Source organism: Diadema antillarum, unplaced genomic scaffold (genome assembly GCF_040938485.1).
Source record: "Diadema antillarum isolate AM-2024a unplaced genomic scaffold, OU_Dant_1.0 seq00001400_RagTag, whole genome shotgun sequence".
NCBI lineage: Eukaryota > Metazoa > Echinodermata > Echinoidea > Diadematoida > Diadematidae > Diadema > Diadema antillarum.
Window position 1 is genome coordinate 540270 of NW_027272155.1, and position 59197 is coordinate 599466.

Sequence of the window (59197 nt, forward strand, 5' to 3'; positions counted from 1 at the left end):
TAAGTCTGTTTTTACTATTGCTCCATGTGCTTCAACTCTTTTGTTCCGAAGCTGTTCTAATATTGTAAGTGTTTAGAAAATGTGGTTTGATGTTATTATTCTTTTGAAACTTAATAGCCCTTTCTTTTCTGTGCAAATATTGAACACCTGTGTTTTTACATAAACTCCCACATTAGTGCTCCTTCCAGCTTCCAGATAGATACCCCTTTCTTTTCAAGTTTGTACTCATCTGTTCTCTTTTTCGTGCATTCCTCACCATCAAAGTTCAGCTCAGTATTGAGTAAGACAGCAAAAGAGTGTACTCCTCCCCTACTGTCTACTCACCTATCCTCCCGTCTGTAGCAGTCCCTCTGAGGTGTTGTTACGTTACCATGGAATTCTTCATCTTACAGATGAGTCTAACACCATCCACTTGAAGATTGTGCCCCCGACCAAGGAGCCGCAGCCTGTATTGGAGCACCACGTCCCCATGTTCCTCACAGACAAGGACACGTATGACAACTTGCAGTGGGACCTCACCACACAGCAGGTAATGTACACTTGTAGGCAGGAGAGAGAGATTTCACCTTTAGAAAGTTTAGAAAGTTGTAGAAAGTATCATTCTGTACATTTTAATGGCTTTCTTCTGTTTGCATTTTTTCCCAAATTCACTGGAGAAAGACAATAATTTTTTGCATTCAACTTCTTTTCAGCTCGTCATGACCCTTTTTGTCGAATACACATACAGCCATTTTTTTTTTTTTTTGCATTTTTTTTTTTGCAGGCTCTTTTAAGCTCGTTCAGTATTCTCATAATCAAATTCCTCAAATTGTGAAAATATTATATGCATCAGCCTTTGAAATTTTACATGATTGAGATTCTGCTTTTCATTTCCCCAGATATCTATCCGAGCTCATTATTTCAGCTAGTCAATTTTATAAACTACCTTTGCCAGAATGTGGGAAATAAACAGTCATCATCATTCAAGTCCTTGCTGGCTTCTCTGAATTCTCAGCAAATTCCAATTAACAAACTCTTTTGGCAGTTTGAGGGCAGATAAACTCGAGAAGATCGGTAAAATTTGCCATGCAGTTCCTACTTTTTTCTCTCTCTTAAATGCAGTGTCTTTGCCTTTACTGACCTTTCAATTTTGAGACTCTCCATTGTTCTTTTGATTCTCACCTTCAACTCATAGTTTTGTGTGTTGACATTATATATTTGGAAATACACATCCATCCATTCACTTTTTTTTTTGAGGAAGTTTTTCTTTCTCACATGTTACAAAGACTCTGTTAAATGGTTCAATATTTGAGTACGTCACATCAAATAATCCATCAGATTTTAAACACTTTCATTAAGAGATTTCTGCTCCACTATTTTCACTATCTTGGTCAAACTAGCTGGTTGATTAGAAGATGTTCAGCCTCATCAACTGAAGTTTGCAAGATCTGTGGAATAACAAGACATCATCGCTGAAATTTCTGTTGGCTTCTAATTTCTCTGCAATTTGTTTCCTCCAAATGTAACAAACTGTCCTTGGCTGTTTACCTTGAAACATTCATACACTTGCAATGATTTGTGGAATATTCATTCATTATCTTTCCTGATTTTTTTTTCCAGGTATGCTGCAGTGCACTTCTTTTTACATTCTTGGTGGTTCTGTAGTTGACTTGAGGATGTTGACTCCTATGTCTCATGGTTTAAACTTCAGTCAATCTTTAGATAATATTGAAATATTGTATTTGTTGTTTTCCATGAGGTTCTTTCATTTCCTACTTTCTTCTAAGCTCTTCAAGGTGATTTATGTCTTACCTATAAAATTCAACCTCTTAAACAATACTTGGCAAGATATAAGAAGTAATCAACTTTCAAGATTGTCCATAAAGAGGTTTCTGCTCTCCTATTAGCCTTTCTCTTTCAAGATGGCTCAGTAATTACTGTTGATTTCACTTCTTGTGAGATCTGTAAATCAAACATTTCTCCTTTTCGACTTTTGACAAATTTGGCAAGTTTTGTTGAATACGCATCCATGATCTTTCTGCGTTTTCCATCCAGTTCTTGTTTTTCTTTTAGAACTTTTTCCATTTTGCTTCGAGCACACTCCATTGTATTGATTGCCACCTCAAACAACCCTTGGGCAACACTCATCTCTTTCATGTCTTTGTCAATCAAAGCTTTCTGTAGCCTTGTGTTCACTTCACTGTACAACCCTTCAGCTACCTTCAGCTCTTCACGATATTTCTCCTGTTCTTGGCTGAGAGATCTTTCTCTGTCTTCAAGCTTCCTTTTGTTACTTTCCAGAGACTGGATGGCTTCCGTTTGTTCTTTGGCTTCTTTTTCTTTTTGGTCTTTCAGTTTTTGATCTTTGATTTTCTTTTCTTTCTCTTCTTTCATTCTGACGCTGTATGCACTGTACGCCGATTTTTGGGAATGCATCAAGCCTGCAGTGATTGGCATAGCATGGGCTTGACCATGTCCGATGACTCTGACAGCATCTTTGGTTGTCCTAAGTGCGTTAATGGAATCATCCGAAAGCAAAGTCCGTTCACTTGTGACAGCTCTCTTGTTTTCTGACAGAGAACGCTCTACTGAAGCATTGCCGTGGGCCAGGCAAAGGGATGCTTTCACCAGTTTAGGAAGGACTACATATTGTGGTGATCCTATGCAGTTCTTTTGATCAAGCACTTTCTTCCAGTAGTGATCTATGCGAACATACTCCTCTGAGTCGGTCTTGCTGTGCCAGCTCTTTGGAATGTCCTGCGCCTGGTAGAGTTTCCACTCATCTGTCAGTAGGCTGATTTCTTCTTCCCTGATGATTTGTGGCATCTTTTTGGCAGTGCGTTCGATAGCACGCACCCCATGTTCAGTCTTCTGCAGAAGGGGATGTAGAGATTCCAAGTCTCTCAGGATCTCATTACCAAGAGGAAGCTTCGTGACAACGTACTTTGTGACAGTCTGGTAGAACTTTCTCATGTTTGTCACTGGCACTTTCTGCTGCTCTGGCTTCATCCTTCCCAGTGCTGCTCGAGTGGACTCACCAAGTACAAGCATCTGATCTGGCAGCTGGTTCTCTTGCTTGCAGATGTCTACAGAAAGCAGTTTCTTGCCTCTTCTGTCTCCCACTGCTTCTGCGTTGAGAAAGCGCAGCATCAAAGAACGTACTAGTTCTGACAGCTGATCATGAAATATGTGGATGAGTGGTACCTCCCTTTGAAAGAGAGTCAGGAAACGGTTGAATATTTGCTCAAGACTCTCAAGAAAGGCAAGCTGGACCCTCACTGTTGGATCTCTCAATTTACGACAGATGCGTTTGTACCTCTCATTCCCTTCCAAGACCCTTTCTGTCTTGTTTTCCTGTGCAATCTCTGGCAGATCTTTGAAGAAGTACTGATTGACCGCTGTCATTCTGTCTGTGACTCGCCTTCACTGCTGGGATGAGAGTAAGCCATCTAGACTGTACATGCCTGATGAACATCTCTTCATCCAGGCCAAGACCAAGTTGAGTTTCAGTGAAGTCTTTTTTGCGGCATGGAGAAGCTTTCAGGGAGTAGAAAAGATCCAGAACTAGTTCTCCATCCTCACCGAACACATTCAAGCCCTGTCGGAATGCATTATGAATGACAGAAGCCCTGGCAACCCTGAATCCTTCATGTGCTCCCATCACAATATTCCAGACAGCTTTATTGACATTAGGTCCATCAGAACCGAGGCTGACGAGTTGACTCAATGGCAATTGGAATCCTTCTTCAGAGAGAACACCTAAAATGGCTTCAGCAACAGTTTTTGCAGGGGCATGACCAAACCAGAGAGCTTTCAAGAATCTCACACAGATTTGATTCAGGTGTGGTGACCAGTATCTGATCAGAATGTTACACTGCTTTCGGTTTTAAGAGTTGCCGGTTTCATCGTACTGCAGTGTGAAGAAAATGTTTGCCTCACGTATGGAGTTGCACATCTCTTTTCTGTAGTCTATGGCCCAAGTCCATCTGAAAGCAGGTAGGAGACCTTTGTCTGGCTCATCGTGAAGTGTTCCGATGTGTCTCCTGGAAACATTCTTCTGAAAAGTTCAGGTGTACCATCACAAGAAGAGTAGCTGAAGTTGCTTTTGGCAACTTTAAGAGCCCAGAGTATTTGTGCAGTAGACACTCTCTCTACTTGACTTGGCTGTAGTCCAAACATTCCACTGCTGCTCTGTTCTGGAGATACTTTTTTTTCACTCACTGTCACAAAATGTTTTTGTGTTTTCCCACATTTAGCTCTTGCTAAGTCACTGTGCTTCTTGCCTTCAGCATGGTTAGGAATCTGCCTGAGGCCTGTATTGCCACACTGTACTGACTTTTGACAGAGGAAACAGAAGGCCTTGTAGGGAGAAGACTCATCTTTACGGCACCACTCTTCTATTTTGTGTCCTGCAATGTCTGTCTTCTCCAACCAGGACGGCTGAAAGTGTGTTTTGCTGTAAGGCATGATGAGATGATCTTACTGTACTTCTGTTGCTAGAATATAATAGAAAATTTGGTTAGCATTGATAATTTATAACCTTAGTCCCATTGGCATGAAACTTACATTTTCTTCTCTTGAACACTTGTCAAAAGATCATCCTGATGTAACTCAAGTGCTTTTGATTTAGCCCGCAATAACAATATATAAGTTTCATGCTAATGGTCCCTGCCAGTCCATGCTTTCTTGGGCATTACTCATCCTCAGATCAACCAGATCTAGTTGTTGTTTTTTTCCTGGCAAAAACTTACTTTAACAGTAACTTTATGTCATATTGTAATAATTGTTAATCATCATTAAGAGCATAAATTATTGAAGGATTTCCAGCAAAGGGGATCTGAAGGTTTTATTTCTTGTTCTGATATGACCCTTATGATGGACGTGGTAAACCATCTTATTCTAGCAAAGGAAATCTCTGGTCTCTGAGGATTTGCATGCCAGCACATGCATGAGATATAAAGTGAAGTTATGCTTGAACTCTACATCCAGTAAAACTGGCTGTAAGCAGCATTTGTTCCCTCAGTTTTCTTCATTAGGAGTCACATGCCAAATTTTATTTTCAAGTGTATAGCAAGCTTACCTGGTAATTTTCAGTGATGATGAAAGCTGGTTGAGCACAACTCCAAGTCCTAGGCTGCAATATCAGTGAGATCCATCACATCTGCACAGGAGCAAAAGCTGCGGCTGGCAGCAGTCTTGTGGTTGATTGCTCTGTCTTATCCCTCTTTCATGCTGAATAGGCTTTCCTTCAGTAAAATTCTGAAACTATAATGTTACTCATCATTTCTGAATATCAACTATTCACGTAGCCTTGCACACTTTTTTTTTTTTTTTTTTTTGCGGAGCTTCAACCCAAAAAAGTAGGAAAAAGTAGGATTTTAAGCAAAAAAGTTGGAAAAGTAGGGCCAAGGGTGAAAATGAAGGAAAAAGTAGGAAAAGTAGGGTCACTTGAAAGCCTGCATAAAGTTTTTATTTATTCTTTGCTTGTTTCTCCCTTTCAAGATCTTGCCTTATATTGACGGAGTCAACCATGTCCAACGCATTGCTGTAGAAGGGGATGTAGATTTGAATTTGGTGAAAATCTGCCTCCAGAATCTCTTGTGAGTATCAGTTGGTAGTGGAGTAGTGCAATGATAGATAGGTCAATGATGATGTCAATTATATCAATAGTTATGTGGAATTGTCCTCCTCTACAGCTGCCATAGTTGTGCACATTGTGTGATGTGTGGGTGTGTCTGTGATGTAAAGTGGAGGGGGGAGGGGATTTGATGTGATTAGAACTGTGTATAGTTATGCACATTTTGTTTTTGTTTTTATTTTAGCTGATTACCTGTGTGGACTGATATTTTTAATAATCATGCAGTGACAATGTTGCCTCTTGCATCACAAATGTCCTGTATGTCATCTCTGTGGTTGGAAATCTCTTAATTTTCCCCTAGAAGTGAAAGTTATCAACGACCTTTCAAAGAAGAAAGTAACACACGCAAAAGATCATTCAAATCATTCCAAGGTGTGTTACAATGACTCATGTGTCATTCTTTTTCTCCATCAGATACTATGGTGTCATTTCCATCGTCCCAATATTCCAGGTGAGATCTTTTGTGTCTTGGTCTAAGGACCACTATAGAGCATGCTTTCAATAATGACAAGTTTCAGAAGTGCCAGCTACCATGGCAACGGCCTGGTTACAGATAATCAGCCATGAAGATTTTCAGACGTTTCTCTGGCAGCTGCAGTTTTTATACATGTATATTTGTTCATGCCTGTGTTTGTAACTTAAATAGAGATGAATAGGAGTAAGACAGAGGTATAAGATATTAAAAATGATCTCATCGTGGTATTGTAGATAATTTTTCCTTCGTCATTGGAGGTTTTATCTTTTCTTTGATAAATATTGAGTTTTTATAGATGTGTGTACAAGAGATTTGCTTGGAGATTTTTGTTGAATGATATCTGCTATTAGGATAAAAAGATAAGGTTATAACCTTATCTTTTGAACTTCAAATGCTCTGTTTTTGTTGAATGATATCACACCAACATTCATTTTCTTGCTATGATTGTGATGAAAGTAATCTTCCACCATTTTCTCTCTATTTCTTCCCCCACAGTACTCCAATGTGTACATGGTACAGCCAACCATCAACACACTCATGGAGGACGAGAAACTCCAAAAAGAGTGCATCGAGTATGTCACACTAGCAGGTACGAAGACAAAGTAGATGTGATGTAGAAAAGTGATGAAAATCTGCCAATCTCTTGAATCTGCTCAGCCATATGCCCATAGCAGTGTAACACCAGATAATTCACTGATTTGCTATTTAGAGCTCAGTATTCTGTTGAATTAGTAAACAAATTTTTCATGCCTAGTTTGGCACCATTACACATGTTCAACATTTGTATGATGTAAAAGTATTTTCTATTACTGAACGAGTATCTACACAGCTAGAAAATGGCTTTGTTATGTAAATATCAATATTTTGTTTACTCCATTCATATACAAATGTACTCTGAAGTTTTAGGGGAATTAATCGAGTGAGCTTTGCAAGTTAGAGCCAAGGGCATTGGCACATAAAGGCTAAAAGTGATCTTAATGCTTCAAGGCATTCCATATAAATTTTTGATTAAACTATTCCCCCCCCCCCAAAAAAAAAAAAAAAAAAATCATTGCTCTGTAATATTATTCACACCAACATGCTGCATTGTCAGTTTGTTCACTGATATCGTTGTACATTTGTAGCGTATACTTGTCCTTTGCTGTACTAGATCAACTTGATTCTTGAAATCGATAGCATCACTCATGCAAAGGTGGCCGTCATACTTTGTCCTTGACCTTCAACATATTCATGAGATGTAAAAGAAACACTGTCATTTATCATTGTTTCACAGGCTGTAGTCCCCCTACTCTGAGGTCAGTTGTACTGCTCTACAGCTCACTGTGTCCTGGGATGACCGTCCGGGACCTATGCATGCGACACAACCCCAGAGCTCTCAATATATGTGAACGGTACATGTCGTCAAAGCTGTGTTGGGATTGGTTGCTACAGCGTATTGCGCTCTTGATAAGGTTTTTTATTTTTTTGCAACAACAATCTGAGAAAGACTCTTCTAAAAAAAGAATGACTCTCTGCCTAGCAATGTAGGGCAGGCTGTAGACATCAATAAACCGTTTTGCTTGCATTTGGTTGCATACCCAGTTTCATTACATGGATTTGAAGATAAGAGATCATTGGGAAGTGACTTTGAAAAGGAGATGTTTGACTTCTTTCTTTGATAACGTGGGATTGTTGATGAAGGATCTATGATAGTCTATCCTCGAAAAAGAGTGCATGAATCAATTTAGTAAGCATGTTAGCAAATGTAACAAGTGAGGATTGTATTGTGAAAATGTCAATGCCTGAACATCTACTGTGGCTGTATGTTTGCCACGAAGACTTGTTCCAGCCACAGACTACTGTGGTGGCGCTCACTTGTGCTATACACAAAAATTCCAAATGATTGTAATAACAAAAACAAATGATATCGCAAAGATGTATCAGGGTTTGTTTGCCTTTGGCACGAGAAAATGGAGTTCTTTCCTAGTAGTTATCATGTGTCTGATGTGGTATGAGTGCACATTCAAAGAATATACATGTAAATGGACAGTGATAAATGATGTTAACCCTTTATGTGCCATGGTACTTTTACCTCAAATTGCCAAGCTTTTTCATCAGAGTTCAGGAATTCTCTCAAACTCAGTCTAGTTGGAGATGAGCTAAAGCCCACTCAGATTTAGCAATGGGCCGCAGTCCATCATGAAGGCCATGATGGCGCAAGAGAGATAAAGGAGATTATGTAATCTCTTCATAGGGAATTAGTTCCTACCGTCTACCTACTGGTGTCTACCTACTGGCAAAGAAATTACTCCCATATGCGTGTCAGTGTGCAATCAAAGTACAGTAAGGGTTAACAGAAATGCATCATTGTCAACATTCCTATTGGTCTTGACGTCTAGATGCTATCAATTGAATCAGGATTATGTTTTCCAATAGGCGTTTTCACATCAGCCCGATGTTTCGAAATAGCGCGATATTTTCTGACTTGGGAAATTAACCCGATCGTGAAAGTTCAACTTGGGAAATTTCTGAAATAGCGGGATAACATAGCAAACTAGCACGCTATTTGATGATGTGAAATCGCCTCAAGAAATTAGCGCGATGCATCCCATCATGCCTAGCGTGTGTGACCCGAAAGCGTGCGCTATACTGGTATACCCGACACTATTTGCGCATGCTCAGCTGTCGAATTAGCTCGAAAAAATTTTAGGCTAATTCTCTTTGGGCTGATGTGAATAGGAAATGAAATAGCGCGCTAATTTTAGCGATCGCGAAAAACATCTCGAGCTTGGATTTTTATCGGGCTGATGTGAAAACGCCTATTGTTTCATCCGCATTAATGGCAGACGTCAAGCAATGTGTTTATGTAAGAAGCGTGATGTATTTAAGAGGCTTTTGTGCTATGATATCTTCTGCAGACATCTTATCCAGTTTGGTGTCGTCAGGGGGCTGATTCGCAGGCTTCACAAATTTCCGGTCAAGGTGCAGGGTGCCGAATCCTTCGGCACAGGAAGAAATCTAGACAGGTGAGCTGAAGGGGGCAATTTACATAAAATGTGCTGAGATGTGAAACTTCACGTTCTTTGTGCAGGTCATATCATCCATCACCCAACCTTGTTGTATTGACCCCCCTCAACCCTTTAAAGTGTGTAGGCACTTTAGCTGAACCTGCCATGTTTTTTTATCTGCAATTCAAATAGTGATTAACCCAAACTTCACCCATTTGTAGATTAGGAAGCTCACTCAGGTGTAGCAATGTGCCTCAGTCCAACAGAAAAGCCATGGTGACACAATAGGGATTTTGTTTTGTTTTGGTCTTTACAAGCAGGTGCACAACTTCCATTCACCTACTGTCACAACTAATTTGAAAAAGCTGAAAGGTCGTTGGCTCTCACTAAAATATTATAGCTCCTAATAGACTAATCGGTATGTTCATAATTACTCCTCTTTGCAATGCTGCTGCTTCTCAAAATGCAGTCTATTATAAAAGTGTGAATGATCTATTAATGGTACAATTTCATCATTTATAAAATTCAATGCAGATTGAAAAAAAAAATCACAATCCATGGCCCTGGGGGGGGGGGGGGGCCTCTGAGGCCCCCCCCCCTCGACGTTCCGTGCAATGTATCGCTATCGCGAAAAGCTATCGGCGCAACGTTCCATGATTTTTTTCTTTTGAATCTTCCGCATCTTTTGACACCAAATTTGCGATGCCCGGGCGCGCAGCTCCGAAGTTGCGCGTAAATATGTACGTGCATGTCAGACCAACAATTGCTCAAAAACGTGAATTCATGTACAATTTCAATGCTAACTGTGCTTACTTTCATAAAAGCATGATTATTTTGGGGTTTTATTTAAAATCAATAAATAACATACTTTCTTGTTCGGAACAATGTCGCGGACAAATTTCATCAAAAAAACAATGAAAAACATACAGTTGAAAAAACAGAAAAATACATAAGAAATTAAAAAAACAATAAAATACTTCAGAAATTTTTTCTGATGGCACAGTTTTTTTCTCACACCTTTGCTAAGGACACTAAAAAGAATATTTACAAAAAAATGTGCCTGTTTTGAGCTTTATTTAGTGATTTATACCAAATTATTCGATTTCATGCATTATTATGCATAAATTAACATAATTTAGAATAAATTATAATTTTTGTAAAAATTAACTTCATGGTACTTTAGATTATGTCATAGGCAATGCATATGCCAATTTTCGTCGCGATTGCGCGGTCGATGGCTGAGATCTGGAGGGGGGGCCTGGGGGGCCCCCCCGGCTCTATCATCTACCTAAATAGCCCGGCCTATTCTTACTGTACCTTAACCCTTACTGTACTGGGCTATTTGGCTCCATGAAAATACTGAGGGGGGGGGGGGGGGGGGCCTGGGAGGGCCCCCCCCCCCCCCCCCATTGATCTCGGAAACGCAATGTCCGATGAACTTGAAAATTTGCATGCTGATAGATCTTCGCGTGCCAAATCTGATGGTGTAATTTGTTTTAATCAATTATAATTTGTTGCATAATTAGCTAATTAATTATTCGTAATGCATATTTTATGTAGTTGGGGGATATTTTAATAATTTCAGCCTAAACAAGTACAAAATTACATGAAAACTGTGAAATAATGAAGAATAATGTTCCCCAAATGTGAAATAAATCAATTCTTATCTATTTTTATGAGTACAGCAGATTTGCATAAACTATTAATATGCAAATTTACTACTTATGAATATTTGCATACTTTGAAATGTAAGACGTACTAAAATGAAACTGGAAGTAAAATTTTCATCTGTATTCTAATGTCCCTGATATTGTAAACTTGAAGTATAATTTATGCAAATTTATGGAAATGTATGATTTTTGAAATAAAAATTAGCTTATATGTGATTTTGCGTGCAAAATATAAGAAAAACCAATGAATACAAAAAGTATAGAAATGTGAGAAAAATCAAACATATGTTTTTTGTCTCAAAAAGTGAAAATATCACTATTATTCTTTTGTTTTTCCAAGGTTTTTATTTCTTTTGTTTTTACTGTTTACATTTGTTATGTATTCTATTGTTTTCCAAGAGTGCCCAGTAAATTGTGTGGAAGGATAAGAGTTATTTGAATCATCTATGTGGATAAAAACTCAATTTCCCCCTCAGAGAGAGAAAAAAAAAACGAGAAAAATACAACTTTTTTGTTGTTTTATATTGTTTTCATTTCTTATTTTTTCTATTGTTTTATATTCCTTATGTATATCATTGTTTCTAGACTTTGCCCAATTTATTTCAGAACAATATAGAAGCATGAACCAAGTGGAAAACCAATTCCTGAGCAAAATTTATAAGTAATGCAAGCCATGGTCTATTGACAGTATGTAACTGTACACAAATATAGGCAGCGATTAGCCGTTTTAATGACATGCGCATAGTAATTGGCCCATAACACCCCCTAGGTAGGTCCGATATGGACAAATGTGGTATCAAAATGTGCGCAAGACTTCAGGGGAAAAAGGTCATGAAGCGAGAATCCGAAATTCCCAGCGGTCGCGATGCAATCGCCAAAAGTATGGAGGGGGGGGCCTCCCAGCCCCCCCCCCCCCCCCCCCCCAGTGCAGTTAGGGTTAAAACAAAGATGCATTTCTATTCGGTGCAGAACCGAAAATGTAATTTGATACAGAGGTGTAAATATAATCAAAGCTGTCATGTCAACTGTAAGAGCCCCGCCCAATGTACAAAGTACTCTTGTACAAAAGTATAATTGTTCTCTGTTTCTAGGTATATGCAGGGCCGGTTGAACTACGATGAGATCTGCTGCCGGACCGGTATGAGCCACAGACAACTTGATGAACTCATAGAGAAAGATGTCAACATCTACGTGTGCTGGAAATGATCAATGAACAGCAGAACAAACACTGTGATGATAAAGATCATGAGGATTGCCAGATTTGCCAAGGGTTGCCTTGTTGGCATGGCATTACTCTCCCATCAGAGGGCCCTGCCACTATTGTAACCCTACATTGCAAGGTACACGTTTGGTGCGCCTGGTTCACGGTAGATGTAGCCTTTGGATAAGGCCTGTGCTGCCTTGAATGTAGACTAAGTGTGCCGACATGAGACGGCATTTACAGCAGTGATCTATGGCATGAGCCATGCGGAACCCGCGGATGTGATCGTTGTTTTATCTCAATTAGTCTCAATTCAGACACAAAAGAGATACAAGTCCAGACTGCGTTGGCTAAAGGCTACATTAGATGTGGTGACCGCTCTCCGTCAAAGGCTGAATGAGACTGGGAAGGATTCCAATGTGGAGAGTCCCAATCACTGTCCCATCACACCACAGTGTTTTCACATCTTAGGAATACCTTCAAACATCGCCACCGGGGTCCATTCTCCATTATGATGGAGCTTGGTGACCTTCATGCTCTGTGACAGTCAGGATGCATTGAGATATAAGAATCTGTTTAATGGATCACAGCTTTGATAAATGCAAGATTCACCTAAGTGGATGGCATCTGTGAGGTGTTCATATTCACACAACTCAAAAAGAAATAAAGAAAGAAAAAAGAAAAGAAGAAAGAGAAAAAGAATGTATTTACATACAGTGTATACTTGTCATTTTAGAGCCATGAGGACCCCTACCTTAGCATGAACAAATTTAGAGTTATACTTGTCCCAAACTTTAAGTTTCTTATAAAGTTGTTTTTTATTCTTCTTCAAGTTTCAATATGACAAACTGGTCGCTATTTTAAAGTTCATTAGGAGAAGGGGCATTGCATTCAGAATCACGATCTATGATCCCCTTTGGAGAGACCTGTCAAGAATAACGAGCATTGTTTCTAATGAATTAGAATCCTCTCTCCCATGAGGGTCATGCATGAACGTGTTAAAGACGGACTGATTTTCCCATAACATGCATTTCCCAATCACCCCAGCCCGATAATACTCAGGACTAGTCTTCAAGAGGTTAACTACTGTATACGCTATATATTTCGCGGAGGTTTTATTTTCGCGAATTTCGCGAGTCGGGAGCTATTCGCGAAATTAACAACACGCGAAAATATTACCTTCCAAAATGAATCCCTTGCCTTGATGATATGAGCATTTCAGTACTAGCATACTATGTCACGGCTTACCGAACAGACCATACTGGCTAAGCTTGTTTACGCACGTCCACGTCTACTTATGAATACTGTAGAGAGCCAATCCATTATCTCAAGGGGACCACTTGTCAGAAATCTAGCGCGATGGACTTAACCACTTCAAAAATGTTGAATTCTAACTTACTAGTTCGCAGAGTTTGGTAAGTTTTTTTCATGCAGTGTATAACTAGTATCATTCTTATTTGCTAGTAAGTTGAAAATTCACCCTTTCTTTGCCACTTCTTATTTTCTCTGGTCCCCCAATCACGAATTTAACCACTCGCGAATATGTGTGACAGCAGCAATTCGCGAAAATTTATGTACGCGAAAATTATAGCGTATACAGTATTCATGTGCCATGATGGAAAACTCCTGTGTGCCACATTATTCTGAGACACGAACGATGTCATGCTTTGAGAAAAAATTCTGTTTTTCAAATCTATGTTACTTCTAAAGATTTCTGTTAAGCTGAACGTATAGTGAGTAAAGTTGTAGAGAATTTCTGTTTATGTTCTTTGGAGGATGGTCTGTATTTGGCATGTACAAATATGTCTACTGCTGGTGACGTGGTGTATAGATTGTTCACTGCACATTCAACATGTTAAAATGTAAACGAATACCCTTTTATTGCCTCTTGGCATCTCACAATTTTTCCCACCAGAATTTATATGAACTGGAAACAATGACAATAGATGAAGCGTGTCTGGAAAATTTCTACCCATTTAACAGAACCATTTGTAATGTTGAACCGGAATGGCTACACAATTACTGTGGTAATGTAACTCATTGGGAGTGAATGTTTACTTTATAGGTCAATTAAGTGGAGTACGCGATTAAATGGTACTCAATTATGTGGAGGCTACTGTATTCTCCACAATTATTCATTAGCAGCTACATAATGGCTGGAAATCAACTGTGCTTCATTAACCTGCCTGTGTCACCAAAATCAATTTCCCCATCACATTTATGTGGAAGTACAACTCCACTTGTACAGGTTGAGATAGGGATATTCCCTCACCATTTATGTAGGTGCTTGGTTATGTGGATCATAATTTCACTGTGAATGTGGGGGTTTGTGTTTCGTCATGGCCCCCTAAGTATTGTGTTGTGCATTGTTTCAAAAGACGTGTGCTATATGTACATGAAAGAAGATTGAGATTCAAATTTTGTATTATTAAAAAGAATACATACTTTATAGCTGTTGCTGCCTCACTCTTCCATATCTTGTGTCTGCAAGCCTTTATGACAGGAATTGTAGCATTTCTTGGGTAACATTGGAGGTGGGGCTATCTTCAAAGGCAATGCTGTACTTGGATAGAAATCGACATAAAACTGAAACTCAGGGAGTTGATACATGTATATACCACGGAGGTGGGAAGGCACCTCCCTTTAAGCACATTATTTTAGATGTTGATTTACTGCCATGTTCAAACTGCAAGTTGAATTGACAAATATGTTTTAATATCTACAGTACACTTCATTCCTGTTATCATGAACACATTTCTAGCAAACTTCTTGCTACAACAAAGTGAAAATTCAGGTCCAAAAATTGCAATATATTAATATCTATATATGGTCTACTATTAATCTATAACAAAATTTTGATTAAATAAGTAGAAAAAAAAACTGCCTGTGCGAGGACTTCATTATAACAGGTGTTGCCTGTACCAGAAGAAAAATCATAAAATAGCAATACATGTAAATGAATCTAAAATTTACTGAATTGTTATAACACTCGAAGGGGTTGGTAATGTCCCATCAGTCATTTTTTTTTCCTGTTTTTCTCATTCTTGTTTTAGTTTAATATCTTGTATTGCTAGAGGGCTCCTCCTAAACAGTGGACTCTTACACCTGTTTAAAATCATGCAAGTACAGTATAACAAACTTTCATTGTAAAAGTAATACATTAAAGTTTACTTGCCCAAAATTCAAAAGTTTCATCACATTTTTAGTGTTTTCATTGAACAAAACTTTGATATGATGAAATGATTTCACTGATTCAAGGGATTGTGCTAATACAGAGTTCACTTTATATGGCGTATGTTCTTCTATGCATGTATCACATTATAATGATTTATTATATATAATTTTCATATGGTACCTCATCAGTTTATAATTAGGTGATACGCTATCAGCGTATCACCTATTGTGATTGTCAAAATTTCTCTTTTTTTTTATTCTTCTTTCTTTCTGCCACATTTTGTGTCGTCAATATCTCAACAATGACATTACGGAATAACATGACATTTTCAGTCAACATGTCTCATAACAATATCTAGCCACAATAAGGTTTTCATGACAGTAACATATCTATGACGTCATCTAGGCGCCATTTTGTGATTTTCGGACCTTGTCACATGATCGATCATAACTTCATAACTAGATATCATTTCTGTATCATTTTTGGTGGACATAAAGTTCAGGTCACGCTCTATCTTACATTTTAACGCTAGTTACCCAGGTCATCATTACGCGCGCGTTTGCGCGCGTCAAAATTTTAAAAGGCTCAAAACGACTTCCCAATGGGAAATCTCGAAGTTTCAGACAATTTTAAGCGTTTCAAACATTTTCTCGCGTGCGCGTCCGTCCGCGCAATTTCGCGCGCAGAGGGCGTAACTAACATGAAAATGCAATTTTTTTGACCGATTTGGATTTCTGATACTTTGAGTAACAATATTCATTGATTTCCGATCGATTTTGACCTATAACAAAGGAATGCACAGGCGTCAAAGTTGAAATTCCGCGCGCGCGTCTTTCTGCAAATATAGTGAAAAAACATGTCTTTGTTTATTTCGCCATAGCTCTTTAAATCGTCCATTGACCCTATATTTCTCTTGCATATTACAAGAGCATATGAATTGGAAATAACGTTTCAAGTACCGATATTGCCAGGAAAACTGATGACGTCATCATATCATCATCTGAAATCAAAAAAGTGGAATTAATTTTTTTGAGGTACTGTTTCTGACATTCATTTGCTCGTATCTCTATTGTTTAAGCTTAATATTACCCCAAATTCAGATATGTTTTGCTTTGAACATTTACCTTTCAAGTCCATGTCATGGTTTTAAAATTTGATGACGTCATCATACTTTAAATTGTGATTAAAAGTAAAGACACAAAATGGGACAAGTTTACGTGTTATGTCTATGGGAGGTGATTTTTTTAAAAACCATGCATTGACTTGACAACGTTTAAGCACCTTTATCTCAGCTGATTTTGCTCCATTTCCTCTGAAACTTTAGTATGTTGTAGCTGAGACAATAAGCTGCAGTAATCATGCATTTTATTCTTTGAAATCTTCTCATCAGATTGACAATTTTGCAGTTTAAAACTGAAAATGAAAATGGAATGTGGACAAAACAATTCCTCATGTATCTTTCACATACATAAGTTTACTTTCCCCATATTTTCTCGTCGAGACGTATGGCCGAGTGGATAAAGGCGACGTCTCAGAGACTTGAGGTTGCGGGTTCGAACCCCACAAGATCACGAAACAAAATACTTAGCTATTTTACTTTTTTTTCTTCAATTTTGTATTACATATTCGTCCATGTAGAAATCACGTTCGTATATAAACGCACCTATACACACACACAGACACACACACACGCCATATCCCTCTTTTTTGTGTGTTGGAGACCACATTGCTTCGACTGCAGCAAAATTTTCCAGGTTGACTTTGTCAAACCGATCATAGTATGTAATGACGACGACTGAGGTGTTGTACTTTGAACAATTGTCTTTCAAGACGATGTCATTGTTTTGTAATTTGATGACGTCATTACACTGAAAATTGTGATTAAAGGCAAGGTATCAAAACCAGCCGATTATAGGTTTGATGTCTCCGGGACGTATTTTTCCCAAGTTGCCAGAAATGGCATAGCGACCTCAGTCGTTATAAGGCCGCTTTTCCGTCTAGCAATGCAATAGATGTTCACACGGCCACGTTAGTTGAGTGGGCATTGACTTTCCCCCTGTTACATCTATACATTGTTGTTGTTTTTTTTTTGTCTTACCATTTCCGTGGATGACCCGTGGCCGAGTGGTTACAGAAACGGTTTCGCATGCACGCTCAATATAACTTCAAGGTGCCTATATCACATTCTTTTCTTGTCCATCACAGATGACCGTCATCTGATGACCACAAGCGTATCACCTAACTCGTCCTCAATGTGACGAGTTTTCATGTCTCGTTGCAATTATTGTTTGAATTTCACAATTTTTCAAATAGTCAATCTGCACTCTACACTGTAAGTCACTTTTGAAGGGTCTAAAGCGAAAGCTCAAACCATGGCAATGTTTACATCCTATAGTCCAAGTCAAAACTGATTTCTCATCTGTTACTATGAATGTTGTTAATAACAGTTGACTAGCAAACACTGTGCTCTCAGTTATGCCAAGGAGGTTTGAGAAATGGAGTTCCAACTGGCTGTGAACATTCAAACAGCTATCAGTTTTCTTTTGATGTGCAAAAGAATCCCACAGGTGCGTTTGTGACTTTGATGATCGGGGTTCGATGCCACCTTCTTTCCAAGCAAAGAGACGATTCATTTGGAACACTAACTTAATGTCGACTATATTTTGTTTGTTTTTGTACTAAGGGAAATCAAATTACAGCTTATGATAAGGCATATGAAAAAGAAAGTGACTCCTGTCCAGGATTATGTCAAAAAGTGTAAATCTGAGCAGTATGTTGTAAAAATACTTAAACTGCACTCTTACTTGAAAGTCGATTTTATCATCTTTCCGATCACTTCCGACAAATGAAATTGATGTGGTATAATCTTCAAGTGTAGTTCTTTATTCATTTATATGTTGGATTGGTGTAAAAACATGTAAAGTCTGGTAATTTTAATTCTTATTTCATCAATTTTTGTGGAATTTTTATTCGCACATCCCTGTGTCTGTACCTTTATGTACATGTACCGCTCATGATTCATAAGAAGGGACAGCGAAAAGTAATTACCATCATAAAGACATATCTTCCATTCAGAGTAACAAGTCATGATGCAATGCCACATGAATCAATTGTCTTCCTATCTGTGAGGCAGCTCCAGTTCAGCACACACTTCAAATATTTCTTAGTGGCGGCATCAAACATGGGATCAAAGGGAATAACACTGTTGTTACTCCATCTCTTGAACCTCCTTGGTTATACATACGCACTCCTGTACACGAATGGACCATTCAAAATACAACCAGGGAGGCGTTAGAAAAGGAGAGACAACTCTTCGTAATTCATGCAAACACATGTTTTGGTTCAAAGCATTACAATGGGATGTCTAGCATTCCACTATACGCTTTGAAGTCATGCGCTGCACCGCTCTAGTTGCAAGGCGAAGTTCGGAGACGAAGAACGCATTTCACCTTTCGTTGAATTACAAGCTTTATTTCCCCGTAAAATTTTAAATGAAATACTCGAATTGATGTAGAGTAGTTTAGGAAAGAATTCAATATTATAAACATGTATTTCTAGTTTCCTTGTAATGCGCAAGTTGAAATGAAATGAAAATTAGGCCATCTTCAAAACCTAATATTTTTCTATAATGCGCACATTTCTGCATGTTAGTTTTCTATCCTTTAATCTGGGATATTTTGATCTTTCAAATAAAGTACTCCGCTAAAGCGTGCACCAGCGAGCTTTCAAACTATTTGCTGTTAAAATTGTCAGTTTTACACTGCATTTTGATTCGCTGCTCCAATTCAAGGTACACAAATTTATTGTTGCCATCACATTGAAAGAGAGGGATTATTCATGCTCTCTTTTGTCAAAGCACCTGATTTCCACCTGTAGTTAAGCGCATAACTTCTCAGCGCATGACTTCAAAGGAGAGCAGGAGTTGTCTCTCCATTTCTAACACCTCCCTGATACAACATACAACCCAACACTATAATGCTTTTTACATGTACATGTAATGACATGGCTTACTGATGTTATACTCATACACACACACACACACACACACACCAAACACTCACACACACGCACACACACACTATGTCATGAATATGCATTTGTACAAAATGGGTGTGGCCTGTTCGGCCCACATTGAAAAACAAAACAAAAACAAACAAACACATTGATCAAGACTGGTATGATGCCGCCTGAGGCAAGGGAAAGTTTTTTTGTCACAGTGTACTTTCAAGTTTGATATCAAGGTGGTGGTGATTTGTTTTGTTGTCAAAATGTGTGACGTGTTGTGCCACCAAGACTTCCCTCCCTTCTGTAATATAACACACACACACACTCACACATCACATTATGTGAGGGTTCAACTGTAACTTTTTTCTTCTCTCTGGTGACCTGGTTGAGCCACTAAATTTTTTTTTTATATTAGTGTGTGTAGAGTTGCCAACTTTTGTAAATGTCTTTCAATACTTTGATGGCTAAAAATCAGTACTTTGTACCTTTTTGAGTGAAAATCAGTAATCCTTAACAGTGTAATAGAACATACCACAGACAATGATTTCTAAAATTGGTAATTCGCTTGTAACCTTCAGTTTTCTCCATTTCCAGTAGAAATTACTGAAAATCAGTACAGGCTGGCAGCTCTGTGTATGCCATTTATTAAAGCAAATCTTGGGTGTCTGAAAAAGAAGTGCACTGTATGTTGGCCAAAAATAAAGGCAACATAACATCCATTTTGAATCTTAGTTGCCTGATCTGGCCACCAAAAGATACATTACGATGTACATGTATTTGGAAATTTGGTGCCTGACAGCAATTTTTAGTGCAATCTCTAATTTATTAAGTCTTAAATCTCTTAAATCTTAAATCTCTAATATATTGAGCCCCAATATAAACATGTACATACGATTCAATGACATTACAAGCCTTTCAACTGCCCATAATATCATGTGGACAGCGCAAGGAGATGAAGAACACATCAAAGCAAGTGTATCCATTTATTTCAATTTATTTACACAAATCTGTTATGAAGCAAAAAGCACAAAATTTCACACATTTTTTGGCTTCGCAGAATCCCCTCCTGTCTATGGAGGAGAGCCGTAAAAAAATGAATAAAAAAAGAAAAACCTCCAGAGGACAGACCGATTTTTCTGTCTAGTTTTCTTCAAGGTATGTGTATCAACACATACTCATATTCAGAATTCTTCTCTGCGCATTTATCATATTTGAGAAAGTCGGTCTTTCCTTAATAATCATCTAACTTGTGAGGAATTCACAAAGCTATGAAAGTACTTGGTGGATGCCAACAACCAGCTGCTTGGAACCACCAATATTATCTAATCAAACCAAGTATCTCCTTGCATCTGGGATAAAAACAAAAGAATGTATTTAAAGGAAGGGACCTGCAAAACGTACCTCCTTAAATCGGGTATCTTACTGTATCTTACCTCATAATAATAAGGTACCAATGCACAGCAAGACCTGTCTAGAGCAGTGGCCCACAGGAGACAAAAAAGGGTCACCGCTACTGACAGGTGGCCACTATAGATAGGTGGCTGCTATAGACAGGGTCTTTAAAGTGGCTCTTCTCTCAATGAGAGATTCGTTTTTAGCGACCATAATATGGCAGGTGGCCGATATGAACAGGTGACTGCTAAGGCAAGTTTGACTACTAGTATGTGATATAGAGAATTGAGGTTTGAGCATGACCACTGCTAAGTAGTATCCTCTCCTGAAGAAGGTCATCACTATTAGCAAAGTGCAGTGGTACTTTTTTTTTCTTTTTTCTTCTTTTTTACCTTGGTCAGGAGTTAGGTGGGCTGGGAAAGGCTGTAATGATGGATCATTACTGGCTCTTTAAAAAATAAAGTCAATGGTGCCAGTGGTATACTGGAATGTTAATGGGCCATTCATACAACTCCTAATAAGGTGTTTGGAATATCAAAGTAGTACCTTAGCATTAATTGTATTCATATATGTACATGAACACAAAATACACCTGCTAAAAAATGTAGATTTTTGCCATTTACAGATCTACATCTGTAAACTTTTTTCTAAGTGCTTGCATGCATAATACATTATACATTACATTGTATACTTTTTATGTGCTCTGTTTTTATTGGTTAATCCATTCCATCTTGAAAAGCTGAGAACATGCCATTTGAGTGCTCAAGAAAATTGTAAAATGTACATACCTACATGATATAAAGTCAAAATTAATAATGACAATAACCTGCAAAGTGAAGAATACCACTTGTACAACTTGCGCTTATCAAAGGTAAATGGATTAGTGTAAAATGTACCAATTTCAACTACAGCATCAATCAATTCTAAAACATGATATCATACAAATGAAGTAAACAAAAATGCTGACTCTCAGTGCAGTGCTCACAAAACATTGTCAGAGGAATGTAAACTTTGATATGCAAATCAGCCCAAAAGGCAAAAGGCAAAGTTACATAATACAATTTCTAAATGATGCATAGAGCCCACACTAGATCACCAAGCTTTCTTCTTCATGAATCAATAAATCCATAACATTACCAGATCCAGAAATTCATTCACTTTTTTTGTGCAACATTAGCTTAAAAAGAACATAATTTGAGTACATCAACAATAATATTTACATGATCCAATACAAATACAATGCTTTACGTTCTCCCAATACCCTTGTACATGGATACATAGTTTATAAAAGCGATAACATTTCATATCATCGCCTTTTATTTGGTCTTACAACTTTGTATGAAATCTCATCCAGCTCACATTCTCATGAAAAATGTGTGCAGGAAAATATTTTTCCCCATACGTACATGTAGAAATAACAAGCAAGAGACTGACAAAATTTGAGCAAAATACAAACATATAGCAAGAGTGTAAAATAATGCACATATGTAGATGCTAGTACATCTCTATACAGGGCACTTTATGTTAAAACAATCTTTTTATATCTGGGCTTTTGAAGCCTACATATTCCAGTAATCCAATCCATGCATTATATCTCATATCATAATACCTGTACATCATCAGTCCCTTGTGTTATTGTCTTGAGGGGTGTACCTTCTTCAGTGTATGTAGCAATTGAGTATATGAATATAAGAACGACCCAAGTACAATTTTTGGCCAAATTCAGTTTGACATGGGAAATTGTAGCTTATGCATGGACTCATATTGTGTGTAAATGATAAATCCTAATTCCCCCCGGAAGTGCCTGAAATGAATGAGTTAAATCTTATATTAATGTAAGAATGAAGGACTTGGCTCATTCTTACATTCATATAATAGCACCCTCTCTCATCCTTCTCCCATCTCTATAGCAGAATATCATGTATATGAATCAAAGAACGACCCAAGTCCACCACACAAAATGGCCTCTCCACAATTAATGTAAATGTAAATTGTCATAATAATATATGTTCTAATTTGTATAAACTTGTACAATGTTGCCTTCCCATCACAGTTAAATAGAATATTATTGGACAAATAAAAAAGATATGAAGTTTTTTTAGTTTACTCAAAATGATCTTCCATAGACTTGGGTCGTTCTTATATTCATATACTCAATTACCTGGCTGTGACCAGCTCTTTCTAAGGATGCAACATCCTTGTACTACTACACTTTATGTCATGAATTTTCTTTCTGAAGGTAAGACTGTGTAAACACCCAACACTCCCTGTGGTAAAATGTAACATACATCAGTGTACAACATGTGATTGTCATATAACATGATCGCAAACTGATTCATAACTACAAGAGTACAAAAAATAATAAGGTGCCATCTTGGATAGCAATGTGCAGTACAACATGCATACAATTTTTCACCTTGTTTTCCTGAACATGTCATAATTATGTGTATATACGCACCCACTCTGAGCACGGAACTTCGTTTGCACGATACCACAGCCTGGAAAGTCTGAATAGAGTAAATTAATGCACTGAAAATAGTACTCTCAACTTTATAATTGTAGGTGCACAAATTACTCTGAAAGCCTTTCATGTTTGTGAATGTATTTCGAGAATCTAACAACTATTTTGCATTGTGTACAATTACTCTGTTAAATACCTTCTTGCTAGCTCATCACAGGTTTCAACATTCCCATGAATACTCCTGAAGGAATTCCCTCAAGAGTGAATTATTTGAACAGAATTTGCTGACACTGATAACAAATGATTGGCATGAGGGAATCACATGCTTCTTTATTGATCTATTAAAATTCAGTCTTAAATGCCTACACGTACAAGCCAACTGTCTCAGATACACACTAAATTGTTCCCCTTTTTTTCTCAGTCACTTCTTTCATACAACAGCTGTTGCTACTCCTCACACCCACAAGTAAAGTTACTTTGATGGCAATCCTCATATATCTGTAGCATTTGTTTGAAAAAATGTAAAAGTATTTTACATACATTCTATACAATGTGTATGTATATCTCCCATAATAATGTACTTTCCCTATATTCTGCCCTTGATTTCCAGACACACGGACAAAAGTGTTCAGATACACGTCTAACTAGAGTCACCTGCTGTGTACTGTATACGCAAAATATTTTGCAAGGTTATTTTGCGAGTCATGCGCTATTCGCGAAGTCAAAGACATGCAGAAATATTGACTCTGATCCCATTGTGAATGTGATGTGCACATACACACTTCTCTGTTCGGTACAGGACTCCACGATCCCAAATTTAACCACTCGCAAAATTGTGGGGAATTTCCGATTCACAAAAATGTAGACTCGCATAATATATGGCGTATACAGCAGTTTCTTAACCTACTCGTGCTCAGCATGAGCCATACTACACTAATATCATCCATGTGACTGACCAGCACGAGCTCCAAACGTATTGTGGACATCAAATCTATTGGTGATATTTTATTTACACCAGAGTTTGTTGGCTTGAAACAGGAGAAAAGTTGTGAACCCTAAGATTTTGGAGAACTGGATGGCTGTAATGGGAAGGAATAATGCCATGACGCAAACATAGAATACATCAAAGTAATACGGGCACAAAACTTTCATATTCACATACAGTATCAGTCTGTAAGTGTATGTGCCTTCAATGTGACCCTAATCCGGGGAACGAACAACCACGCTTAGCGGTATTTCACATGACACTCATTCAAGGTGTAAGGCCAGAAAACATGGTGAAATCCTTCTGTTTTCCAATGAAATACATTATGGGAATGTTTGCATGAATAGTGAAACATTAAACAACAGAAACAGCCATCAAGGCACTTCCCATAGTGGACACGAACATGTGACATGCAAACTCAGGCTCACAGAGATAGCACCAACGGAGAGTGCTACAGCGATGATTCGAATCTCACTAACCCATGTTGCCCTTGTGCAGTTTCATGTGGTTTTGCAGGTCTTCTTGACGGGCAAACTGTGCAGAGCAACGGCCACACTCCAGGTAAATAGAGTGCACCTTGACCAGGTGCACCATCAGGTCGCCCTGACGGTCAAACGACATGCGGCAATGTGAGCAAGCGTGCTTGCATGCGGCATCCGTGGACAGCACATGCTTTTGAGCCTCCAGAAAGTTGTCAAAGCTCTGGTTGCATCCTTTACACTGGTAGGAGCGATTAACCACAGTGAACGAGCAGGGCCCTTCATGGGCCACAGCTATGTGTTCTTCTATCTCGTCCAGGTCTGCAGATATTTCCCGACACGTGTTGCACTGGAACTCAGACTTGGAGACAAGGTGGGTGCGTGCATGCTTGTGAAGCTCACTAGAGGGGATTCTCTGCCCTCCACACTTGCAGCACTGTTGACCACTGACAGCGGGGCTTTCTTCTTGGGGTGTGACACTGCCACGGTTTGCAGAAATTGGTGTTACCTTCGCCGTATGTTTCTCAACATGCGATGATTTTGACAAAGCCGTATGTTTCTCAGCATGCGATGATTTCGATAAAGCCATGTGTTTCTCAGCATGCGATGACTTTGACAACGCCGTACGTTTCACAACATGCGATGATTTCGACAAAGCCGTATGTTTCTTAGCATAAAATGATTTCGAAAGAGCCGTATGTTTCTCAGCATGCGATGATTTATTAGACAAAGAGAGGTACGGAAGTGAGACATAGCCATGAAGCTTATTGGAAGAATGCCCTTCATCTTCTGTTTCGTGACTCAAAATATGCTTTATCAGCAAAGACGAACTTTCAAAATATAACTTGCAGGTGCCACACTTCAGACCAGTGGTCTTATTGGCACTGAAGCACTTTAGGCAGACATCCCTATCTTTGGCTGGCTCTACGACAAAGCACTGCTTGCAGAATGAAACACCCTCATGGCATTCCAGCATGTGCTCATGGATTGAATCCTCGTGATCAAACGCTAGTGAACACTGCCGGCACTCGTAGGGAGATGTTCTGGCTCTCTTAGCACCTGTATCAACATCAGAGTGGCTTTCCTGACTGCTTTGCTCACTAGAAGAACTTCTTTTTCTTACCCGACGCTTACTTCCACTATCAGGAAGGAGATTAGGTACTTCAGTGTCAGTGGAAAGATCATTTTCAGATTGACTATCTAGAGACTCAGATTGACTATCTAGAGACTCAGTCTCTTTCTGGCACACATCACTGCGCTCAACTTGACGCCCATGAACAGTCATACATTCCTCTAGGTTGTGCCTCTCCTGCAGGAACTCCAGGAAATGGGAGAATTTAAGTCCATGGGCACTGTCCATGTGTTTACGAAGGTGCACCCACATCAGGAAATGTGTGGAACACAATGGGCATTGCAGCTTTGAGCCCTTTTTCTCATGGCCTTTGACTCTTGCATGCTCTGAAACAAATTTCTTAATCTTGCGGGTATTCTGTAATTTGACATGGTCATATAGTGTGTGCTGTTCGTCATCACTATGGGTTACTTTCCTTCCTTCATGAGCCATTTTTACAGCACATTTTCGAGACGCAGATTTAAGACCATGTACAGTTTTCTTGTGTTGGGTAACGTACCTTGCTCTTCCAAACAATTTCCCACACACATCACATGGAAATCTCTTGCCTGATGCGTCACGTGCTACAGGAGTAGGCAAAATACCATGCTTTAAGTTCTTGTGTCGGGTAACATATCCCTCACTAGAGAAGGTCTTGTTACACAAGTTACAGGGAAACATTCTGACTGAATGGTGATTTTCCAGTGTATTCTTGTCACTCGGGGTTTTTTCAGGTGTGCCCCTATGTCTAGCGAGATTCTGACCATCCTTGCCACGTCTACGAGTAGGTAAAATATGATGAACCTCTATTTTGTGCCGTGTAACATGGGCCTTAGTAGTAAAGGTCTTTGTACAAACGTCACAAGGAACTCTACTGACTAAAGAGTTATTTTTCAGTATGTGCTTATCACTACGGTGGGTTTTAGATGTCCCCCTATGTCCAGCAAGATTCTGACCAACTTTTTCACGTCTAGGAATACCATGAACCTCTTTCTTGTGTCTGATGACATTTTCCTTAGTAGTCAAGGTCTTATTACACACATCACAAGAAAATCTACCGACTTTAGATCGACTTTCCAGTACGTTGTCCTGTTTTTTCTTTGATGTGGGCCCACGTCTAGCACGATTCGGACCAACCCTGTCTAATCTAGGTAACTTATCATGTACCTCTCTCTTGTGTCGGGCAGCATGGTGCTTATTGCCAAAGGTTTTCTTACACACATCACAAGAAACTCTTTTGCCGGATGCAAGATTCTGACCAACCTTTTTGCGGCTAGGTGAAATACCATGTGCCTCTTGCTTGTGTCGGATAACTTGCCCCTTAGTAGCATAGGTCTTCTTACACACGTCACACGGAACTCTACTGACAGAGGGGCGATTTTCTAGTACAGATTTCTTACCAGGGGATTTCCCAAACGTCCCATCTCTGGCCTGCTTTGGACCAGCCCTGCCCAATGTACGGGTAGGTTTAATGCCATGTTTCACTTTCTTGTGTTGGACGAGATCCCTCTTATATTTAAAGGTCTTCTCACACACCTCACAGGGGAATCTGACAGATGACTGATTTTGACAAGACTTCCTCCCTATCCTGCTAAATGTGGGTTTAATACCATGAACCACTTTCTTGTGTTGGACAAGATAATCTCGGGTTAAGTAGAATTTGCTACACACAATACACTTGAATTTCCTGACTGATGAGCTAATTCCTCGCCCACTGCTGTCACCTGCAGGTCTTCCAGAGTTTCTCCCAGCGCGGGCCCTGGCTGAGGAAGCCTTTCTGCCCTCCGGTTTAATGCCATGAATATCGCGTCTGTGCCGGACCAGGTACCTCTTCGCTTTAAACGTCCTCTTGCATATATCACAAAAGAAGCGGCTGGCCGACTGGTGACATTCCTGGTGCTTCTGGAGGAGCAGTCTGTCTGTGAATGACTCGTAGCACAGATGACAATTAAATATATACTTCTTCTCAGGGCTCCGAGTGTCATCAGTGGTGCTCTTGATGCGGAGCTGCTTCTTGTTGTCTTCACTGCTATGTGCATCACCAACTCTGGATGATCGCCGGGTTAAGTATGTGATGCTGCCGCCACCCTCAGAAATATCTGTTTTGACAGGAGTGCAGGGTTCGACTTTTACAGGAAGGGCCTGACTGTCTTCCTTAGGAGCAGCGGACCTCTGATCTCCACAGTCAAGCAGTGTGCTTGACTCAGGGAGTTGCTGCTGGGAGTCTGGAATAGGCTGAGAGTCTGGACTAGGTTGAGAGTCCGGACTAGAATGGGAGTCTGGACTAGGCTGGGAGTCTGGACTAGGTTGAGAGTCCGGACTAGGCTGGGAGTCTGGACTAGGCTGGGAGTCTGGAACAGACTGAGAGTTGGGACTAGGCTGAGAGTCTGGACTAGGTTGGGAGTCTGGACTTGGCTGAGAGTCTGGACTAGGCTGAGAATCTGGACTAGGCTGGGAGTCTGGACTAGGTGGCAAGTTTGGCGAAATCTCCTCATGGGGTAGCTCCTCTGCCGCAGCTGCATCTAAAGAAGCAGAATGATATATCAGTCAGTACGATCTTCTTTTCACCTTGAAGCAATGCTGATAAATTTACCTATATAAAGGGCATGGTCTATAGCGTACAAGATGAAATCGTTATTACTGTATGACTTCCCAATAATTTTGTGTGTGGTTTTATTAGCGATAATGTAGTCCAGTATTATCATGCAGCTTGTTAACATACTGCGTAGCTCATAGCATGTCTCACATCACTTTCATGTGGGGATAAGAGTTAATATTTTTGGCACATTCTTACATTCCAACTGAGTGTGGAAGTACAGCTGTAAAAAAAACAAACAAACAAACAAACAAACAAAAACATGCAATGTATATGTAGCATTTACCATATATAGTATTTTAATTCAGAGAGCAGTCACATGGCATGAAAACTAGATAACTGGTGGAGAGGGGAGCTAGATGCTTACTTGCATTTGAGGGTCAAAAAGTTTTGGGGTTACCGTGTTCACTGTCTAAAAATACTCTATACTTTTAAAAATATGTCAATTCACTTTGATTTGGCTGTGCAACTTTTGAAACTGGAACATAGGGTGATTGCAAACTCAACCACAGGGAACCTCCTCAAAATCCTCCTCACTGGACCAAACTTTACTCCCTGTATTTAAATAACTTTACATCCCTTGCCCGGATGACTCCTAGCCAGAAGTTGATCATGGATTTGCACCTTTAACCCCATTTGCATGTCTGCATGTGCCATCACAAAGCCGCACCAATTTTTGCAACTGCATGTCACGCCCGAATGGGTGCAATTTGTGTACATTTCCTACGAAAACAGGCGTCGGCAGCTGGAAGCTGATGACATACACAAAAGACTTCCATTTATATTGAGAAATTGGATGATTTTCAGAGAGAAGATCATGTTTGTAATGGGTGGAAATTAGCTGCTTGGCAGAGGTCTGGGCTCTCAGATTGCTTTCTAATTTGTTTGGTTATGACAAAATTTTGATATAATGAAAAAAAAAAAGAACTGCTGGTCCCAAAGTCTTCATTATAGTCAAGGCGCTAATTCCTGTACGGGCCTTAATTAAGGAGTTCGTTCAACCCACCCCGCAGAAAAGGTTTGACCACACAGAGTGGTAGATGGGACCTCCAGGAACACCCCCAGGTAGTATGTGATTCGAAATTGTGGTATCAATAAAATTTTACAGGCCATTTTAGTTGCGACAAGACCTTATTGTTCGAAAAAGAGTCTGCTCACGCCAAGACTACTACACGCACCACTAGCACTGCTACAGGCGCCAGTGCCAGTGGTGCGTGTAGTAGTCTTAGCGCACGCAGACTTTTTCCTCGGCAAACAAGGGTTTTTGCCAGCAAACTCACTAGCTGAGGTCAGTGTAGTTTAGTTTCTAGCCGTTTTTATTTCGTGTATATTTTTTCCGAGTTGCAGCAAGCCGAGTGAGGTTGCATACCCAGTGATTGTGACCCCAAACCGTTCGGGCGTCGCAATCACTTGGTATGCGCCTTCGCTCGGCTTAGCACAATAAAGTGGGCTTCTACACATGCGCAAGCTGCAACTCGGAGAGATGAAAACGAAATAAAAACGACTAGAAACTAGACTGGGGTCGGTTACGGCTGGCACTGAAAATTACAACATAATCACAGTTTTTTTGCAGTTATTTCATGAATAATTCCTCAAAACACCATAAAACCATATATATATATATATATATATATATATATATGTTGCTAGAGATGTCAGCAAAACAATGGGATACATTGTAAGTTAAAATATTGTGCATGGTTACCATGGTAACCAGATGTATACAGGTGATTGATAATCCAAAAAATGCCTCCAACTGCTGCAAACTTTGGTATTTTTTGTTCAGTTTTTTTTTTGTAGATAGGTGAATTAAAAACAAACATTTCCATTGATTATTGTTCAAAAAAGTTTTTTCCTGTTGCCATGGCAACCAGTAATATCCAATCAGGATTCAGCTGTCAATACTTAAGAACTAATGCCCATATTTTCAAAAAGCTCAATAAGCATGTCATTCTGCATAATTGTACCATTTACCGTACTTTTAACACATATTTGACTTCAAATTACAGGCAAATGTTGTTTCCAGCAATGTATGGACACAAAATTCCCTTCAAAATCTATGTTAATACAGAGAGCAAAGCCGACGATATTCTGATATTAGCTTTTTAGAGTATATATTTACAGAGAAATGGTTATTCGAAACAACCTTGGCAAAGAGCAGAAGAAAGCAATTGATTGTTCTTGTTCTTAAAGGAAATTTATTCAAGAATGCAGATTAATTCCTTTCTAAAGAAGGAATATACACGTACACTGCATTATCCATCAATGGAATTAAAAGCGTACTTTTACACGTTGGTAAGCTAGGGTTAAAAATAAAAAAACAAAATGAAAAGTCATGACATGTAACTTTGTATTAAAACGTGCAGTAATGAATTAATGCTATTAAGGAGAGAATGAGGGAAAATCTTAGAGGTCCTATCCGTTTTATCCAGGTTAACTTTGTAGTGTTGAGGTGGGTAGTTTAACCCTATAAAGCCCAAGGGGGGGGGGGGGGCACATTGTGCCCCCTACCATATCTTCCATTTGCCGCTCCTAAACCCTTTACCCGATTTCAACCAAATTTGGTGGCTTTTCCTAAAATCTTATTACAAACATTTTGATATAAGTTAGGTATGTCCGATATTCCTGTTTGCTATGGCAACCGTAAACTGACAACCATGTTAGTCAGATTTTGTATGATTTTCTGTTTCAATTTCAGTTAACAATATAATTATGGATGAAATTGGGGTTTTCTTGGCTATAGTTTGCTAAAGGAAAGAAATGTGAAGTAATTATGGTTGAGAATTACCCTGAAATGGTCGTCTTATTATTTCCTTTATTTTCTATATAACATAGGCATCAAACAATTGATATAATAGAAATAATCGAAAATACAGCATTTTTCAAAGATTACCTTTTTATTTTGTGTTATCTTCACACAAGCTTTGCTGGAATATCATTTGTTTATCATAATATCAATCTGTAAACTTAAAATTTCAGTATTCTGGAAATACATGTATGAAATGTGATACAAATATATGCACCCATTCCAAGCAATACGTAATAGGTTTCATATATTTCTTTATAATTATTATTGTAATGAATTACGCCCCCACATGTTGACCTTGAGAAATTTCAACCATAACAAATAGTGAACGTTGACTTGCTCTTCCTTTGTAGTAAATATGAAAATGATTAATATAAAATAACAACATATTTACTGGGGATAAAGAAATAGAAAGAAAAAACATGATTTTAGCATATTTTCTATGTATTTTTTATATTTTGGGAAATAGTGCCCTCAGTGGGTAACCTTGAGAAATGTTGGGTCATGTAGGGTAGGCAAACTTATAAATGACTGTGGAAAATAGAAAGTTATCTGAGCCCGAAATGTCCTTAAAATACCCTGATCCACAAATAAAATTGTTGAACAAAAAAGTTACAAAACTTGTACTGTAATGTATAACAAAGTACTGAAAGTCAGTCACACTGTGAGCTCTAGTAACAGGCATAACAAGAAATTCATATCTAACAAAGAACTGACGATTCGAACTTGGTTATGAAATATCACCATAAGTTGTCCAAACAATATACCCTATATCGACAGAATGAATCAAATTTCGTGCACTTACAGTCCACGAAAAGCACAAAAATGTATCTACACTTTAGATATAGCCTATAACAAACAGAATGATTCACTTACAGTCCACGAAAAGCACGAAAATGTATTTACACTCGAGATATTTTTTTTTCACTTTTATCGCACGTCGGTGTGGTACAAACATAAATGCTGATGGTATATTTGAGACAGAAAGTTGTCTGATTGTCTGAATTGTCTGACCCTGAGACGTCCTTAAAATACCCTGATTAAGAACAAGAACAATCAATTGCTTTCTTCTGCTCTTTTACAAGGTTGTTTCGAATAACCATTTCTCTGTAAATATATACTCTAAAAAGCTAATATCAGAATATCGTCGGCTTTGCTTTTTTCACTTTTATCGCACGCTGGTGTGGTACAAACATAAATGCTGATGGTATATTTGAGACAGAAAGTTGTCTGATTGTCTGAATTGTCTGACCCTGAGACGTCCTTAAAATACCCTGATTCACAAATACCTCGATAAACAAATAAACTTGTTGAAAATAAAGCTAAAATACTTGTGTATATATATATATATATATATATATGTATAACGAAGTACTGAAAGTCAATCCATCACACTGTGAGCTCTAGTAACAGGCTTAACAAGAAATGTAAAATTGAATTCATATTTAACAAACAATTGGTAATTCGAACTTGATTATGAAATATCACCACAAGTTGTCCAAATATATATAGCTTACCAACGAAAAGTACGCTTTTAATTCCATTGATGGATAATGCAGTGTACGTGTATATTCCTTCTTTAGAAAGGAATTTATCTGCATTCTTGAATAAATTTCCTTTAAGAACAAGAACAATCGATTGCTTTCTTCTGCTCTTTTCCAAGGTTGTTTCGAATAACCATTTCTCTGTAAATATATACTCTAAAAAGCTAATATCAGAATATCGTCGGCTTTGCTCTCTGTATTAACATAGATTTTGAAGGGAATTTTGTGTCCATACATTGCTGGAAACAACATTTGCCTGTAATTTGAAGTCAAATATGTGTTAAAAGTATGGTAAATGGTACAATTATGCAGAATGACATGCTTATTGAGCTTTTTGAAAATATGGGCATTAGTTCTTAAGTATTGACGGCTGAATCCTGATTGGATATTACTGGTTGCCATGGCAACAGGAAAAAAACTTTTTTGAACAATAATCAATAGAAATGTTTGTTTTTAATTCACCTATCTACAAAAAAAAAAAAAAACTGAACAAAAAAATACCAAAGTTTGCAGCAGTTGGAGGCATTTTTTGGATTATCAATCACCTGTATACATCTGGTTACCATGGTAACCATGCACAATATTTTAACTTACAATGTATCCCATTGTTTTGCTGACATCTCTAGCAACATATATATATGGTTTTACGGTGTTTTGAGGAATTATTCATGAAATAACTGCAAAAAAACTGTGATTATGTTGTAATTTTCAGTGCCAGCCGTAACCGACCCCAGTCTAGTTTCTAGTCGTTTTTATTTCGTTTTCATCTCTCCGAGTTGCAGCTTGCGCATGTGTAGAAGCCCACTTTATTGTGCTAAGCCGAGCGAAGGCGCATACCAAGTGATTGCGACGCCCGAACGGTTTGGGGTCACAATCACTGGGTATGCAACCTCACTCGGCTTGCTGCAACTCAGAAAAAATATACACGAAATAAAAACGGCTAGAAACTAAACTACACTGACCTCAGCTAGTGAGTTTGCTGGCAAAAACCCTTGTTTGCCGAGGAAAAAGTCTGCGTGCGCTAAGACTACTACACGCACCACTGGCACTGGCGCCTGTAGCAGTGCTAGTGGTGCGTGTAGTAGTCTTGGCGTGAGCAGACTCTTTTTCGAACAATAAGGTCTTGTCGCAACTAAAATGGCCTGTAAAATTTTATTGATACCACAATTTCGAATCACATACTACCTAGGGGTGTTCCAGAGAGTCCAACCGACCACCCTATGCAGTCAAACCTTTTCTGCGGGGTGGGTTGAACGAAGTCATTTTTTCTGGGTCCCTGCGCCTGGACTATTATAAAAGGAGTCCACTGTACTACTTCTCGATTTGGAGACAAGAATCTTGACACATACCTTCTCTCAAATCTTCTTCTTCAGAGGCTTGGGCACTGTTTGCTTCAGAGGCAGTATCTTCAGAATGCTGAGGGGATGGCTCATCATCGGCATGAATCTAAAGAGGGGAATGAATGAAAGGAGCAAAACTAATGAACCTCAGATCATCTTCATTGCATGATTATTATATCCATTCACAAGAGGGATGCAGTCCATGGTGGATATGAAATACGAAATGCACCAGTTACAAAACATCCTGGCAACAAAAATTGATCTAGTGCATTTTGTACAACTGTATTCAAGACTACAAAAAATAGGCAAATATATCTTTCATCTGCAAATAACTATGTTTTCACATTAAATCCATTTCTTTTCAACCATGGAATTTTGAATGACAAATAATAAAAATACATATGAGGAAAAGCATTAAATGATAAAAATTGAACATAGTGTGATAGAATGCAAACGATATGCAATCTGAAGAACTGGAAGTATCATTACAGAAACCATCTATATATTTTTCTTTAACTTCATTAGTTCAATTACACGCACCAATTTCATGTGTGCCCAGCCAATCTTTTACAGTTCTACTAACTACTATTACAAGATTTGGAAGCTTTAGATTTGCAACGTGGATGATGATGTTGCACTGGCCATTCTCTCTCCCTGCGCCGTGTTGCAAAGTAGCTTTAGATTCTGCAAAGACACAACCTATACAAAGTAAAATGGCGACCCCATAAGATCACTGCATCAAGTAGCTCTAGATGCATTATGAATTGAGCAGATGCAGGAATGGCCCATTAGCCAAAATGTGTACTGAAAAGTCAGATAAAAGAAGATTGATTTCGATAAGCAATTCTGCACATGCTCAAAACGGTTTGTTTTTCCTATGACTGTCCGAAACGCGATAATCTAAAGCTCTCTACCATCATCACAAACCTCCCATCCATCACTGTCGTAATCCTTAGGCGGCTTCTCCTTGTCCCCAGTAGATGTCTGTACTGATATTGGACGAGGCTCCACCCCTCCTGCATCAGATGTCTGGTCCTCCTCGGGTCTCTCTGCTTCAACGTCCACCCAGCCCCCGTCTCCATCTTCATCTGGGGACTGACCATGGTCCACAGGAGACCGTTGCTCTGTGATGTCCAAGAGGTCACATGACTCTCCCTCCTCCAGGGAACCTGACGGCCCAGTGTCACAATGACTTGATAGTGGAGCTGTAAGGGGTGGTGTCTCTTCATCAGATGGATCATCTCTGTTGTCTTCAGGCCCTTTATCCTCCGAGCAGGATTCAACAAGTGGGGTTGCAGGACCATCTGGCAAAGGTTTCTCCGCATCGGATGCATTCACCCTGGGCAATTCTTTCTGGGTCTCCTCACTCTCCTGAATTATAGAAGCAACTGGAACCCCTACCCCGCTCACTGACAAAACTTGACGAGCTTCTAAATCTGTATTTGAAACTGCATTTGAAATTGTTTCTTTGACTCCAGATGTCACATCCTTTCCACTGCTCTGAGACTGGTCTACAGAAATCGCCTTCTGAAGCCACTCAGCATCTCTTTGTACCGGTACCAGAACAAGCAGATCACCCTGGTTTTCCTTGCCCACCTTGGCAACAACTTCCTCAACCTCAGGCTCAGGGTCGATTACGTCTCCTACAAGTGCCTTGAATTTTCGCAGAGTTTCAGCATTCCACTGAGCACAGATGTCACATGACGTGACTGGCGGAGAGCAAGCACGGCAGCCAACGCAGAAGAGATGCCTGTCCCATTCTGCCAGGGGTCTGCCACATGCAGACACTTGACACTTTTTGGGGAGAGTAATTGACCACTCTTGCTCGTCAGCCATCTCGACAGTACACCCTGATAACAGACAGACAAATGGGAGAGAACAAACACAAATTTTCAACACCAAAAAATAGACAATAATACAGAATTCTGAGACAAACTTATCAAATGCAAGACCATGGCTTGAGGGTAAGCATGGCAGATCAGAAATAGTAAGTCATTCACACAGTGGAAACTCGATATAAAGAGATCTGAAATAACAAAATAGGTGACATATGAAACTAATTTCTCCAGTCCAAATGAATTTATTTCCTTTCCACTGCATTATCTGCTACTGATATTAAACAAAATATCTCATTGAAAGAAAAAATATTCTTGGTCCAAAAAGCATTTCATTACACGTAGTTTCCACTGTAGCAAGGACCTCCTGCATCACTTCTTTCCAAATCTGGACAAGAAACTTTTTTTTTACTCGGCCAAAATTCATTTGAACACATGCCTTAATCATCCTTTATATTATGAGATCAGGAATATGATCACTCCTGAAAATGATTTTAAGTATTGTTAATATCAATATAAATATTTAATGTGGAAAAAAAAAAGGAAAAATTAATAGAATGTTTTTGCACTGCACAGATTCATGTACAGCACTACTAAACCATTCCTCCTGCAATTCTCCATGATCCTGCAATGCCCTTTGAAATGAGTTTCTTTTTGCCCATTAACAAAGAACATACGCTGTAGGGGTATTACTAGCCAAGGCGAAAATAATCAAGCAGTACACGTATCCCCTTTTCATGGTCCACTGCATGTGCCATCGGGCAATGGAAAAATACTGATCGATGAGATATGACAAGAGGGCTGACAGCAAACAAGCCATGCAATAAGACCAGAGATCAGTGTTTAAACGCTAAATAAAACAGAAATTTCCTCCTGTTGCATGCGCAAGCTTGCTCTGAAAATCCCACAGCTTGCATGACTTGAGCGCTGTCTGCACCCGATGTCTGCACAAATCTGAGTACCCACCTACAATGTATCAATCAGTGTGGAATAGTAATTTGGAATATAAATGCACCAGATCAGGTTAGTTCTGATTTTATTTTTCTCTTTACAAATACTTGTAAAACGATGTCAAGACTTCAGTTTCATGGGGCTGCTTCATGCGCGGAGCAGTGAGCACGGCGTCTAGTCGGGCAAAAATTATTAACTATTAATGTCAAGAGGCTAGTAGTAGCTCTGTATCCCTGTCACTGAATGATGTTGAATTGTTTAATGATTTCACAATAGACCATGGTTCGCTGACCCTACCATAAAGTTACATCATCATGCATCATCATCAAATTATAAGAGTTAAAGTTTAGAAGTATCAATACGATTCAAAGGCCCAAATTCATGGTAAAATCTTGTCTATGGTTTAACTCTAACTAGGCCAGGGGCTAGGCCCTCGTCGTTCCGCGCGATGTATCATTAACACGAAAAGCTATCGCCGCGACGTTTCATGACTTTTTTCTTTCGAGTCTCCCGCATCTTTTGACACCAAATTTGCGATGCCCGGGGCCGCGGTTCCGAAGTTGCGCATAAATATGTACGTGCATGTCAGACCATAAATTGCTCAAAAACGTGAATTTGTGTACAATTTCAATGCAAACTGTTCTTACTGGCAAATTTCATAAAAGCATGATTATTTTGGGGGTTTATTGATTAAAATCAATTAATAACATATTTTCTTGTTCGGAACAATGCTGTGGACAAGCTTCATCGAAAAAACAATGAAAAACATAAAGTCGAAAAAAACAAGGAAATACATAAGATATTAAAAAACAATCAAATACTTAAGAATTTTTTTCTGATGGCACAATTTTTTTTTCTTACTGTACATTTGCTCAGGACACTAAAGAGAATAGGTACACAAAAAATGTGCCCATTTTGAGCTTTATTAATTGATTTATACCAAATTATTTAATTTACTGCATCGTTATGCATAAATTAGCATAATTTAGCATAAATGATAATTTTTTTTTAAATTAACTTTGTGGTACTTTAGAGGACATCATAGGCAACGTGTGTGCCAATTTTCGTCGCGATCACGCGGTCGACAGCTGAAATGTGGAGGGGGGGCCTGGGAGGCCCCCCGGCTCTATGATCTACCTAAATAGCCCGGCCTAGTTAGGGTTAAAGCACGAACAAAGACCTTGGTCTTGTATGGGGCACCAAGTATTGCATGGCCTACTCCATTACAAACTCAGTCATTTTGTCGATGAAATTTTCATTCCGTTATGAATGATTTCGTCACGAAATGGGCCAAAGGGTCCATGATCAGATACATAGACTGTATTAATGTTAACTTGTTTGAGCCCTTCAAATTAAATCTCAACTTTTTTGGGGGAGGGGGTGGACATAGCTAACAAGACTATAAAGTAACTTGTAAATGTTAAGTGGTAAGTTAGTTAAGCTGCTCTTTTGGCATGAGGACAACACTTTTTCAATATTTTTATTGAATAGAAAACAAACAACACTGTATTCCATGTGCTTGTGACCTTCTACAACAAAAGGATCCTAAAGTCGCTGATGGCTGAGCCAAGAAAATCGAGTTTGAAGTCACATCATCAAATTCGCTCAAAATAATCAGATTTCGGCTTTTGGTATACTTTTGTAAACTAATATTTGTCTATCATCTGCCGAAATTTTGAAGCTAAATGATCACAGGAAAGGCAAGATATCATGGTTTTTCTAGGCCATGATTTTGCGACTTTCAACGTTACAGAAATGTGTCAGAAGATTTGGATTTAGCGCGGCAGGTAGACTCCGCCCCTAGCAACGAGGAAGTGATCTTATTGGTCAGCGCGTTGCATCCTGATTACTGATTGGTCCTGCGTAGACCGCGGGCGCTAAGCTTGAATGAACATCGCGGAGGTCGCTCGGAGCATGCCTTATTGTCAAGCGGTGAAAACTGTCTTGCCTCCCCTTGATCATGATAGTGCCAGAAGGAAAACTTTGAAGGCGTTTTTCTCGAAACTCTGATTTCCTCAACCACTTGACATCATTGATATCTCCGCAACCGAGTACTTTTATGAGTTATGCAGTACTGTATGAAATTGAAGAAGAAGAGTAAGGGAATATCAAATGTCATGCAATTTTCAGAAAATTGTCCTCCCCCAACTTTCAGATCCTTCTGTTGTAGCGGGTCACATATAGTCTACAAAGTACAAATGTGTTATAATACATATTTATAATTATATGAATATGTACAGCAGTGCTGTATTATTTATAGTGTCTGGTCACCCTTAACCCGTTGAGGACTGTTTGATTTTGCTACAACACGCATTTCCCACAGACACCTGCCCGAGTATACTCGGGACTCGTCCTCAACGGGTTAATCTGAAAAACAAACATTTTAAAACATGGTGGTGGTTAAGCCTATCCTACCATTTTAACAAGCAATCAAATGAAATTTTGTGACTTGTACTTCATGTGAATAAAAGATATCATTGACATTATCAAGTGGTTATAAAGGTTTTGAAATTTAACAACCTTAGAAAGTCAAGATCTCCCAGTGTGATCTGTCTATGGAATGCTCTCCCAACCGAAGCGGTGTGTAAAGCCCCTTCCTTTGAGGTCTTCAAGCACCGCCTCTCGTCAATCACCCTCCATTAAAACATCACTGTCATCAATAGATTTGGTTTTTACTTGCTCTATCATTTTGCCCTCCTCCTTTAATTTGTGTGTGTTCACACTATAGGGTCTTATTCTGCACGACACGTGTTCCCGTGACCGCGCACCTCACTGCACTCAGTACAAATACTCTACTATTCACTGACACTTAGTACGACAAGAGGGAAGTAATTTAATGGATTTCATGGTTTATAGAATACATGTACTTAAAACACTACTACGAGTACCGTACACTTCCTACTCTTCGAATTTTGTGATTACAGAATCTCTGTCACTAGACCATCTACAAAAACATTAAAATGGTTAATAAACAAAGAAACTAGTACGACTAGGACTCAGAGTCAGACCTCGCCCGACCAGACGCTGTGCGAAGCACATACAGCGACTGGACTGTGTTACTTAGTTATAAGTCAGACCCAAAGAGATTATACCACAAGAGGGCGTAGTCCAGTGGGGAGGCAGCCACGCGAGGGGGAGCTGCCATTTCGCGTTGTGGGAGCTGCCATTGCACGGATCCTGTACAGTTATTAATCAGTAGATGGCAGCGCACTGTTTAATGCGCTCGACTTGAATATTCGGCTCAGCGACCTTGCGTTGTTTTATTGTGACGTCACAATGGTCATGTTTAAGCGTCATAATGGTGCTGATGTTCTTTGATTTTATGGCGTGAGTGGGAATGTATGCGAAACAAACGTCATAATGCTCAAGTACTGACTAGTCTACACCCAAGTTCCCACTGTTTATTTTGCGAACAACAAAAAGGTCTGGACTCTACCAAATGGTTCAAATGATGTGATATCATCGTAGAAACTAATATTCAAACAATTAACTACATTGTGATTCTGAAAATGAAAATGTGAAATGAAGAATAACATATCATTCCAGATATGATATGAGAAGATATGACTTGAACATAGACTTAGATCCAGTGCCAGGAGCTGAGTGTGCGCTCCCTCTTCAATTTTGGATGCACTATTTGTACGCACGCGTATGGCGACTACTTACTCTATAGGTATAATCTCTTTGGTCAGACCCTACCTAACCCCATTTATGACCCCTAGCTTGTCTAGTCAACTAACGTTAGAAAAGTAAGAGGAAAAAGCTTGTCTGGTGAAGACCTGAATATAAGAACGACCCAAGTCCAATTTTTGGCCAAATTCAGTTTGGCATGGCAAATTGTAGCTTATGCATGGACCCATCTTGTGTATAAATGATAAATCCTAATTACACCGTATCCCCGGAAGTGCCTGAAATGAATGAGTTAAACCTTATACAGTACTCTCCGCATAATCGGGTAGGCTCGGGCAAAGCGTTTCTTACCCGATTAAGCGGAGTACCCGATTAACAGAAGAACACGTCTCATTCACAACTGACACACACGATGTGTATGTAAGTACATGCAGTGATATGCTTAAAGGACAAGTCCACCTTCATATACATAAGGATTGAGAGAATGCAGCAATATTAGTAGAACACATCAGTGAAAGTTTGAGGAAAATTGGACAATCTGTTCAAAAGTTACGGATATTTTAAGTATCTGCGCGTCACTGCTGGAAGAGAAGACTACTAGTACTACAGTGTATGATGTCACATGCGTACAACTATAAAAGGAAAATAAAAAGAGAATTTCACAAAACTTTACTTTTTGAATAAAGTGCACATTTCTTCGACTTGCTACTGACGTAATATTATTATGTGTAATATTATTCCCCCTGCCTTCTGAAAGAGAGAAGTCGCGTGTTCTTTTGTTATGCGAGAAAAATGGAAATAAGTTGAATTTTCTTTATTCTTTTTTTATATCGTTGTACTCATGTGACATCACAAGCTATAGTAGTCTTTTCATCCAGCTGTGACTGAGCAGAAACTTCAAAAATTCATAACTTTTTAACGGATTATCCGATTTTGCTCAAACTCTCACTGATGTGTTCTACTAGTATTGCTGCATTCACTCAACCCACATGTCTATGAAGGTGAACTTGTCCTTTAACACGCGTGCTTGCAATGCACATTTTACGTTAAACCTTACACTTGCTCAGTCACAAGCAATATTATGGACAAATATGTCTTCAGAAAACTTTGTCGTTTAGACTCCTCGCTAACACGCAGGCGTTTTCCGAAATGAACACGTCTCTTTGCGTGCACTAGTCACATAGAACCTTGGGTTACTTTTTGAGAAGTGACTGGGGAAAAGCAAAATTATGGAGCTGGTGAATGGCCTGATTTTTGATGCAGTTGTTGCAGAGCAAGGGAGCAGTGCAAGTGTGTTCAACTCCTGTCTGTCTATGCAGTTGTGAGTGCCAGCTACATGTGTAATGTTCGTTTATGTGTGGCAAGTCGGTACTGGTACATGTGTTTCCATGTTTAATCACTCCCCAAATGATCGGTCTTCTTTGCAAATCAAGCAGAGAATGCGATCAGCCGTGGAAAATTTGACATTCATGATTTCTTAAAGTTTTTTATCTGCGATAAAATGTGAGTATTAGATAAGAAGAAAATTATTTCCCCATTTATTTATGCGGAGAGGCAACCGATTATCAGGTAATTTTAATGTGCATTGGAACTGATTTTGACATTACTTCATACTACCCAATTAAACGGAGCACCCGTTTAAGCGATACCCGATTACGCGGAGAGTACGCGTTACTGTATTAATGTAAGATTAAGAATGAAGGACTTGGTTCATTCTTACATTCATATTATAGCGCCCTCTCTCATCTCTATAGCAGAATATCATGTATGTATATGAATCAAAGAACGACCCAAGTCCACCACACAAAATGGCCTCTCCACAATCAATGTTAAATGTTGATTGTCATAATAATATTATGTTCTAAAGACTAATTTGTACATACAATGTTGCCTTCCTATCACAGTTAAATAGAATATTATTGGACAAATAAAAAAGATATGAATTTTTTTTTTTAGTTTAATCGAAGGCAGCCTAGCCTTACTACAAATGGTCTTCCATGGACTTCGGTCGTTCTTAATCTTTAAGTTATATTCATACACAAGAGACTACTCGATTGTTAATTTGTTAATAGTTTGTAGTTGTAAAATGCACATAAATTGCAACAACGTTTATCACCGTTTATCAACTCTACAAATACAATGATCTGCCCTGAGCTGTGTAGTGAGGTTCAGGAACGTGGTACACAATTTCCTACCCGTAAATTTATGCTGAAGAAGCTGTAGCTGCAGGATGGGCTGCAGGCTGCTACAATAACGTTAGACTGGGTTGCTGGGGCATTGCCACCAAGACGATCTGACCGATCAGACAGGCTTGCAAGCAGACGAGCATGAGTGCGATACTGACGTAAAGGTAAAGCTCAAAGGTTGATGAATGGACATACATTGTACGTCAAACATACAACAAGGTTAAAAGAACTGCCATACTTCTTAATCTTACCGTATTCCACCTTCAAAAGTCCAAATCCAAAAATGGTTCACAGCATGTAAAACGTTTAAGATGTGCAGGATTTCGCGCGCGCGCTGACGTCGGCACTGATGAACGGAGGTCATGGTCGACCAGTCATCTCAGCTATACACAACAACATGCCCTGTATGCGTACTTGCTGTGTACACTCCATCACTTCCTAAGCTCAGATATTCACTATCTCAAAATAGTATTTCAAGAGTTCTATCGCTGGTGACTGTTGATCACATAATGTATGTCAGTAAAGTATGAGAAAGGGGTGAAAAGAAAATTATTTATATGAAAAAATAAATAAAAAGTGTGTTTATCCTTACCCCTTGCCTTGCTCTGCACGAGCCCACCACAATCCATATACACGCGGCTGCGCGCCCCAGGCCAAGCTAGCCGGCTGATACTAGTAGTACTGTACATGGTGGACATCGACGACTCTCGCAAATTGTACCGTTACCAGAGTTCTGTGGTGGGTACCCACCAGCTAAAAAAAAAAAAAAAAAAAAAAAAAATCATCTCTGGTGTTGAGGTAGTCTGGTTTACAGACCCTTTGCAAGCTGCTCCTTTTACAAATTTTGATGCGTCGTCTGATGCGGCAACGGAGTCGTGTGTCTCACCTTTGCCGAAGGCAAGTTTCAAGTTTCTTTATTGTTTAAAGCCTTGTTAGGGCACAAACAGGGCCGGCGGAGCGTTTTCAAAGTGTGGGGCCCACTTCTGGGTTTCATGAGCTAACAAGCAAAAAGAAGAAGAAGAAAAAAAAAGTTCCTCAGCTCATCTCTCCCCTTCCATTTAACAAGCGAAAAAAAAAAGGTCTTCAGTGGAAAAGCATAAGCTTACCGCGCTCACACTTCAAGATCTCCATCTATTTTTATTATCAGTGCCACCATGGACCTACTCGTTGTAGGTCCATGATGCCACTTAACGTACTTCCGGGTTGAAAAAAAAAAAATGTGGGAGCCCGAAGCGATGACACCTTATGTATTTATCCTTTGTATGGTGCACAAAAAGTGTGGGGGCCCGAGCCCCCACGGCCCCCACGGTTCCGCCGGCCATGACAAAAACATTTAACAAGAACATGGCAACAATCTCGAAGTCTATAAACAGCATACAATAACTTGCATGTTGGGCAATAACAAACTTCTTAATGAAACCATGTTTTACGCGTTCAGAAAAAAAAGCAAACTGTTGACACCGAGGTGACCCTGCTGTTGGTACCACTTTCTTTTCGCTTGCCTAAGTTCCATAATAGGCATTACAGAACGACTGACACACGGTAATTTCCATGGTCCCGTCCCTACATCGAGGCTTCGATGATATAAGAATAATGATGATAACATCATTACCACAACCAACAAGTACAAAAGAACACGGCAACAAATGAATAAATGAAAAAAGGGAAATACTGTACAAGGCCCTACTATTTGTCATGGGAAGATTTAAGTTCTTATAGTTGCATAAAGTATAAATCTGTACAAATTAATCATTCCGTTTCCTCTTGCTTGAAAAAAATCTCTTAAATTTGAAGGTAGACGGATTTCCAAAATACTCTTTAATGTAATTAGCAGTTTCCCCTTTTCTTCATAGACATAAAACTCGAGTATTTTATTCATCCCCTACATTATTTTGCTTAAGTTCTCAGGTCAAGGGGTGAGTTCATAATATAAACTGCCAGAAACAACCGGGGAGCTTTTGCTGAAGTTTCTGCATCTAAATCTAGTGAAAGTAATTCTATAAGGTTTGGGAACAATATATTTTTCGTAGCATAACATCCTTAAATATTCTATAATTTATACAACTCCCTACGCTATCTAAATCAAATTTTTTTTCGTTGATCAGACAGAGTCTGTGACACTGTTTTTTTTTCTAACGATGAAAAATCGATGTCAGCACCAAGCATGCCTCAGAAGGCCTGATTTGTTTGGTGTGAAACTGAATCCAGCTACACTCTATTGATTTACAGCGTGTATTTCTAAACACAGTTTATACGCTATTGCAGACAATTTAAGATCGTCTTCCGAGGGTACTTAGTACAAAAACCAGAAGTTAATCATTCTTCAATGTTGCCAAGCAATTATTCATATACTAGAAGTAAGCAATCTACCTATAACCCTCCATTTGAGCATGTACTATATAGTTTTACAAAATTTGAGATGCAATTTCTCGACAATCAGAATTCATATTACAGTATCCCCAAATTTCACAGCCATATCCATGGTATTGGAACTACAGCAGCATCAAAAAGTTTCAACTGTGCATCGTTAAGCAGCACAATCCAGCTGAGAACATACTTATTTTGTCGTTAGTGGGCGCTAATATTCTGGAAAAAAATAATACGAATAGACAGTCTGGAAGTCAGACTAATGTCGAGACCAACATAGTGGCTCCCTTGGGGGAAAAACGACTTGAGTTATAAAGCCATGAATATTTGCTATGGCAGAGACTCCAACCCCAAGCTCCTTCTGATCGGGAGATTCTCCCGCCCGAAACCCCTAGTAAACGGGAGACTCCAAGTTGATGTGTGCGAAGCGCGAAGTTCCTAGGGTTCTAGATGTTCTCTGGTGCTATCTAAGGCTTATTTTTTCAACATACGATAGCAAAAAGTAAGAAATCCTTTCGACCGGGAGACACAGAGCCAGGGCGGGAGAAATCAAATCTCAAACGGGAGAACGGGAGATTTTGCAAAAATGGGCTTTCGGCGGGAGATCTCCCGTCGAAAACGGGAGAGTTGGAGTCTCTGCTATGGTGACAGTGTTAACACCATGAAAGACATAATATATTTTGTTCAATTAAGAAATGGGCATTTCCACATCAATAGGCCCTGGGTATTATTATAAAGGGACATTATTCAGGAAAGTCGCGTTGCTGCTTCCAATGTGCACTTTATAGTCCCCAAACATTATTGTACAGATTCTGCACCAAAATATTTATTGTTTCGAAGAAGCAATAGAACTTTTGCGTAGGTGAAAAAATTTGGCGTAACTACATTGCAATTTGCATGCAACGCCTGAGAGACATGTTTTACCATAATAAAAAGATGAAATAATGAATGGTCATTAAAACTTTCTTTTTCAACAACATACTGATGAATGCAATGGCATAAATTGATTAGAAAAGATAGCAAGTTAACAGCTCTAAAATTCTACTAAACATTGTGTTACTAGACTTAGAGCGTATTAAACACGAATGCAACATGGACCGACAAAACTGTTACATTTTTGTCTGTCTGAAAAAAACATATTCATCCGACAATCGGGTATTATAGAAATGCAGGCACAAATAAATATGACTGGACATAACTGGGGCGTATAGGCCTATATACTGTCTGCATGCGGTATTATACCTAGACATGAGATATTGGCGACGCCCCTGGCAATATATAGGTACATGTATGTGATTGCTATATGTGGAATTTATCTATTCAGAAAAGCTGGTAAAACCGTAAATCCCGAGAATTTAGATGTGCTTGTACCGGTATCGAGTCGTTCGCATGTCCAGCGCAAGAAATACGCTAGTCACAGTCATGCTCTTCGCATCAATGTTTCTACGATGTGCAGTCTAAAAAGAATTTGGTTCTGAAGGTCTATTATAATTATTGTTTCTGCGCCATGATGAATCATCCTGGTGATGAAGTTGAACATGAAGAGGGTGCCGTATGCGGAGAAGGGAGGGGAAAATACTCTTTTATCTTTCTTTTTTTTTCTTACAGTTGTATTCTAGTTCAATCTATAAAGTATGTGTACTGGTTCCATGACATTTGATTTTGCTCCTGCGATAAATGCTCCCATTAGATATCTGCACTCTAAGCCAAGCATACTAACCCGGCTTAACCATATATTAGATCCCTAAAAGATCAATCTAAACCTAAAACCCACAACCCTAACCCTATACAATAACTTTGATACGAACGTCGAGAAAATAAGACCAGGCATTTTGTCGCAACTGTTATGTCACCATGTGCATCGTGTGTACGTGTTTTTGTGCAGGGGCCGCGGAACGTTTTTCAGTGTGTGTGTGTGTGTGGGGGGGGGGGGGGGGGGGGGGGGGCTGCTGGACCGCCGGGGGACTGGGGTGTCGTAGCCATGCCAACCCCCCCCCCCCCCCCCCCTCCGCTTAGACGCAACGGCGTAGCCAGGATAACCAGAAGAGGTTAATGGAAATAATTCGGGCTTTTTTTTTTTTTAAAGCGAAGTGTTAAAAGCAAAATCACGGAATTTAGCTCTCATTCCGAGTGTGCATCATAATACACTGAAGGGCTTTTTACACTTGTGTTTCTTAACCCCGGACTCTCTCTGACCCAGGACTATCGTTAGTCCCGTACCAATTTTTTCAGCTTTTTACACTCGCCAATTAGTCCCGTACTATCTCTTGTCCGGGGCTAAGGAGAAAACTGACCTTTTTACACTCGTATTCCTTAGCCCCGGACTTTCCAAACCACATGAATATTCATAATTACGCTGTGTACTGTACACGTACACGCACGCACCGGCAGCACTTGATTACCTCGTTTCTGATTGGTCAGTGAGGGTCGGACTTCGTCTCCGTCGCTTAGCCCAGGATTATTTTTTCGTTCTGTTTACACTCACTTGCTTGGCACCGCAATTGTGCTAGCACCGCAATTGCGGTGCTAACCCCTGCTATTTTGCAGGGCCAGATAGTACCGTACTATCGGTGGGGCTAGCCCACTTTGGCAAAAACGAGTGTAAACAGAAAGTGGGCTAAGGATAGTCCCGTACCAACGGTGGGGCTAAGGCCCCCCCCCCCCCCTTAGCCCCACCGTTGGTCCGGGGCTAAGCAAAATTTTACAAGTGTAAAAAGCCCTTGAGCTTATGGGAGGGTGTAGGAGGGCCCCTCCCTATCGATGGAGCTTTTGCGTTTTTTAAGTTGAAATAAAGCGATCTGAAGCACGTACAATTCTTTTTTCTTTTGTGGGAAATTCAGAAAATGTCAGTCCCCAAAGCATACTAGGTCTATAGAGGGGACCAATCAATGGGAAGTAGTGTATCACGCGACGTTACCGAGGGCGGATTACGGGGCGGAATTCAGGAGCAGAGAACCAAGATTGCGCAATGGAGAGGGGCGGCTCCTGAATCCTGGCCTCTGATTCTTATTAGGGGCACAGTTAAGATTATGGGCCCAAGGTGATGTGAAAACTATAACTATGCCCGAACCGAAGCTGAGGGCATATAGTTATGGTTTTCACATCACCGAGGGGCTACATAATTTTAACTGTGCCCCGAATATCAAGCTGTCATTATTTGTTTTATATACTGAAAATATACAGATTCCGAAATATACTAGTAGTAGTAGATACCGTAGCATTCGTAAGCAACGCTGATCGACAGCGCGGCGGTCGTGTCATTGGCTCGTACATAATAAGTGATCTATAATGTGTACGGGGTTGCTACTGTCTCCAAACGTATTTACAGGGCACAGTAAATTATGTTGATCAACAATGGGGCACAGCTATTTTCATGCAAAGAGATTTTTCTCCTCCCCCGAGGAAAATCTCTTTGTTTTCATAATGGCTCCCCTTTTAACCAATCAGATGAGAGGATTATGAGGTATATAATACGCCATGGAGCCCCGCGCGCCCCGCATGTGGAGCCCAACGGCGGCCATTATAGTAACAAAACCGCGAGCTTCCAACACGCGAGCCTATGGAGAATAAACCCTGTATACCTTCCTTTCATTTTCCTCATTTAAGGAAAAACACAGCGGTAGAATTGTGTTTCAGGCCTCAAAATATCAACAGAAGTGTATTTTCTTTCGATAATATCGACATGTTCATATCTTGTTAACACAGTGACAACATGACTAACTTTCACGCAATCAACGATTGTCACGAACAATACGATCATCATAGCTAAAATCGTCACGATAATATCACGTGAATACTGCGAGTGACCAATTTTGAGTGTATTTGCTGTTGCCATAGCGATAATGTAAACAAATAAACGACTGATCAAACACTGATGTAAGGAAAACCGACCGGTTCATTAAAAAACAACAACAATGGTGATAACACTTATGATGACCAAACCATACACCTTGTACTTGCGTATAGATCAACGGACTGTCATGCATCCTTCGACTGTTTGATGTTGTCATGGGGCGATATTGTAAATATATCATCTGACCAACACAACCATAACCTAAAATCAATATCACGTATATTTATACAAGTAATACCAATGCAAATTCAAACAAGCTATATAGTCATAACTTCTCAAAGAAAAAATAATGTGCCATAAGGGGATATTTTGAGAGCGGCATGTATAGTCCTGATTTCATTGTTTGTTTTCACGTCAGGTTTCTGGATCTGATCTATACTGCAATTACTGATGGGTCGCTAATGGACATGTAGTCGAAAAGAAAAGAACACAATATGGACGAGGTCGAGTCTTATGTTCATTGCGGGTTAAAAAGTATGTGTTATCTTTCTCAGTTCATCTTCTTCCGTTTCTACTGATTTTACCTATACTCCTGATGTTGCTGTTATATACCACTTTTGATCTACATATTCCAGCATGGTTGACAAAATACACTTAGCCCTAAAACATACAAATGCCTTATTATGAGTCTGTTCTAAATTCAACGTTTATGATATTGGTCGAATATACTTCAATCTCGTGTTAATTATTTTCGGCAGGAAGGAGTGGTGTATCCCGTCTATATGGGAAAAATTCGACCTTGATTTTTCCGAGAAAATGGGAAAAAATTAGTGTAATAAATGTAAAAATAGTATCGCTATGTACTTTGCTAAAAATCAGGTCACGTACTTTGGAAAGGCCAGAAAGCTTATAGTAATAATGTAGCCTTGAAAAAAGGAGGAGCGGGTAAATCAGACAGTGAGAAAAATAAAATATGAATGTATCGATAAATTATAGTATTGATGCTGAGTTTGATAAAAACATTTGTTTTGACTGGATGAAGCCAATAGCTGCTTGAGGAATGAGAGCAATGTGATTAAGAAATGTGCGGGTACGAAGTGTGTTGATGAGCGCCGGTCATATCAGTCAGTGACCGACGGTCATAGCAGACAGCGAGTGAAACAGAATATGACTGTACGAAGTCTACCTGTGAAATGTGAGGGTACGAAGTGTACTCTGATGACCGACGGGCATATCAGACAGCGAGTGAATACAGAATATGACTGCCACGATAAACATATAGTATTGAGGCAGAGTTGATAAACATTTGTGTCTGTGGGAGTATATTGGTATTGTGGGCGCGATCGCACCGACACATTGAGAGTGGCACGAGAGAGCATGAATCGATATCTGAATGACATTTATTTCAATCCAGAACACGAAGCCAGTTTTGGCGGGGTAGAGAAATTGTACAAGTTTGTGCGAGAAGATGGCCGATATCCAAAAGAGGGCATTGACACCTACACGTTGCACAAATCGGCCAGACGTCGGTTTAGTAGAAGCAGAGTCATTGTTGATGGTATGGATGATCAGTGGCAAATGGACTTGGTAGATATGTCTGCGCTCTCCCGTTACAATTCGGGGTATAGGTATCTCCTTACATGTATAGACATTTTTTTTCTAAATTTGCCTGGGTAGTGCCCATCATAGACAAACGTGGCAAAAGCTTGGTCAGTGCTCTGAAAATTATCTTCAAACCGCAGAGGTCTCCGCTAAAGATTCAAACGGACAAAGGCACTGAATTTACCAACAGACTATTTCAAGCCTTCTTGAAAGAGAAAGACATCGACTTTTTTACAACTGAAAACGAAACCAGTTTCTTAGGGGAAGGGTGAGAGTTCTAGCTGTGGAGACGGATGAATATGCATGAGGCAATAGTACTGCCGATGATTTATCAGTGAATATGCAAATTAGCTTTTCATGAATGCTACTCCATTGTTCGTGGAACAAACGCTGTGCCTATCAGATGTGGAGCGCTACACTTGCTTTTTTGTTTATTTGTTTGTTTGCTTGTTTTTTAGCGTGGAGCCTTTAGCGCTGTGACTAAGACATGTGGAGCGTTACATTTATTTTGTTTCTTATAGGAATGATGAGAGTTCTTGCTGTGGAGCCTGTTGCATGCATGAGACCATAGCATTGCCAATGATTCGTCAGTGAATATGCAAATTAGCTTTCCATGAATGCAAAGCCGATGCGACCATGAGAATGATGTGGAGCGCTTCATTATCTTTGTGGTTGTTGCTGTTGTTGTCTTTCTTTTCTTTTTTCTTTTTTTTCGTAAAGGTGAGCACTATGTGGAGCCTTATGAGTATACATGAAGCCGTAGTATCGGCGATTATGTATTAATAAATAATAATATACAAATCAGCTTGTCACGAACCTGAATGCTTGTTGCGTGGAGCCTTGGCAATCGATACGACCATGAGATGTGGAGCGCTACACTAGCATTGTGTTTGTTTGTTTGTTTGTTTGTTTGTTTGTTTGTTTGTTTGTTTCAGGAAGGTGAGTATGGAACCTTAGAAAGCACTGTCACTGTCAGACGTGGAGCGCTGCATTTTGTTGTTATTCTTGTCTTTCTTTTCAGGAAGGTGAGGGTGGAGCCTTTATACGATCGCTGTGAATATCATGTAGAGAGCTACATTATTTTGTTGTTGTTGCTGCTGCTGCTAATTTTGAGAAAGGGTAAGCGCTGTGGGGAGGTTTACGAATATGTATGAGCTGCAGTCATGATTTTATTCGTGAACGTATCACTCAACTTTCAACGAAGTTGTTGCGTGGAGCCTCGGGAAGTATCGTGCAGCAAAGTGATTTTTATTATTGCACGTTCATATTGTAAAATGGATAGGATACGCCATATGCATAATTAAAGTATTGAAGTTTATGAGGGGATAATGGGTCATGATGTAGCCTAAATGAATAACAAAATACTCAAGTTTGAAATGACTCGAATATATTGCGTTAGATAAAGCCTACATACACGAAGAAAGAAAGAAAAGAAAATAATCATGTCAACAGATTTATACGTATACACGATGTACATGTATAGCTATTCAAATAACAAACCAAGTGTTTACGAACGAAGCCAGTTGTTGTAGTTGTTGTAATATGCAAAAATTATATACAGTTTATGAGCAACACGAACGAAACTCTCATGAACGCATCACTGAAATCGTGGACTATTCTTAGTATTTTGGACCATAGCTCGTATATGCTGTTGAATGTGAATCAATGACTCTATCCGATATTTCGCTTGATTATACGTGACAATCGAATAACTATTAAAATAGGACGAGAACACCATCCGTGAACTACACTACCTGTAGTTTTTGCTAATGATGCGTGTTTTGATCAACCTTTGTTCGTGCGAGCTTGTGCAACCATAGAGGCGAAGGTTTGAAAGTGCCTGTGCGTATTAAAGGCAGTCATGGTATCTTTTACAGTGGCCAGAAAGGTCAATGGTATTACATAACCCGTATAGGAAATGATATTCTACATGGTTGTGGAGCATAGATTGCATTACCCGCAGATATTCAGAAAGAGCAGTTTCTACTGCGACAATGTAATCAAATTCACCTTTACATTTGAATCCGAAGGGGAAAAAATAGAGTTTGAGGGAATTTCATCAATTTATCGCACAAAGTTATAGATTATCAGTACATTATTATGATAAACATGTCCGTTATCATCAACTGTGGAGTGGGGAAAAAATAACAACGTTCTGGTATTATAGATAACTGTCATTACATTTCCCGATAAAGAACGGGGTTGACGCATTTTGTTGCTGAGATGATTTGTTATGTGGTGGTTATTTGGTTCGTGTTTTACAGTTTGGTTGGTATAATATACTGTGTCATGATTGTTGCTGTTGTTGTTGTTTTGGACACATAGGCCTGTTTTCTTGATTTAATTTTGCAGACGTTTACATCGTAAACAATATCATTGAGAATGATCTTGTAAGCGAACCAGAGTGTATTTGTATTCTTCGCATTCATTTGTATTTTATATGTTAAGCAATGTTATTATCCTACGTGTGTGTTGCAATAAATGGGTTTTTTAATCAGTTTTTTTTTTCAATTTTTTTTCCTTCGATAAATCTTAAGCAATTTCGAGAGTGTGACAGGTTTGTTTACAGACCAACATAAATCTTGTTCTAACTTGTGCTTGTGAAAGTAGATGTTATGCTCGCTACGTGCACTGGCGTAGCCAGGGGGGGGGGCGATGGGGGCGGTCGCCCCCCCCCCCCCCCCCCCTAAGATTTGGACCGGGGATTTGGGAGGCGGAAAAAAAATGCGCGTATACTGTATGCATGCACACGAAGCGGGTCTCCTTTGCAACCTTTCATCAAATAAGATATTTTTTTGAATAGTTCACTCAAAGTGTGCACCAGATCGTTGAATTTCAGTTCAAAATATGCAAAATTTCTCGTGCTTGGGAGGGGGTATCCCCCTCCCAAACCCTCCCCCTCTGTGCCTCTTTCCCTAGCTAAGCACACTTTTTAGATTTACAAAAAATTCTGAATAATTCTGAGTCCACAAGACTTATATTCCGAAAACTGAAGGTTCCCTCATAAGGGGAATTTCCCCTTTTAATCGACCCTTTCCTCCCTCAGTCCCCCCCCCCATCAGTTTTTTTTTTTTTTTTTTAGTGATTTTCCAAATGTTGATTCCATCAAATATGCGTATACGAGATATCTCAATTTCAACCTTAAAAAGATAAAAGCTCCATCGGAAGGGAAGGGTGGAGATAACACTCGCCCACGCCTTCTCCCTGCTCCCCCCCCCCCCCCCCCCCCCCCGCCATGCAAAGAAGTAGACTGTGGCTATACCCAGATCGCTTTATTTCAATTCTAAAAACGCAAAAGCTCCGCGAGCGGGAGGGGGAATCCCCCTTCCCCTAAGCTCTAGACTTTATACATACGCACAGATGGTGCACATTCGGAATAAGAGCTAAATTCACACTTTTAACACTTCGATGAAAAAGCATTGCACCAAAAATGTGCACCAGATCGCTGAATTTCAGGTCTGAAAACGCAAAATCACCTTCGTGTGGGAGGGGATATGCCCCTATCTACACCCTCGTGCTTTTTCTGTTTTAGTGCTGAACAGACAGTGTTCATGATATTCAGTGCAAGAATTAATACAAGAAGACTAGTGTATTTAAATGATACCATTTTATAGGCAAATTGTTCAATAATAATCTACACTAAAATATCCTGCTACCTTAAACAAGTGGGACTGTTTCACGTCGATAAAACGCGCAAAAACATGCATCAAATTGCACCATTTGCAACATCAAAATGCAAAAAGTTCTTACCGTGGGAGGGGGACACCCCCTCCCACACCCTCCCCAATGCCTCCCCCACTGGCGTAGCCAGGGGGGGGGGGGGGGGGGGGCGCGATGGGGGCGGTCGCCCCCCCCCCCCCCTAAGATTTGGACCGGGGATTTGGGAGGCGGAAAAAAAATGCGCGTATACTGTATGCATGCACACGAAGCGGGTCTCCTTTGCAACCTTTCATCAAATAAGATATTTTTTTGAATAGTTCACTCAAAGTGTGCACCAGATCGTTGAATTTCAGTTCAAAATATGCAAAATTTCTCGTGCTTGGGAGGGGGTATCCCCCTCCCAAACCCTCCCCCTCTGTGCCTCTTTCCCTAGCTAAGCACACTTTTTAGATTTACAAAAAATTCTGAATAATTCTGAGTCCACAAGACTTATATTCCGAAAACTGAAGGTTCCCTCATAAGGGGAATTTCCCCTTTTAATCGACCCTTTCCTCCCTCAGTCCCCCCCCCCCATCAGTTTTTTTTTTTTTTTAGTGATTTTCCAAATGTTGATTCCATCAAATATGCGTATACGAGATATCTCAATTTCAACCTTAAAAAGATAAAAGCTCCATCGGAAGGGAAGGGTGGAGATAACACTCGCCCACGCCTTCTCCCTGCTCCCCCCCCCCCCCGCCATGCAAAGAAGTAGACTGTGGCTATACCCAGATCGCTTTATTTCAATTCTAAAAACGCAAAAGCTCCGCGAGCGGGAGGGGGAATCCCCCTTCCCCTAAGCTCTAGACTTTATACATACGCACAGATGGTGCACATTCGGAATAAGAGCTAAATTCACACTTTTAACACTTCGATGAAAAAGCATTGCACCAAAAATGTGCACCAGATCGCTGAATTTCAGGTCTGAAAACGCAAAATCACCTTCGTGTGGGAGGGGATATGCCCCTATCTACACCCTCGTGCTTTTTCTGTTTTAGTGCTGAACAGACAGTGTTCATGATATTCAGTGCAAGAATTAATACAAGAAGACTAGTGTATTTAAATGATACCATTTTATAGGCAAATTGTTCAATAATAATCTACACTAAAATATCCTGCTACCTTAAACAAGTGGGACTGTTTCACGTCGATAAAACGCGCAAAAACATGCATCAAATTGCACCATTTGCAACATCAAAATGCAAAAAGTTCTTACCGTGGGAGGGGGACACCCCCTCCCACACCCTCCCCAATGCCTCCCCCCTCGCTTGTTCCGCTCGCTCGGGTTCAGTCGCGTTCATGATATTCAGTGAACAGAATTAATACAAGAAGTGTATTTTAATTATACCATTTTATAGGCAAATTGTTCAATAATAATCTACACTAAAATATACTGCTACCTTAAACAAGTGGGACTGTTTCACGTCGATAAAACGCGCAAAAACATGCATCAAATTGCACCATTTGCAACATCAAAATGCAAAAAGTTCTTACTGTGGGAGGGGGACACCCCCTCCCACACCCTCCCCTCCCCCCTCGCTTGTTCCGCTCGCTCGGGTTCAGTCGCGTTCATGATATTCAGTGAACAGAATTAATACAAGAAGTGTATTTAAATTATACCATTATATAGGCAAATTGTTCAATAATAATCTACACTAAAATATACTGCTACCTTAAACAAGTGGGACTGTTTCACGTCGATAAAACGCGCAAAAACATGCATCAAATTGCACCATTTGCAACATCAAAATGCAAAAAGTTCTTACCGTGGGAGGGGGACACCCCCTCCCACCCCCTCCCCTCGCCCCTCGCTCGCTTGCTCCGCTCGGGTTCAGTCGCGTCCATGATATTCAGTGAACAGAATTAATACAAGAAGTGTATTTAAAATTATACCATTTTATAGGCAAATTGTTCAATAACAATTTAATCTACACTAAAATATACTGCTACCTTAAACAAGTGGGACTGTTTCACGTCGATAAAACGCGCAAAAACATGCATCAAATTGCACCATTTGCAACATCAAAATGCAAAAAGTTCTTCCCGTGGGAGGGGGACACCCCCTCCCACCCCCTCCCCTCGCCCCTCGCTCGCTTGCTCCGCTCGGGTTCAGTCGCGTCCATGATATTCAGTGAACAGAATTAATACAAGAAGTGTATTTAAAATTATACCATTTTATAGGCAAATTGTTCAATAACAATTTAATCTACACTAAAATATACTGCTACCTTAAACAAGTGGGACTGTTTCACGTCGATAAAACGCGCAAAAACATGCATCAAATTGCACCATTTGCAACATCAAAATGCAAAAAGTTCTTACCGTGGGAGGGGGACACCCTCCTCCCACACCCTCCCCTCGCCCCTCGCTCGCTCCGCTCGCTCGGGTTCAGTCGCGTTCATGGTATTCAGTGAACAGAATTAATACAAGAAGTGTATTTAAATTATACCATTTTATAGGCAAATTGTTCAATAATAATCTACACTAAAATATACTGCTACCTTAAACAAGTGGGACTGTTTCACGTCGATAAAACGCGCAAAAACATGCATCAAACTGCACCATTTGCAACATCAAAATCCAAAAAGTTCTTACTGTGGGAGGGGGGGACACCCCCCTCCCATACCACGCCCTCCCCTATATCCCCCACGCTCGCTCCGCTCGCTCGGGTTCAGTCGCGTTCATAATATTCAGTAAAAAGAATTAATACAAGAAGTGTATCTAAATTATACCATTTTATAGGCAAATTGTTCAATAGTAATCTACATCAAAATAAACTGCTACCATAAACAAGTGAGACTGTTTCACGTCGATAAAACGCACAAAAACATGCATCAAATTGCACCATTTACAACATCAAAATGCAAAAAGTTCTTACTGTGGGAGGGGGGACACCCCCCCTCCCACACCCTCCCCTACCCCCTCGCTCGCTCCACTCGCTCGGGTTCAGTCGCGTTCATGATATTCAGTGAACAGAATTAATACAAGAAGTGTATCTAAATTACACCATTTTATAAGCAAATTGTTCAATAATAATCTACATCAAAATAAACTGCTACCACAAACAAGTGGGACTGTTCGACGTCGATAAAACGCGCAAAAACATGCATCAAATTGCACCATTTACAACATCCAAATGCAAAAAGTTCTTACCGTGGGAGGGGGGACACCCCCCTCCCACACCTTCCCCCCCCCCCTCGCTCGCTCCGCTCGCTCGGGCTCGGTCGCTTCGCTCCCTCGCAGACTAACCGCCCCCCCTAAGATGAAATCCTGGCTACGCCGTTGGCCTCCCCCCTCGCTTGTTCCTCTCGCTCGGGTTCAGTCGTGTTCATGATATTCAGTGAACAGAATTAATACAAGAAGTGTATTTTAATTATACCATTTTATAGGCAAATTGTTCAATAATAATCTACACTAAAATATACTGCTACCTTAAACAAGTGGGACTGTTTCACGTCGATAAAACGCGCAAAAACATGCATCAAATTGCACCATTTGCAACATCAAAATGCAAAAAGTTCTTCCCGTGGGAGGGGGACACCCCCTCCCACCCCCTCCCCTCGCCCCTCGCTCGCTTGCTCCGCTCGGGTTCAGTCGCGTCCATGATATTCAGTGAGCAGAATTAATACAAGAAGTGTATTTAAAATTATACCATTTTATAGGCAAATTGTTCAATAACAATTTAATCTACACTAAAATATACTGCTACCTTAAACAAGTGGGACTGTTTCACGTCGATAAAACGCACAAAAACATGCATCAAATTGCACCATTTGCAACATCAAAATGCAAAAAGTTCTTACCGTGGGAGGGGGACACCCTCCTCCCACACCCTCCCCTCGCCCCTCGCTCGCTCCGCTCGCTCGGGTTCAGTCGCGTTCATGGTATTCAGTGAACAGAATTAATACAAGAAGTGTATTTAAATTATACCATTTTATAGGCAAATTGTTCAATAATAATCTACACTAAAATATACTGCTACCTTAAACAAGTGGGACTGTTTCACGTCGATAAAACGCGCAAAAACATGCATCAAACTGCACCATTTGCAACATCAAAATCCAAAAAGTTCTTACTGTGGGAGGGGGGACACCCCCCTCCCATACCACGCCCTCCCCTATATCCCCCACGCTCGCTCCGTTCGCTCGGGTTCAGTCGCGTTCATAATATTCAGTAAAAAGAATTAATACAAGAAGTGTATCTAAATTATACCATTTTATAGGCAAATTGTTCAATAGTAATCTACATCAAAATAAACTGCTACCATAAACAAGTGAGACTGTTTCACGTCGATAAAACGCACAAAAACATGCATCAAATTGCACCATTTACAACATCAAAATGCAAAAAGTTCTTACTGTGGGAGGGGGGACACCCCCCCTCCCACACCCTCCCCTACCCCCTCGCTCGCTCCACTCGCTCGGGTTCAGTCGCGTTCATGATATTCAGTGAACAGAATTAATACAAGAAGTGTATCTAAATTACACCATTTTATAAGCAAATTGTTCAATAATAATCTACATCAAAATAAACTGCTACCACAAACAAGTGGGACTGTTCGACGTCGATAAAACGCGCAAAAACATGCATCAAATTGCACCATTTACAACATCCAAATGCAAAAAGTTCTTACCGTGGGAGGGGGGACACCCCCCTCCCACACCCTCCCCCCCTCGCTCGCTCCGCTCGCTCGGGCTCGGTCGCTTCGCTCCCTCGCAGACTAACCGCCCCCCCCTAAGATGAAATCCTGGCTACGCCGTTGGCCTCCCCCCTCGCTTGTTCCTCTCGCTCGGGTTCAGTCGTGTTCATGATATTCAGTGAACAGAATTAATACAAGAAGTGTATTTTAATTATACCATTTTATAGGCAAATTGTTCAATAATAATCTACACTAAAATATACTGCTACCTTAAACAAGTGGGACTGTTTCACGTCGATAAAACGCGCAAAAACATGCATCAAATTGCACCATTTGCAACATCAAAATGCAAAAAGTTCTTACCGTGGAAGGGGGACACCCCCTCCCACCCCCTCCCCTCGCCCCTCGCTCGCTTGCTCCGCTCGGGTTCAGTCGCGTCCATGATATTCAGTGAACAGAATTAATACCAGAAGTGTATTTAAAATTATACCATTTTATAGGCAAATTGTTCAATAACAATTTAATCTACACTAAAATATACTGCTACCTTAAACAAGTGGGACTGTTTCACGTCGATAAAACGCGCAAAAACATGCATCAAATTGCACCATTTGCAACATCAAAATGCAAAAAGTTCTTACCGTGGGAGGGGGA

At 39.8% G+C, this 59197-nt stretch overlaps 2 protein-coding genes across 2 annotated transcripts in view; one reads left to right on the plus strand and one right to left on the minus strand.

Moving 5' to 3' along the window:
* LOC139709040 (GATOR1 complex protein NPRL2-like) overlaps nt 1-12070 on the plus strand; it is a 15827-nt gene extending 3757 nt beyond the window's left edge. Inside the window, exons 6-12 of the mRNA XM_071621007.1 lie at nt 393-529; nt 5482-5579; nt 6032-6068; nt 6588-6681; nt 7366-7483; nt 8990-9097; nt 11841-12070. Coding sequence (XP_071477108.1) covers nt 393-529; nt 5482-5579; nt 6032-6068; nt 6588-6681; nt 7366-7483; nt 8990-9097; nt 11841-11955 — 707 coding nt within the window. The 3' untranslated portion in view covers nt 11956-12070. The remainder of the gene's footprint in view (nt 1-392; nt 530-5481; nt 5580-6031; nt 6069-6587; nt 6682-7365; nt 7484-8989; nt 9098-11840) is intronic.
* An 11038-nt stretch (nt 12071-23108) lies between these two features.
* On the minus strand, nt 23109-42734 carry LOC139709028 (uncharacterized). The gene is made up of 5 exons (XM_071620996.1): nt 42698-42734; nt 34772-35694; nt 33854-33950; nt 26822-28080; nt 23109-25756 (listed from the first exon to the last, which is right to left on the minus strand). The coding sequence occupies exons 2-5, from the start codon at nt 35678-35680 to the stop codon at nt 24443-24445; spliced, it is 3579 nt and encodes a 1192-aa protein (XP_071477097.1). The 5' UTR covers nt 35681-35694; nt 42698-42734; the 3' UTR covers nt 23109-24442.
* Nucleotides 42735-59197: the final 16463 nt, after the last annotated feature.

Coding starts and splice junctions, on each gene's coding strand:
- LOC139709028 (XM_071620996.1), bottom strand. CDS start 35,680: ATGGCTGACGAGCAAGAGTGGTCAATTACTCTCCCCAAAAAGTGTCAA. Junction 33,951..34,771: donor ACGACAGTGATGGATGGGAG/GTTTGTGATGAT, acceptor TCCCCTCTTTAG/ATTCATGCCGATGATGAGCC. Junction 28,081..33,853: donor AGAAGAAGATTTGAGAGAAG/GTATGTGTCAAG, acceptor CTGCTTCTTTAG/ATGCAGCTGCGGCAGAGGAG.